General features: G+C 39.4%; 1 long non-coding RNA gene across 1 annotated transcript; it reads left to right on the top strand.

The window, feature by feature from the left end:
* The first annotated feature begins 17,847 nt into the window (after window positions 1-17,847).
* Window positions 17,848-53,111, top strand: LOC142101603 (uncharacterized). Its single transcript, XR_012679069.1, has 3 exons — window positions 17,848-17,911; window positions 27,476-27,572; window positions 52,884-53,111. It is a non-coding gene; the product is annotated as an uncharacterized LOC142101603 (long non-coding RNA).
* Window positions 53,112-72,089: the final 18,978 nt, after the last annotated feature.

Genomic DNA, 72,089 nt, shown 5'->3' with positions numbered 1-72,089 from the left:
ATAAGCAGGGGCTCTGGGCTTAGTGACCAGTCTTCTTTGACACAGCCTTCAGACCTGAATGACTGTTCACTGGATGGAGAGCGCCTGCGATAAGTAACGGCTGTACTTGTTTTATTTCACTTAATTATTCTGCTACTTTTGGATAATAAATTACTTTGTGCTTTGGAAACACAAATCGAGATTCGACAATCGTTATTGGATAGAGACAAAACGTACATAACAGCCCTAACAGGCAATACACTGCATGATACGTCAACTAGACTGTAGAATGTAAGGTCCAAAAAGAAAAAAAATCATGTCACATGTTAATAGTACAGGGCCTGATTCATTAAGGAGAATAAAGTAAAAAAATTAAGTAACTCTGAACCTTGATAAAGCCTTATGCAAATAGACTAGTTGAAACTGGATTCTTGGCGGGAAAGTCAGAGCACATCCCCTGGAGAGATGACCCCCACCTTTGGATATTTTGGTTTGAACTGTCTTATGACCTGCAGTTTTGGAGAGGGAGGTACATTTAAAATGTGAAGACAGATTTATAATAGGGGTAGGGCATGTTCTAGATCAACTTTAAATTTCAGTGTACAAATAAAGCTATCAAGTATTTGTGTGCTACATGAAAAAACACCCAGTATATCAGTTATTTGCAAAATAATAAACTAATTTGCACCCCTTGCATTGCAACATGGTTTTGTCCAGGATAAAACCTACTAATTTGTTTTTGCTTTACTTTCCTTAATGAATCAGGCCCATAGTCATAAATGAAAAAAAAAGTTTTCATCATCCCTCATAAAATACATTTATTAGGATGTTAATTATGTCTTCTGTAAATAAAATGCATTATTTTAGTTGCACCTGAATGGAAACACATGTTCTAGCTTGCATACGGGACCATATGTTTCAAACAAATGTTTAAGAAAAATATTTCTCAAAGTCATGTTCCGTTTGACATGAATTTGTTATCTAAAACTAGGGATGTGCACCGGCGACTTTTGAGGTCTCGTGTTTTGTGTTTTGGATCCGGATTTTCGTTATTTTTGGGGTTCGGATTTGTCTCGCAAAACACTTGACGAAAGGTCTCGGTTCGGATTTAAGGTTTTGGATTTGGATTTTTTTTGAAAAAAACATAAAAAGTTTAAAAATCAAGTTTTTGGGCTTATTTTCACTCCTACGCTATTACTAACCTCAATAACATTCAATAACAAGCATTTCCACTAATTTACAGTGTAATCTGAACACCTCACAATATAGTTATTAGTCCAAAACGTTGCAACAAGGTATCTTTCTGGACTGCGTAGAGGAGTGGGTCACCACAATATATATTAAAAACCCTGAACTTTTATGATTCGCACTAATAAATGTACCTGGACTGCGTAGAGGAGTGGGTCACCACAATATATATTAAAAACCCTGAACTTTTATGAATCGCACCAATAAATGTACCTGGACTGCGTAGAGGAGTGGGTCACCACAATATATATTAAAAACCCTGAACTTTTATGATTCGCACCAATAAATGTACCTGGACTGCCTAGAGGAGTGGGTCACCACAATATATATATAATAAGAAAACCCTGAACTTTTATGATTCGCACCAATAAATGTACCTGGACTGCGTAGAGGAGTGGGTCACCACAATATATATTAAAAACCCTGAACTTTTATGAATCGCACCAATAAATGTACCTGGACTGCGTAGAGGAGTGGGTCACCACAATATATTAAAAACCCTAAACTTTTATGAATCGCACCAATAAATGTACCTGGACTGCGTAGAGGAGTGGGTCACCACAATATATTAAAAACCCTGAACTTTTATGAATCGCACCAATAAATGTACCTGGACTGCGTAGAGGAGTGGGTCACCACAATATATATTAAAAACCCTGAACTTTTATGAATCGCACCAATAAATGTAGCTGGACTGCGTAGAGGAGTGGGTCACCACAATATATATTAAAAACCCTGAACTTTTATGATTCGCACCAATAAATGTACCTGGACTGCCTAGAGGAGTGGGTCACCACAATATATATAATAAGAAAACCATCAACTTGTATGATTCGCACCAATAAATGTACCTGGACTGCGTAGAGGAGTGGGTCACCACAATATATATTAAAAACCCTGAACTTTTATGAATCGCACCAATAAATGTACCTGGACTGCGTAGAGGAGTGGGTCACCACAATATATTAAAAACCCTGAACTTTTATGAATCGCACCAATAAATGTACCTGGACTGCGTAGAGGAGTGGGTCACCACAATATATTAAAAACCCTGAACTTTTATGAATCGCACCAATAAATGTACCTGGACTGCGTAGAGGAGTGGGTCACCACAATATATATTAAAAACCCTGAACTTTTATGAATCGCACCAATAAATGTACCTGGACTGCGTAGAGGAGTGGGTCACCACAATATCTTAAAAACCCTGAACTTTTATGAATCGCACCAATAAATGTACCTGGACTGCGTAGAGGAGTGGGTCACCACAATATATTAAAAACCCTGAACTTTTATGAATCGCACCAATAAATGTACCTGGACTGCGTAGAGGAGTGGGTCACCACAATATATTAAAAACCCTGAACTTTTATGAATCGCACCAATAAATGTACCTGGACTGCGTAGAGGAGTGGGCACTGGGCACCACAATAAAATATATAAAAAACCTTCAACAGGTCTGCATTACACTACACATACGGCTGCTCCTCCATCCTCTCCATCATATACATGTTGGAGTTTTAGCGTGTGACAACCTCTTGTTTTTGATAATGTCAGTGCATTTTGAATATTTTTCAATTTGCCCCACACCACTGAATGTACTTTATCTATGATACGCATCTATCTATCTTGACTGCGTAGTGTGGTGGCCCCGGTACACAATTTGGTACCGAGGCCACAATATAATTAAAAAACCCTCCACGTGTCAGAATTCCACCAAACAAGTATCTGGACTGCGTAGTGGGGTGGCCCCGGTACCCAATTTGATACCGGGGCCACAATAAAATAAATACACCCTCCACGTGTCAGAATTCCACCAAACAAGTATCTGGACTGCGTAGTGGGGTGGCCCCGGTACCCAATTTGATACCGGGGCCACAATAAAATAAATACACCCTCCACGTGTCAGAATTCCACCAAACAAGTATCTGGACTGCGTAGTGGGGTGGCCCCGGTACCCGATTTGATTCCGGGGCCACAATAAAATAAATACACCCTCCACGTGTCAGAATTCCACCAAACAAGTATCTGGACTGCGTAGTGGGGTGGCCCCGGTACCCAATTTGATACCGGGGCCACAATAAAATAAATACACCCTCAACTGGTCTGAATTCCACCAAACAAGTATCTGGACTGCGTAGTGGGGTGGCCCCGGTACCCATTTTGATACCGGGGCCACAATAAAATAAATACACCCTCAACTGGTCTGAATTCCACCAAACAAGTATCTGGACTGCGTAGTGGGGTGGCCCCGGTACCCATTTTGATACCGGGGCCACAATAAAATAAATACACCCTCAACTGGTCTGAATTCCACCAAACAAGTATCTGGACTGCGTAGTGGGGTGGCCCCGGTACCCAATTTGATACCGGGGCCACAATAAAATAAATACACCCTCAACTGGTCTGAATTCCACCAAACAAGTATCTGGACTGCGTAGTGGGGTGGCCCCGGTACCCATTTTGATACCGGGGCCACAATAAAATAAATACACCCTCAGCTGGTCTGAATTCCACCAAACAAGTATCTGGACTGCGTAGTGGGGTGGCCCCGGTACCCATTTTGATACCGGGGCCACAATAAAATAAATACACCCTCAACTGGTCTGAATTCCACCAAACAAGTATCTGGACTGCGTAGTGGGGTGGCCCCGGTACCCAATTTGATACCGGGGCCACAATACCTCCTCCAAACATGGTACAAACAATTCGTCATTGAGATCCCATCAAGTATGTTAAAGACAGACAGGGTCGAAGTGTTATTGGTTGACTTTGTAAACCAAAAAACTGTCCCTGTTGCACATATTCGTGCAATGAAGACTGACTTTTTCATTTAAAGGCACCATCTTTCAAGTGTAGTGTTTGTAAGTCTAAGTCATATTATACTTTTGGTAAAATTGGTTTATTTTGTTCCTCTTTATGGTAACTACTAATAGAATTAAAGTATTAACTAGAAGCGGCAGTTCCTCTTTATGGTAATTAGTAATAGAATTAAAGTATTAAATAGAATTAAAGTATTAAATAGAGTGGTATAGAGTTGTAGTGTGGTATAGATAGAGTGGTCCCCACAATATAATAATAAAACCCTCAACTGGTCTGAATTCCATCAAACAAGTATCTGGACTGCGTAGTGGGGTGGCCCCGGTACCCATTTTGATACCGGGGCCACAATAAAATAAATACACCCTCAACTGGTCTGAATTCCACCAAACAAGTATCTGGACTGCGTAGTGGGGTGGCCCCGGTACCCAATTTGATACCGGGGCCACATTACCTCCTCCAATTTCCAAGTGTAGTGTTTATAACATCTTAACACTACACTAATTCTAGCACGTCAAAACCTCTTGTTTTAAATAATGACAGGGCATTTAACTTTTGATTTAATTTATTGAATTTGTTGGCATTTTCTTTTACTTTTTGAACATGGCAAACGACTGTTGAATGGTCACATAATGCCAAAAAAAAAGTTGCAAGATGGAATTGTCCTTGGGCCCTCCCACCCACCCTTATGTTGTTGAAATAGGACATGCACACTTTAACAAACCAATCATTTCAGCGACAGGGCCTACCAAACAACTGTGGCTGAAATGATTGGTTTGTTTGGGCCCCCACACCAATAAAACAATTCATCTCTCCCTGTACAAACTAAACAGGCTCTACTGAGGAAAGATGTCGTCCTTATCCTCAACCTCTGATTCCTCTCCCCCTACAGTGTGTACTTCCTCCTCCTCACACATTATCAATTCGTCCCCGCTGGATTCCACAACCACAGTCCCTCTGTACTGTCTGGAGGGCAGTGCTGTACTTCATTGAGGAATTGATTATTCATTTTTATAAACATCATTTTTTCAACGTTGTGAGGAAGCAACCTCCTTCGCCGCTCACTGACCAGGTTCCCCGCTGCACTAAAAACTCTTTCCGAGTACACACTGGAGGGGGGACAACTCAGTTAAAAAATAGAGCCAGTTTGTACAGGGGCTTCCAAAATGCCTTTTGGAGTTCTACCACGTCACTACCTCTAGTTAATTTAGAATGCAAGGCTTGTAAATATAAATACTTTGAAGATAAAAAAAAGCAGGCTGCACAGACTGTGGAGCTAGAAAGTGAAATTAAATGGACCACGTTACTTTGGTGGCTATCTATGCCCCCCCCCCCCCCCGCCCTACACTTGTAGTTGAATATAAATAAAGCAGCCTGCATAGACTGTAGAACTAGCAATTCAAATATACAAAGAAATGGACAAAGGCAGTTTGGTATCTGTCTGCATCAGATCCCCTCTCCACTAGGAGTAAAACAGAAAACTTTTCAGCTGTTATATAATCTAGAATATAAATAGAAATTGAGAAATGCAATTTGGTATCTGTCTGCATCATAATCATCAACATCCTCCTCAGCGCCAGCTACATCAATATCCTCCTCCCAGTGTACAACATTCACACCTTCATTAGCCAAATCTGTAACTGGACTGTGGGTGATCCTTCCAGCATATGCAGAGGGCGTGCTGCAAATGCTGGATGGAGTCACCTCTTCCCGTACAGTGATGGGAAGGTCAGGGTTCACAACCAACAACACCCTTGGACTCGCCTTGGGGATTTGTGATGTCATCTGTTTAGAAGGCAGAGTTCTTTGCTGTTTTGTTGTTGTTGCTGACAGCATAACTCTCTTAAATTTTTTGTAGGGGGGGGGAGGAGGGTTTAGATCCTTGGGTGAAGCTGGAACACTAGTCATGAACACGGGACAGGGCCTAAGCCGTTCCTTGCCACTACTTGTCGTAATTGGCATATTGCCAACTTTACGTTTCTCCTCAGATGATTTTAAGTTTCTTTTTTTGCTGTTTTTTGAGAACTTGGGCTTTTTGGATTTTACATGCCCTGTACTAGGAGATTGGGCATCGTGCTTGCCAGACGACGTTGATGGCATTTCATCGTCTATGTCATGACTAGTGGCAGCAGCTTCAGCATTAGGAGGAAGTGGGTCTTGATCTTTCCCTACTTTATCCTCTAAATTTTTGGTCTCCATTATATGTAGCACAAGATACTGCAGAATGTGTGAACTTGGTAATATTGCAGTACCAATGGACTTATACTGCTGGATTGGTTTTGCAAATTTGGTTATAATTATATATTTTTTTTTAAATTTTTTATTTTTTATTTTTTTTTACTTTTTTTTTATTTTTTAAAAACTTGGGAATAATGGGGAAATAACTATGCCCTTAGAAGCACAGAGCACAGGACACAGCACCACTGGACTGAACAGGACACGGCACAGGACCCAGCAGCACTACGGAACTCAGCAGGACAGAGCACAGGACACAGCACCAATGGACTGATACTGCAGAATGTGTGAACTTTGTAATATTGCAGTACCAATGGACTTATACTGCTGGATTGGTTTTGCAAATTTGGTTATAATTATATATATTTTTTTTAATTTTTTATTTTTTTTTACTTTTTTTTTATTTTTTAAAAACTTGGGAATAATGGGGAAATAACTATGCCCTTAGAAGCACAGAGCACAGGACACAGCACCACTGGACTGAACAGGACACGGCACAGGACCCAGCAGCACTACGGAACTCAGCAGGACAGAGCACAGGACACAGCACCACTGGACTGATACTGCAGAATGTGTGAACTTTGTAATATTGCAGTACCACTGGACTTTTACTGCTGAATGTGTGAACTTGGTAATATTGCAGTACCAATGGGCTTATACTGCAGGATTGGTTGTGCAAATTTTGTGGTAATTAAAAAAAATTAAATTAGTTTTTGGTATTTTTTTAAATAACTTTTTTTTATTTTTTTAAACACAGGGGAATATTGGGGAAATAACTATGCCCTTAGAAGCACAGAGCACAGGACACAGCACCACTGGACTGAACAGGACACGGCACAGGACCCAGCAGCACTACGGAACTCAGCAGGACAGAGCACAGGACACAGCACCACTGGACTGATACTGCAGAATGTGTGAACTTTGTAATATTGCAGTACCACTGGACTTTTACTGCTGAATGTGTGAACTTGGTAATATTGCAGTACCAATGGGCTTATACTGCAGGATTGGTTGTGCAAATTTTGTGGTAATTAAAAAAAATTAAATTAGTTTTTGGTATTTTTTTAAATAACTTTTTTTTATTTTTTTAAACACAGGGGAATATTGGGGAAATAACTATGCCCTTAGAAGCACAGAGCACAGGACACAGCACCACTGGACTGAACAGGACACAGCACAGGACCCAGCAGCACCACTGACCTCAGAAGGACAGAGCACAGCACACAGCACCACTGGACTGATACTGCAGAACACAGCACAGCACAGCACAGCACAGAACTAAACAGCACAGCACAGAACTAAACAGCACAGCACAGAACTAAACAGCACAGCACGAGATCTACCAGGACAGAGGACCACCTAACACACCCTCCCTCTACCCTGATCAATGCCCGAGTGAAGATGGCGGCGACTAGCGGGGAATTTATAGGATCCGAGTATCGCGAGATCCGACAACGGGATTATGAGTCAGAGCCTCAGTTTCAGATTTGAATTTGGCGCCAATACCCGGATCTGTCTCGGATCCGACTCGGATCGGCAACGTTCGGGTGGGCTCGGATTTCATAAATCCGAGTGCGCTCATCCCTATCTAAAACACACGATAATCAAGTACAATTTTTGTCCAAACATGATTTTCTAATTGTATTCTTAACTCCAAACCCTTTTACTGAGTGACCTTTGCAAACCAAATCAGCAAGTGTGAAACACTGATATTCATAGAAAATAGAAATATACTAGGGATGAGCGCACTCGGATTTCTGAAATCCGAGCCCACCCGAACGTTGCGGATCCGAGTCGGATCCGAGACAGATCCGGGTATTGGCGCCAAATTCAAAAGTGAAACTGAGGCTCTGACTCATAATCCCGTTGTCGGATCTCGCGATACTCGGATCCTATAAATTCCCCGCTAGTCGCCGCCATCTTCACTCGGGCATTGATCAGGGTAGAGGGAGGGTGTGTTAGGTGGTCCTCTGTGCTGTTTAGTTCTGTGCTGTTTAGTTCTGTGCTGTTTAGTTCTGTGCTGTTTAGTTCTGTGCTGTTTAGTGCTGTGCTGTGCTGTGCTGTTTAGTGCTGTGCTGTTTAGTGCTGTGCTGTGCTGTGCTGTGCTGTGCTGTGCTGTGCTGTGCTGTGCTGTGTTCTGCAGTATCAGTCCAGTGGTGCTGTGTGCTGTGCTCTGTCCTTCTGAGGTCAGTGGTGCTGCTGGGTCCTGTGCTGTGTCCTGTTCAGTCCAGTGGTGCTGTGTCCTGTGCTCTGTGCTTCTAAGGGCATAGTTATTTCTCCAATATTCCCCTGTGTTTAAAAAAATAAAAAAAAGTTTTTTTTAAAAAATACCAAAAACTACTTTAATATTTTTTAATTACCACAAAATTTTCACAACCAATCCTGCAGTATAAGCCCATTGGTACTGCAATATTACCAAGTTCACACATTCAGCAGTAAAAGTCCAGTGGTACTGCAATATTACAAAGTTTACACATTCTGCAGTATCAGTCCAGTGGTGCTGTGTCCTGTGCTCTGTCCTGCTGAGTTCCGTAGTGCTGCTGGGTCCTGTGCCGTGTCCTGTTCAGTCCAGTGGTGCTGTGTCCTGTGCTCTGTGCTTCTAAGGGCATAGTTATTTCCCCATTATTCCCAAGTTTTTAAAAAATAAAAAAAAAGTAAAAAATAATAAAAAATTTAAAAAAAAATATATATATAATAATTACAACCAAATTTGCAAAACCAATCCAGCATTATAAGTCCATTGGTACTGCAATATTACCAAGTTCACACATTCTGCAGTATCAGTCCAGTGGTGCTGTGTCCTGTGCTCTGTCCTGCTGAGTTCCGTAGTGCTGCTGGGTCCTGTGCCGTGTCCTGTTCAGTCCAGTGGTGCTGTGTCCTGTGCTCTGTGCTTCTAAGGGCATAGTTATTTCCCCACTATTCCCAAGTTTTTTAAAAATAAAAAAAAAGTAAAAAAAAATAAAAAATTAAAAAAAATAAATAAATATAATAATTATAACCAAATTTGCAAAACCAATCCAGCATTATAAGTCCATTGGTACTGCAATATTACCAAGTTCACACATTCTGCAGTATCAGTCCAGTGGTGCTGTGTCCTGTGCTCTGTCCTGCTGAGTTCCGTAGTGCTGCTGGGTCCTGTGCCGTGTCCTGTTCAGTCCAGTGGTGCTGTGTCCTGTGCTCTGTGCTTCTAAGGGCATAGTTATTTCCCCATTATTCCCAAGTTTTTAAAAAATAAAAAAAAAGTAAAAAATAATAAAAAATTTAAAAAAAAAAAAATATATAATAATTACAACCAAATTTGCAAAACCAATCCAGCATTATAAGTCCATTGGTACTGCAATATTACCAAGTTCACACATTCTGCAGTATCAGTCCAGTGGTGCTGTGTCCTGTGCTCTGTCCTGCTGAGTTCCGTAGTGCTGCTGGGTCCTGTGCCGTGTCCTGTTCAGTCCAGTGGTGCTGTGTCCTGTGCTCTGTGCTTCTAAGGGCATAGTTATTTCCCCACTATTCCCAAGTTTTTTAAAAATAAAAAAAAAGTAAAAAAAAATAAAAAATTAAAAAAAATAAATAAATATAATAATTATAACCAAATTTGCAAAACCAATCCAGCATTATAAGTCCATTGGTACTGCAATATTACCAAGTTCACACATTCTGCAGTATCTTGTGCTACATATAATGGAGACCAAAAATTTGGAGGATAAAGTAGGGAAAGATCAAGACCCACTTCCTCCTAATGCTGAAGCTGCTGCCACTAGTCATGACATAGACGATGAAATGCCATCAACGTCGTCTTCCAAGCCCGATGCCCAATCTCGTAGTACCGGGCATGTAAAATCCAAAAAGCCCAAGTTAAGAAAAAGTAGCAAAAAGAGAAACTTAAAATCATCTGAGGAGAAACGTAAAGTTGCCAATATGCCATTTACGACACGGAGTGGCAAGGAACGGCTTAGGCCCTGGCCCGTGTTCATGACTAGTGGTTCAGCTTCACCCACGGATCTTAGCCCTCCTCCTCCTCCTCCCCCTACAAAAAATTGAAGAGAGTTATGCTGTCAGCAACAAAACAGCAAACAACTCTGCCTTCTAAAGAGAAATTATCACAAATCCCCAAGGCGAGTCCAAGGGTGTTGGTGGTTGTCAAGCCTGACCTTCCCATCACTGTACGGGAAGAGGTGGCTCGGGAGGAGGCTATTGATGATGTAGCTGGCGCTGTGGAGGAACTTGATGATGAGGATGGTGATGTGGTTATTCTAAATGAGGCACCAGGGGGGGAAACAGCTGATGTCCATGGGATGAAAAAGCCCATCGTCATGCCTGGTCAGAAGACCAAAAAATGCACCTCTTCGGTCTGGAGTTATTTTTATCCAAATCCAGACAACCAATGTATGGCAATATGTAGCTTATGTAAAGCTCAAATAAGCAGGGGTAAGGATCTTGCCCACCTAGGAACATCCTCCCTTATACGTCACCTGAATAACCTTCATAGTTCAGTGGTTAGTTCAGGAACTGGGGCTAGGACCCTCATCGGTACAGGGACACCTAAATCCCGTGGTCCAGTTGGATACACACCAGCAACACCCTCCTCGTCAACTTCCTCCACAATCTCCATCAGATTCAGTCCTGCAGCCCAAGTCAGCAGCCAGACTGAGTCCTCCTCAATACGGGATTCATCCGAGGAATCCTGCAGCGGTACGCCTACTACTGCCACTGCTGCTGTTGCTGCTGTTAGTCGGTCATCTTCCCAGAGGGGAAGTCGTAAGACCGCTAAGTCTTTCACCAAACAATTGACCGTCCAACAGTCGTTTGCCATGACCACCAAATACGATAGTAGTCACCCTATTGCAAAGCGTATAACTGCGGCTGTAACTGCAATGTTGGTGTTAGACGTGCGCCCGGTGTCCGCCATCAGTGGAGTGGGATTTAGAGGGTTGATGGAGGTATTGTGTCCCCGGTACCAAATCCCCTCGAGATTCCACTTCACTAGGCAGGCGATACCAAAAATGTACAGAGAAGTACGATCAAGTGTCCTCAGTGCTCTTAAAAATGCGGTTGTACCCACTGTCCACTTAACCACGGACATGTGGACAAGTGGTTCTGGGCAAACGAAGGACTACATGACTGTGACAGCCCACTGGGTAGATGCATCCCCTTCCGCAGCAACAGCAACAGCTGCATCAGTAGCAGCATCTACAAAATGGCTGCTCATGCAAAGGCAGGCAACATTGTGCATTACAGGCTTTAATAAGAGGCACAACGCTGACAACATATTAGAGAAAATGAGGGAAATTATCTCCCAGTGGCTTACCCCACTTAGACTCTCATGGGGATTTGTGGTGTCAGACAATGCCAGTAACATTGTGCGGGCATTAAATATGGGCAATTTCCAGCACGTCCCATGTTTTGCCCACACCATTAATTTGGTGGTGCAGCATTACCTCAAGAGTGACAGGGGTGTGCAGGAGATGCTTGCGGTGGCCCGCAAAATTGCTGGACACTTTCGGCATTCAGCCAGTGCCTACCGCAGACTAGAGGCACATCAAAAAAGCTTGAACCTGCCCTGCCATCACCTCAAACAAGAGGTTGTGACGCGCTGGAACTCCACCCTCTATATGCTGCAGAGGATGGAGGAGCAGCAAAAGGCCATTCAGGCCTACACAGCCACCTACGACATAGGCAAAGGAGTGGGGATGCGCCTGAGTCAAGCGCAGTGGAGACTGATTTCCGTGTTGTGCAAGGTTCTGCAGCCATTTGAACTTGCCACACGAGAAGTCAGTTCCGACACTGCCAGCTTGAGTCAGGTCATTCCCCTGATCAGGCTGTTGCAGAAGCAGCTGGAGAAAGTGAGGGAGGAGCTGGTAAGCCATTGCGATTACAGCAAGCATGTAGCTCTTGTGGATGTAGCCCTTCGTACGCTTTGCCAGGATCCGAGGGTGGTCACTCTTTTAAAGTCAGAGGAATACATTCTGGCCACCGTGCTCGATCCTCGGTTTAAAGCGTATGTTGTGTCTCTGTTTCCGGCGGACACAAGTCTACAGCGGTGCAAAGACCTGTTGGTCAGGAGATTGTCCTCTGAAGAGGACCGTGACATGCCAACAGCTCCACCCTCATTTTCTTCCACATCTATGGCTGCGAGGAAAAAGCTCAGTTTTCCCAAAAGAGGCACTGGCGGGGATGCTGATAACATCTGGTCCGGACTGAAGGACCTGCCAACCATTGCAGACATGTCTACTCTCGCTGCATTGGATGCTGTGACAATAGAAAAAATTGTGGATGATTACTTTGCTGACACCATCCAAGTAGACATGTCAGACAGTCCATATTGTTACTGGCAGGAAAAAAAGGCAGTTTGGAAGCCCCTGTACAAACTGGCTCTATTTTACCTGAGTTGTCCCCCCTCCAGTGTGTACTCGGAAAGAGTTTTTAGTGCAGCGGGGAACCTGGTCAGTGAGCGACGAAGGAGGTTGCTTCCTCACAACGTTGAAAAAATGATGTTTATAAAAATGAATAATCAATTCCTCAATGAAGCACAGCACTGCCCTCCAGATACTACAGAGGGACCTATGGTTGTGGAGTCCAGCGGGGACGAATTGATAATGTGTGATGAGGAGGAAGTAGACACTGTAGGGGGAGAGGAATCAGAGGTTGAGGATGAGGACGACATCTTGCCTCAGTAGAGCCTGTTTAGTCTGTACAGGGAGAGATGAATAGCTTTTTTGGTGTGGGGGCCCAAACAAACCAATCATTTCAGTCAAAGTTGTTTGGTAGGCCCTGTCGCTGAAATGATTGGTTTGTTAAAGTGTGCATGTCCTATTTCAACAACATACCTCTCAACTGCAGCTCATCCCTCCTCTGCGGGGATAATGTCTCCTGTGCTCTGACACGTCACTCTGTGTACTCTCAGCCTCAGGATCTGACACTACAGCTACCATGCCTCTTGTAGCAGCCCTCACTCCAGGGCCTCTTCCATGTGCAGTGTCCCCCTCTCTCTTGGGTTCACTATAGTGGCATGGAGTTCTCCCCCTCATCCAGGGCACACATTCCTTGCCCTGGCTCAGTCACCACGCTCAGACTTCCAGGCAATGCTGGGGGAGCCTGGGAGCTTCCACCCCAGGTCCCCAGCTACAACTCTCCTCTCCTGTGTCTTCTCTCTCTTTCTGACACTTTAAAGATCGTGCCTTTAAATGAAAAAGTCAGTCTTCATTGCACGACTATGTGCAAGTGCAACAGGGACATTTTTTTGGGTTTACAAAGTCAAACAATAACACTACGACCCTGTCTGTCTGGGGTCTGTCAATGACGAATTGTCTGGAGCATGTTTGGAGGAGGTATTGTGGCCCCGGTATCAAATTGGGTACCGGGGCCACCCCACTATGCAGTCCAGATACTTGTTTGGTGGAATTCCGACACGTGGAGGGTTTTTAAATTATATTGTGGCCTCGGTACCAAATTGTGTACCGGGGCCACCACACTACGCAGTCAAGATACTTGTTTGGTGGAATTCAGACCAGTTGAGGGTTTTATTATTATATTGTGTGGACCACTCTATCTATACCACACTACAACTCTATACCACTCTATTTCCTACTTTAATTCTATTTAATTCTATTTCCTACTTTAATTCTATTACTAATTAATTACCATAAAGAGGAACAAAAAAAAACAATTTTACCAAAAGTATAATATGACTTAGACTTACAAACACTACACTTTAAAGATCGTGCCTTTAAATGAAAAAGTCAGTCTTCATTGCACGACTATGTGCAACAGGGACATTTTTTTGGGTTTACAAAGTCAAACAATAACACTACGACCCTGTCTGTCTGGGGTCTGTCAATGACGAATTGTCTGGAGCATGTTTGGAGGAGGTATTGTGGCCCCGGTATCAAATTGGGTACCGGGGCCACCCCACTATGCAGTCCAGATACTTGTTTGGTGGAATTCCGACACGTGGAGGGTTTTTAAATTATATTGTGGCCTCGGTACCAAATTGTGTACCGGGGCCACCACACTATGCAGTCAAGATAGATAGATGCGTATTGCGTATCATAGATAAAGTACATTCAGTGGTGTGGGGCAAATTGAAAAATATTCCAAATGCACTGACATTATCAAAAACAAGAGGTTGTCACACGCTAAAACTCCAACATGTATATGATGGAGAGGATGGAGGAGCAGCCGTATGTGTAGTGTAATGCAGATCTGTTGAAGGTTTTTTATATATTTTATTGTGGTGCCCAGTGCCCACTCCTCTACGCAGTCCAGATACATTTATTGGTGCGAATCATAAAAGTTCAGGGTTTTTAATATATATTGTGGTGACCCACTCCTCTACGCAGTCCAGGTACATTTATTGGTGCGAATCATAAAAGTTCAGGGTTTTTAATATATATTGTGGTGACCCACTCCTCTACGCAGTCCAGGTACATTTATTGGTGCGAATCATAAAAGTTCAGGGTTTTTAATAGATATTGTGGTGACCCACTCCTCTACGCAGTCCAGGTACATTTATTGGTGCGAATCATAAAAGTTCAGGGTTTTTAATATATATTGTGGTGACCCACTCCTCTACGCAGTCCAGGTACATTTATTGGTGCGAATCATAAAAGTTCAGGGTTTTTAATAGATATTGTGGTGACCCACTCCTCTACGCAGTCCAGGTACATTTATTGGTGCGAATCATAAAAGTTCAGGGTTTTTAATATATATTGTGGTGACCCACTCCTCTACGCAGTCCAGGTACATTTATTGGTGCGATTCATAAAAGTTCAGGGTTTTTAATATATATTGTGGTGACCCACTCCTCTACGCAGTCCAGGTACATTTATTGGTGCGAATCATAAAAGTTCAGGGTTTTTAATAGATATTGTGGTGACCCACTCCTCTACGCAGTCCAGGTACAATTATTGGTGCGAATCATAAAAGTTCAGGGTTTTTAAGATATTGTGGTGACCCACTCCTCTACGCAGTCCAGGTACAATTATTGGTGCGAATCATAAAAGTTCAGGGTTTTTAATATATATTGTGGTGACCCACTCCTCTACGCAGTCCAGAAAGATACCTTGTTGCAACGTTTTGGACTAATAACTATATTGTGAGGTGTTCACAATACACTGTAAATTAGTGGAAATGCTTGTTATTGAATGTTATTGAGGTTAATAATAGCCTAGGAGTGAAAATAAGCCCAAAAACTTGATTTTTAAACTTTTTATGTTTTTTTCAAAAAAAATCCGAATCCAATACCTTAAATCCGAACCTAGACCTTTCGTCAAGTGTTTTGCGAGACAAATCCGAACCTCAAAAATAACGAAAATCCGGATCCAAAACACAAAACACGAGACCTCAAAAGTCGCCGGTGCACATCCCTAAAATATACTATAATGTTTTGTTCATCTCTTTCTTCATCCAACATTTAATGAGTACTTGAGAGCAAGTAATCTCTAAAAACAAAGCAAGACCTGTAAGGTATGTCACTCCTTAGGTACTCCTTGGGTGCACTACAGAATATTCCATCCAGTGTGTTATGTACAATGATTGTACCAATGACTGAAAAAAAAGTCATGATCAGCATGCCGATTCATTGTACACACTATACATGTTTTAAAAGATTTACCCTCAGATCTGTGCTCTTCATCGGCGGAAAATAACGTGACTCTGTAAACTCTGTGGAGATCCTGATTGTGAGTGCATATACACACTGTAGGATTGGAAGGTTGTTGTTCCATTGCTGAATGAGATTTTGTAGTTTTGCTGAACAATCAAATTCAAATTATGATCTGTGCATGGGAACATTCCACGTTCATTACTAATTCACGTACAGACTAATGCAATATCGGGCCAAGCGGTCCTTTATTGTTTGATTACTCAAACAATACTCGGCTGAAAAAACTGTAGTGTGTACCCAGCTTTACTGTTAGTTGATGAATAATTTTAGGTTGTGTGAGATGTCTTTGCTTTCTCTCCAGGAAACTTTTCTACCTTCTCATAGGCCTTTGCAAGGACTTTTATTTCCTCTTTCTAAAGTACAGTTTTAGTAAAGTTTAGAAATTAAAAGAAAATTTCACAGTTCATATTTACTACTACAGTTTATGATGAATATACATATATATGAATAAATATTGACATGAATGTTCACTTCTCTGTTTTAGATGAAAATGTAAGTCTGAAAAAGGAGGTAGGATATGGTTAAAATGAATTACCTAAGGATATAACACAACTTTATTGCACAACACTATAAACCCATTGCATTCTATTTCTAAACTTATAGGAAATGTGTTTATTCTGGGTTTTTTTTTCAATTCATAAAATAAAAATAAACTACCTCTACTTTTTTCCATTACATATAAATATTTTTTGAAGAGTGTATCTCTTCAAAGACATTTCAAATCAAACTGCAGTGCCGTAATTTTAAATGTAGTACCGTGCAAATTAAAAACCCTTTGGACTATAGTATATTATTATTATAGCCTTGAAGATAATATCTTTTGCTATCTGTGCTGACATTTCATCTTGCCATTCCAATTAAGTAGGCAAAATGGAATAACATATAGATTACAATTCCAGCAAGAGTAAAGCATATATTTTTTGGCATGTACAGACATTTTTTTCTGAATTACATATAGAAAGAGCAAAGTATTTTCAATGCCACGTCTGAATTCATTTCCTTTTACCGCAGATGGAAAATTGAAGTCAAAAGAAGAAGCAAATGAATTTCAAGTAAGATAAAAAAAAAAAAGCGGAAGTTTCTTCTTAATTATCTCACCTAAAGCAGAGTTTTGTCCGGCCATTTTTGCAAACCTATTTTATGCCTAATGGAACTATATTTTCTCTAAGTGCTGACAGATATTTAAAATTGGCCAAGAATGGGAAGTATTGGCAGTGCGGTTATTTCATTTAAAGCTCTACTTGAGATATGAATGTACATGAAATACCTCGAGGGAACATAATTTGCCAGTTTTATGATGTGATTTTTTTTTTTCTTTTACTTCAGTTATATCAGTCATCCACTATTTGCCTGTGATGCTTGCTAAGGTGTTCTTTTTCTAGTATTCAATAAGATTTATTTTAGTTATTTTTTATTTTAAGGCAGTATATTTTAAAGCTGAATACACTGTCCATCTTTTATATATTTATATATATATCCTTTATATTACTTCTCCAGTGTTATAGGTAATTATGGGCATACGGAACGCTCCACTTCACATATTGGCTTTCAAAGCCGTCTACCTGGTTCCAAGAGGTAGTTGGTGTGTATATTATGTAATAGGGTAAACACCAGAGGCTAGTTATTAATTAAATGGAAAATTTTAACTAGATTTCAGAGATATTATTTGAAATCAAATCAAAGAAAATCCAGAGCATCCTAGCCACCAACACTCATTGGCCATTGCAATCTCTGCAGAAAACTGACTTCTCTATTCTTCTTAATATAGTAAATGTTATGCCTTCAGCATTGTTGTTTTACATATGTATTTTTTTCTGTGAAAACTCCATCTAGTGGCAAGCCTAGTATCAGCTTAATTGAACACTCAGGCCTCCATAGTTAGTTCTCATTGCACCTTGGGAATATGACAGGATGTCACCATCTTAATTCAGAGATGCAGTATATTCTCCCCTCAGCATAGCTTCGATGGTAAGATTTTCTGTCAAGTTATACAGTTATGATATATTTTATTGCATCATATCTGTTCATATTGTAAATGCATTCTACCATTTGTTTTAAAGTTTTACCACTTCATCTCAGATATTCTTTATTATTAAAATAAATACAATTCGTCAGATCTTCACATCTAGGCTGGATTATTAGAGTAGGAGTGACTATGCTGTGTGTCTGATAATACTTATGTCAAGAGGAAATTAAATAGTGAGGACAGAACAGTAAAATGTATTGCAATTATGTGTTGATTTGAGGTTAATTGCCTTTTGTAACTACTAGAGATGAGTTAAATTCATGAGGTTCAATTTGCAAAAATATTTGCTAAAGTATATACAATAGAGCAGCACTTCAGTATTAGAATGAATCAGTCAATCATTAATACACCTCAAATTGAAAAAAGTCACACCCATGAGGAAGCTGTGGAGGTGGAAACTCTTCACTGAAGCCCACAGACATCAGGTGCTTCTGTGTTAATGCATTCAGAAGAGAAAATATAAATAAAAATGTTTGCTGGAATGGGTGAAGTGGGGTAATAGGCACTGATGAGGAGGAACAGCTGAAATGAAGATATAACTGCCTGGTGCTTAGGACTAATGATGTCAAAGGCTACATGCACCCCATAAACAAATGGGAGGCTTGAAGTTTAGCGGTAGTATGTTGTTTATATAATTATCCTCATCAGAGTCCCCTGCTGTCCAAAGCTCATTACTATTTATTTATTAGTGTAACATAAAGAAGGCAGTTCATAAAACATCACTTTAAACTGCTACAATCACTTTTGTATGACCCCTTTAACTAATTACAACCTTACACTTTCTTCTAAATTACTGCTTCTTTTACTCTTATTTATGTCATCAATAATTAAGAGTAGCCCATATCCAGCAAAAAATGATCCTGTCCAATCAGGAGCTAAACCTTGATGATACTAAGCTGTGCTTAAACCACTTCAAATTGGCACAAACACACAAGATAGGTCCATAATGTCACAAATCTGCCTCTAATAATGTGGAGTTATTCTATCACTCAATGATTTTTCTCTTTGCAAACAAACAATCCCAGTTTTTCTATAGAGCACTGAAAATTCCTTAATTTTTGCACTAATTATTCTTTTAGAAATTGTCTTTTGAGGAGCTAAAGATTAATTTTATATAATTTTATGGATAAGATTTGTTATGACTATTACTTTAATCACAGGTTTTCTTTGCTTCTGGGAGAGAATAGCCATTTCACAAAATGATCCCTTTCCACAATCTACAATTACTGCACATATAAGAGTTTGTGTTTTGTGTCAAAACATTCTTAATGATGTTGATAGCTGCCACTCCTGAGGTGTTGGAAATTGAACAGGCAGTTAGTTGAAGTGTGTGAAAACATAGCACAAAATATTTGCTGACTGAACAAGGCAACAGATCAATACCAAGCAAATTCTTTTATATGAGGTGTGGGTTATTTGACATTTCCCAAAGACGTTCATTGAAAACAACACAGAAAGGTCAACTACTAGCAATTTGACTCAAAGCTGCTGTAATAACACACACACACATTATTTTAAAGCAGAAGGTAATGAATTGTCGCTTTACAATAGATGCTACTATTTTTATTGTTAATTATATATATGTTGACATGAATTATAGTGAAATATTTATTAAATGTCTATATTAACAAACCTTAAGCTTGAATTGCATAGTTTGCAAATAAATTACAAAGTAAACCTTACAGAGAATATATCTTTAAAATTAAATAGCAATATAGAAAAATATATTTCTTTATGCATCTAACAGACATGCCACTGTAATATATAAAAGGCATGTATTTATTTTAAAGGTAGAACATCTCTAATCATTTAAGTTACAGTCGACCATAACCTGATAATTCCCCCTTTGTAGACAATTAATTTTACTCTTGTACAAGTCACTTTCAGATTATTCATCTATTTATCTCTTCAAGAATCTCTAGGGCAGTTTTTTACATCTTCCTTTATAAACACATATCATTACGCTTTGTAGAGTGTCTGAAACCAGGAACTGACTCACAATTAGACTATTTTTGAGCAGTTACACCCTGATCAGCTTATTTTCCTAACACTGAACATTCATTCATCAACATATATTTTTTAAAATTGCTGTAGTGCACTCTCATTACTGGAACCGTTATGTCAAAGCACATGTAGAAATTCAAATAGGTTCCTTTTATTATGCACTCATTGGTGGATGCTATTATGTGCCTTTAATATATATATATATATATAAATATATATATATGGCATACACTGTGAGTCTACCAGAATACGTGTATGTGTATGCTTTACTGGTTAAGAAGGACAAAAAAATTCTAATTCCTGCATTGCAAAACTGAAAAAGTGTTAGCCTGATAATCTAATTTTGTGTTACATAACCGAAACTCAAAGTCCACTTTTGTGTTCAGCCACCTGATCATGTGAGTATTCAGTAAAACACTTTGTTAATCAATCCAGAAATGGTGATCACATCCCAAGTTATAATTGGATATAAACTAGGATCTGGGCCTCCCACACTCCCTTGTATAATTATATATATTCATATAAATACAAGACTATCTTCTCTGCTCTCTAACTCTGCTGCCTGGGTATCATTCTTGACTCTTACCTCTCCTTCACCCTTTATAGCCAATCTCTTGCCCACTCCTGTCACTTTCAGCTCTGCAACATTGCCCGTATCAGAATCTTCCTCTACCAGAATGCCACCAAATCTCTTATCCCCTCACTGATTATTTCTCGTCTCGACTACTGCAAACTTCTCCTTACTGGCCTCCCTCACTTCCATCTCGTTCCTCTTCAATTTACACTTAATGCTGCAGTTAAATTTATCTTCCTCTCTCACAGCTCCACATCTGCCTCACCTCCTGCCAAAGCTTACACTAACTCCCCTTCCCCTGCAGGATCTTCTTCCAACTCCTCACTGTCATGTGTAAGACCCTCTCTAACTCCACTGCTCCCTATACCTCCAACCTCCTCTCCATACATACACCATCCCACTCTCTCTGGTCGGCCAATGACTGTAGCCTTTCTTTCCTTCTGGTAACTACATCTCACTCCCTTGTTCAAGATTTCTGTCACGGGCACTAGGAGTCTTTACCCAGGGATCACCAGGTGATAGGCTTACCAGAGCAGTATAGATGGTAATATGGTACTCTGGTAGCAGGGTGATCACGGAACAGGAAATAGCAGATGATGGAGATGCTCAGGAAAGTCTATGACTAGCAGCACTGGTAATATGGATGTAGAAATACACGAGGAACTGTATGGACAAAGGACACGTGAAGGTAGTCAGTGGTCTGCGGTAGCAAGTTGTACCACTGCTATAGTGAGAAGGAATGTCCAACAGAAACGAGGAGGTGATTAGAGTCAGCGGTCTGCGGATAGCAAGTTGTACCGCTGTCTGAGTGAAGGAATGGAATCCACGTGGAGGTATCCGGGGAGTCAGTGGTCTGCGTTAGCAAGTTGTACCACTGCTATGTGAGAGGATACTGGAACAGGTGACACAGTAAACAGGGATCAGTGGTCTGCCTCTAGCAAGTTGTACCACTGAATATATATGTGAGGAGGAGCACGGGGAGAGACTGCAATACAAGGGATACACGGGCACCTTAAACTTGATCCACAATAACATGCACAATATATTAATGACTGAACAGCACTGCAATAATAGAAAGTCACTTGAGGTAATCCGGCACAAGATAACACAGTCAATGATGGCAATAGTCTCAGCGGATAGTAAACTCCAGAGGAGAACAAACTCAGTCCAGCAAGATATGCAATACACCAGCACAGTCAATGAGAAGTATGCATACCGTGGTTCAGAAGCAGGCTGTCAGACAGGAGTGCAGAGATACCTGAACGGCTGGAGGCCGGCAGGATGCGAAGTCCCTGGAGGGGTGAAGCGGTAATCAAGTAGGTGCAGCGCACAGGTAGGTAGACCAGCAGGGGAACAAATACTCAGGAAGCAGTAGTATGTAGGACTGGACTCCTGGAGGACCCTGAAGAGTAGCGATGATCTAGATGAGATGAAAACAGTGAGGCGCAGATCCGATGCAGACTGGCGAGTAGAGACCAGCGGGAACACGGAGAAGCACGGAGAGCGGATCAGCTGTTGTAGGACGAGTAGAACTGAGAAGTAGCAGCAGCAGGACTCTGCAGATACACGGAGGTAGCGGATGGCAACCAGCAGGTGCAGCAACGATGAAACACGGGAGAGCAGAGCTGAGCTGGAACTGTTGAGCACGGAGAGTAGCGGATAGGAATCAGTTGTAGCAGTCTCGAGGAAACACGGGAGAGATGAGATGAGCTGAAGACTGAAGCGCACGGAGGCAGCGGATAGGAATCAGCCAAACAGTCACGATGAAACACAGGCGAGTTGAAGTAGATTGAAGACTGTAGTGCACGGAGGCAGCGGATAGGAATCAGCTAACAGTCATGATGGCACACAGGTGAGTTGAAGTAGATAGAAGACTGTAGTGCACGGAGGCAGCGGATAGGAATCAGCTAACAGTCACGATGATACATAGCAGAGTTGAAGTGGCTTGAAGACTGTAGTGCACGGAGGCAGCGGATAGGAATCAGCTAACAGTCACGATGATACACAGGAGGGTTGAAGTGGTTAGGAAACCACAGGAGTAGAAGTGGTCTGGAAACCACAGGGGTAGAAGTGGTTTGGAAACCACAGGAATCAGCAGCGCTGAATACACGAGGAAACACCTTCAGAGGCTCATGGGAATGAGACTCCAAGATCAGGCCCCGTGGTATTGACCACAGGTGCTTAATATAGGGAGTGTTGCCTGATCTGCCAATTAAGTTAAAGGAACAGGTACTGAAGGGTTTGAAAGGGCTGCGCATGCGCAGACCCTCAGCATGGAGGACGGCCACGGTTCCTAAATATACGGGAAGAAGCACTCACAGTCCGGTGAGTGACAGTACCCCCCCTTTTAAAGGTGGGCACAGAACGCCTGGAACCGGGCTTGTCCGGATTTTTGGAATAAAACTTCTTAAGAAGAGCTGGGGCGTTGAGATCTTCAGCTTTGATCCATGAACGCTCCTCAGCACCAAAGCCCTTCCAATGAACGAGGAAACGGAGAACTCCTCGCGAAATTTTTGCGTCCAATACCTGAGTAATCTCGAAATCTTCCTCCTGATGAACTTGAACTGGCTGAGGTGCTGAAGGAGGAGTCGAGAAACGGTTGATGATGAGAGGTTTGAGCAAGGACACATGGAAGGCATTGGAAATACGAAGATTCTTAGGAAGTAGAAGTTTGACACAAACTGGATTTATTACTTGAATGATCCTATATGGACCAATAAAACGAGGAGCGAATTTCATAGATGGGACCTTTAAACGAATATTTTTGGTAGATAACCAGACACGATCTCCAATTTTTAGTGGTGGAATAGCCCGCCTCTTCTTATCTGCGAAAGACTTATATTTGTCAGATGTCTTCTTTAAACAGGTTTTGACCTGAGACCAGATGTTTTTGAAGGTCTGACAAACAGTCTCTACAGCAGGAACTTGGGTGGGAGGGAGGGCAGGAAATTCTGGAAAAGACGGATGGTGACCGTGAACCACCAGTACTTGACTTTTTGAAGATGACTCCTGAGATCCATCTTCAACGTCCGATGACGTCACGAACGCCCGATGAGGAGAAAGGCGTTCAGACTGAACCTTATCGCACAGATCTGTAGATGAAGGATTCTGTGGAGGAGGACCTGGTGGAATAGACGAATGCTGTCTTTTGAATGAAACCATTTGAGAGAGACAACGATGATGACATTCAGCTCCCCAAGACGTAACTTGAGAAGTGCACCAGTCAATCTGGGGAGAATGACATTGAAGCCATGGAAGGCCTAAGACAATCGGACTTGTCGTAACAGGAAGAATTAAAAACGAAATCTCTTCATGGTGTAGCACACCAATCTGAAGCGTTACTGGAGACGTACTCTGGGTGATGAGACCATTGATGAGACGTGATCCATCTATAGCAGTCACAGTAATCGGTGTTTTCAAAGTAATCACTGGTAGGGACCATTGATTCACTAGGGATTTAGAAATGAAATTTCCTGCTGCTCCAGAATCAATCAGTGCTTGAGACTCAAAGGATTTGGTAGCAAAGGAAATCGTAACATCAAAAGCGCAGACTTTTAATTTCATAGAAGATGGAGAGGACTCCAGGGACCCTAACTTCACCTCTCCAGAACTAGTTAGGGCCTGGCATTTCCCGATTTCTTAGGGCAAGAACTGAGCATATGTGTGGAATCAGCACAATAGATACAAAGTCTATTCTTTACTCTTCGTCTCCTCTCTTCTAAAGATAATTTGGAACGTCCTATCTCCATGGGAATCACGGAAGGTGAAGCTGGGCGAAACTGAGGGGTTGAGCGAAGAGGTGCTTTAACTGAAGTTGTTTTCTCAGATTCTCTTTCACGAAACCTCATGTCTACACGATGGCAAAGAGAGATCAAATCTTCTAGTGACGAAGGAAGCTCTTGGGTAGTCATCTTTAATTTTATCGGAGAGCCCCTGCCAGAAGGCGGCAATTAATGCTTCAGTGTTCCACTGAAGTTCAGAGGCTAATATCCTAAATTGAATGACGTACTGGCCTACTGTATGAGAACCTTGACGTAAACGAAGAATGCTGGAAGCAGCAGAGGTCACACGACCTGGTTCATCGAACACACTTCGGAACATGGAAATAAATTCGGCACTATCCTGTAACAATGGATCGTTTCTTTCCCACAGAGGGGTAGCCCATGCGAGAGCTTGTCCAGAAAACAATGAAATAAGATAGGCCACTCTGGAACAATGGGTAGAAAAATTTTGAGGTTGGAGCTCAAAATGAACTGAGCATTGAGTAAGAAAACCCCTACAGGTTTTGGGGTCTCCATCATATTTTGACGGAGTAGGCAGGTGTAGCGTGGAAGCAGTAGACACTTGGGATGGCACAGGGGAAGAAGATGACGACACGGAAGGATCAACAGTGGCTGCTACATTTGGCACAGAAGTTACTTGGGCGACTAAAGTCTGATAACATTGCAGCAACTGTTGTTGACGAACATCTTGTTGTTCCATACGGGTAACCAGATACCGCAGCATCTCTATAGCTGTTGGTTCCGAATCTGGGTCTGTCATGGCCTGATCTTACTGTCACGGGCACTAGGAGTCTTTACCCAGGGATCACCAGGTGATAGGCTTACCAGAGCAGTATAGATGGTAATATGGTACTCTGGTAGCAGGGTGATCACGGAACAGGAAATAGCAGATGATGGAGATGCTCAGGAAAGTCTATGACTAGCAGCACTGGTAATATGGATGTAGAAATACACGAGGAACTGTATGGACAAAGGACACGTGAAGGTAGTCAGTGGTCTGCGGTAGCAAGTTGTACCACTGCTATAGTGAGGAGGAATGTCCAACAGAAACGAGGAGGTGATGAGAGTCAGCGGTCTGCGGATAGCAAGTTGTACCGCTGTCTGAGTGAAGGAATGGAATCCACGTGGAGGTATCCGGGGAGTCAGTGGTCTGCGTTAGCAAGTTGTACCACTGCTATGTGAGAGGATACTGGAACAGGTGACACAGGAAACAGGGATCAGTGGTCTGCCTCTAGCAAGTTGTACCACTGAATATATATGTGAGGAGGAGCACGGGGAGAGACTGCAATACAAGGGATACACGGGCACCTTAAACTTGATCCACAATAACATGCACAATATATTATAGACTGAACAGCACTGCAATAACAGAAAGTCACTTGAGGTAATCCGGCACAAGATAACACAGTCAATGATGGCAATAGTCTCAGCGGATAGTAAACTCCAGAGGAGAACAAACTCAGTCCAGCAAGATATGCAATACACCAGCACAGTCAATGAGAAGTATGCATACCGTGGTTCAGAAGCAGGCTGTCAGACAGGAGTGCAGAGATACCTGAACGGCTGGAGGCCGGCAGGATGCGAAGTCCCTGGAGGGGTGAAGCGGTAATCAAGTAGGTGCAGCGCACAGGTAGGTAGACCAGCAGGGGAACAAATACTCAGGAAGCAGTAGTATGTAGGACTGGACTCCTGGAGGACCCTGAAGAGTAGCGATGATCTAGATGAGATGAAAACAGTGAGGCGCAGATCCGATGCAGACTGGCGAGTAGAGACCAGCGGGAACACGGAGAAGCACGGAGAGCGGATCAGCTGTTGTAGGACGAGTAGAACTGAGAAGTAGCAGCAGCAGGACTCTGCAGATACACGGAGGTAGCGGATGGCAACCAGCAGGTGCAGCAACGATGAAACACGGGAGAGCAGAGCTGAGCTGGAACTGTTGAGCACGGAGAGTAGCGGATAGGAATCAGTTGTAGCAGTCTCGAGGAAACACGGGAGAGATGAGATGAGCTGAAGACTGAAGCGCACGGAGGCAGCGGATAGGAATCAGCCAAACAGTCACGATGAAACACAGGCGAGTTGAAGTAGATTGAAGACTGTAGTGCACGGAGGCAGCGGATAGGAATCAGCTAACAGTCATGATGGCACACAGGTGAGTTGAAGTAGATAGAAGACTGTAGTGCACGGAGGCAGCGGATAGGAATCAGCTAACAGTCACGATGATACATAGCAGAGTTGAAGTGGCTTGAAGACTGTAGTGCACGGAGGCAGCGGATAGGAATCAGCTAACAGTCACGATGATACACAGGAGGGTTGAAGTGGTTAGGAAACCACAGGAGTAGAAGTGGTCTGGAAACCACAGGGGTAGAAGTGGTTTGGAAACCACAGGAATCAACAGCGCTGAATACACGAGAAAACACCTTCAGAGGCTCATGGGAATGAGACTCCAAGATCAGGCCCCGTGGTATTGACCACAGGTGCTTAATATAGGGAGTGTTGCCTGATCTGCCAATTAAGTTAAAGGAACAGGTACTGAAGGGTTTGAAAGGGCTGCGCATGCGCAGACCCTCAGCATGGAGGACGGCCACGGTTCCTAAATATACGGGAAGAAGCACTCACAGTCCGGTGAGTGACAATTTCTCTTGTACTGTCCACCACGCTGAAATGAACTACCTCATTCTATCAGACTATACCCTAGCTCAGTGTTGGCTAACCTGTGACACTCCAGGTGTTTGTGAAACTACAAGTCCCAGCATGCTTTGCCAATATATAGCAGCTTATTGCTGGAAGGGTATGCTGGGACCTGTAGTTTCACCTGGAGTGTCAGGTTAGCCAACTCTGCCCTAGCTTGTATAGGTTCAAATGCCTGTGCTGAATATACCCCTTGCACCCCAGTAGCTGTTATCAGTTGTAGTGTTGTTTGTTTAATGAATTGTACTGTTTTACCATGTACTATCCTGTTGTTTCCCCTCTGTATGGCTTTGCAGACCTCATGTGGTACCTTATAAATAAAGGATAATAATAATAATTAAAAGAGACTAGCACTCTAGACACCGACTGACATATTCACCATCGGTCACACTGTGAGAGGATACTCCTCTCACAGCTTTAACTTGATAGGCAGATGACACTCTCACTTTCCCTTTCAGAAGGAATTCTCATCAGTTGCTCTGCTTTGATTGCTCTTGCTGCAGACACACCCTGTCAGCCTGCTGCCTCTGTGGGAAAAAGATACTTTAAAACCATGTAAGTTAAATGAGATTCTATACTATTATGTTGTCAACCATATGTTCTCCACCTGTTTATCAGTAAACTAGTTGCACCTGCGTACAAATGTGTATCTTAGTTTCCATCCTTTCTCTTCAGATTGACAGCTAAATACCTCCATTTGTTACACACATATATATATATATATATATATTGTGAAAAGCATGCAAACAGATGGCTCCTCACACAGGTTTTTCAGAGGCACTTTGACATTTATTTTACTTGTCAGGATGGATAAACATTCTATTAGAAATGACGTCATTTTAGTACCCAGATGTCCCCCTGACAGCCGGCAACGCACCGGAGACACCGCTGGCTGAAAATAAGGTAAGTAAACATTTGTTATGTATCTTTTATTAATTAAACTCATTTTTTTTTACATTAACATTTTTTTTTTACAGTATGAATGGTGAGACCCGGGAATTACCCCTCGCAAAATCCCGGGTCTAAGTCCCGGGATTTTAGACCCGGGATTTTGGGGTTGGACTATTCATACTGCACCAAGACCCGGGTTTTTCAGCGTGCCCCTGCAAAAACCCGGGTTTTTGGTGCAGTATGAATGGGGTATTATGTGCAAAACAGAAAACTAATTTTCACCCCTTGCATTGTAACATGGTTTTGTCCAGGAGACTTAAATATGAAACTTCTTAATTTAAGTTCCTTAATGAATCAGGCCCTAGATTATTACATTTTTTAGGTCCTATACTAAAATTACCTTTTTTCAATTGATTGATGTTCTTTTGAGAGAATATTAGTCTTTGGAGTGATTAGTCTTAAATGTACAGACTCTAACATTGCTTTTAATGTTAAACCCTCTGCCTATCACTTAGTTACACATTCTATTAGAGATGCTTGAAACAGTCATGGTTCTTATATTGTATAGCTTCTTTAAATTCAAGCAAAAGTACAAGTGCTTCCAAATGGCAATACAACATGTGATAAAATATTATAAATCCAAAGAAAGCTTTTAAATATACAGTATATTGTTAAAAAAAAGTGTAAATATGCATCTGCATCAAAAGTTTCTATTGGTAACTCACCTGCTGCAGGGTTCTACCCTATGCTTAGCTCAGCACTCTAGTCACTGAGGATTGAATCAAGAGTTATCAATCTCCAGACTACCAGAACCTCATAGCTTCTGTTTTGCTGATTGTTCCTTTTGCTTTTGATAATTTGTACATTTTTTATCAACCTCTATAGAGATCTGCAGAACATTGACTGCATTGTTCATCTATGAATACAAAAAATATTTTTCAGAATTGTCAATTCAGAAAACTGTCAATTCCCTAAAACTGTAGGAGTAGCCCCAAAATGGTATTAATTTATGTCCCCCTCTCTTTCTGAACAAACTATCGATTCTTCTGCATTGTGTCCTAAATTGGGCTAATAAAAAGACATAAAATGGGTAATTTCTGATTCACTGATGAGATAAATTCCGGCAATACATTTTTTGAGTGTTTGCTTTACCGTTCTGTGGAACTCCAATCATAGTGTATTCGCATTTCATGGAATTTTAACTTTATGCATAAAGCAAGGATGATGATGTTTAATTCATTCTGGTGTGCGGTGTGGTAAGTGTGGGAACATTTGCGTCCAAATGCCCTGAAAAAAAATGTGAAAACTTTGCAGGCAAGAAGCTGAATCTTTTATGGAGCGGTTTCAAAACATTGGCTTATCTTAGCACAAAATTAATGCTTTAGTAAAGACCATGTGCATGTATATGGCCAGTTTATGGGGGTTACCCTCGCCAACTCCACTGCTCACTACATTTCCAACCTCATCTCTATTCATACTCCATCCACTCACTGCGATCAGCCAATGATTGTTGCCTCTCCTCCCCTCTAATTACCTCTTCTTACTCATGTATTTAAGACTTCTCCCGTGCTGCCCCCTTACATTGGAACAGAATCCTTCTCTCTATCAGATCATCCCCTAATCTGTACAGCTTCAAATGGGCATTAAAAACTCATCTTTTCTTAAAAGCTCAGCACTCACCCGCTTAACTTCCCACTTTGTCGGTCATTCCTTTTTTCCCCTTTCCCCTCTCCCTCCTTGTGACTCTCTCCCCATTCTACCACTTGTGTCTTTGGTATGTCTGCCCTTTCCTTTAGATTGTAAGCTCCATTGAGTAGGCCCTCTCTTCTCCTGTTTACAACACTTTTAACTTTGCTCTCCAGCTACTCTGCCCACCTTCTTCTTGCTTCTTGGGCTTTCGGCCCACAGACTGCTACTTTTCTCTGCACCTTTCAGTGGCTCTTTACCTGTTAGCTGTGCCCTGACTCTTGGGCACATGTTTCCAGCTTCTACTGAATTTTCCTCGCTCTCCCTCACTCTTCCAGCCTTTCTTCCTAGCCATGCTTTGAGCTACCTGAGTTATAGTGTTATTGTTTTTTATATTGTGTTGTTTTACCTGGTACTTTGTGATTCTTTGTTCCTGTACGGCGCCCTATAAATAAAAAATAATAATAATAATAATAATAATAATAATAATAATAATAATAATAATTCCTTGTTATATCAATTACAAAGCTTTCAATGAAAATATACTTTACTAAAAGTACAAAAATGCACAGGCCCTATTTAAAAAAGCTTATATAGTTTGTTTAATAATTCACAAGCTCCTTTTATTTATTTCCTTTTGTCACTTGGGTACTTTTTTTCCTTTTCTGAGATCACAGCAATATAATTCAGAGCATTTACTAATTGGTAAGTGAAACAGCATTTTTTTATACATGAAAAATTATAATTAGGCCTGAATGTGCATTGTATAACCCAGCAAATCACTTTTCAGCCTTTTGGCTAAGATCAAGTGCACTTGTGGCAGAGCTGCACTTGGTCCACTGGCCAAGGGGCTGAGAAACAGCGTTGAAAGCCCGGAACTAATGTGCCCCCAGACTGGCGACCACGGGGTGCCATAAAACACTAGTCTTAGCACCTCAAACACGTGATTATGTTGGCACCCTGCACATTAGACCACTTTCTTTTACAAAAGAGAAAATGTTGACTGAAAATGTAAATGTGTCACACAGGAGGAGAGTTCAACCCTGTTACACGAATACACCACAGGCAAAACCCTATAGGCGCTAAAGAGTAGAAAAATACCAGTTATCAGCAGCTGTCACAAGAGATAGTAGTAGTATTCCAATAGATAAACAAATAGAAAGGTGTATAATGTGACTGCGCTAGAAAACAAACATTTACAATATATCAAATCTTATTTAACCATAAATAAACTTAAAATTAACAATATAAAAATAACAATAGAGTCATGGCCAAAAGTTTAGAGAATGACACAAGTATTCTTTTTCACAAAGTTTGCTGCTTAAGTGATTTTAGACCTTTTTGTCAGATGTTGCTATGGTATATGGAAGTAAAACTGTAAGCATTTCATAAGTGTCAAAGGATTTTACTGACAATTACATTGAGTTTATGCAAAGAGTCAATATTTGCAGTGTTGACCCTTCTTTTCGAAGACCTCTGCATTTCACCCTGGCATGCTGTAAATCAAATTCTGGGCCACATACTGACTGATGGTCGCCCATTCTTGCCTAATCAATGCTTGGAGTTTTCCAGAATTTGTGGGTTTTTGTTTGTCCACCTGCCTCTTGAGGAATCACCACAAGTTCTCAACGAGATAAAGGTCTGGTGAGTTTCCGGTCCATGGAACCAAAATTTTGATGCTTTGATCCCCGAGCCACTTAGTTATCACATTTGCCTTATGGCAAGGTTCTCCATCACGCTGGAAAAGACATTGTTCGTCATCAAACTGTTCTTGGATGGTTGGAAGAAGTTGCTTTTGGAGGATGTTTTGGTACCACTCTTTATTCATGGCTGTGCTCATAGGCAAAATTGTGAGTGAGCCCATTCCCTTGGCAGAGAAGCAACCACTCACATGAATGGTTTCAGGTTGCTTTACTGTTGGCATGTGTGACAAAATGAGTTTGCTAACACGGTAACCAGCCTCTTCTTCGTTTTTCACAAAATGTGGATTATAGCATGTACTTTTTATAGCCCTTGCTTTCGTTCCCCAGCTCAACAGAATATCACTGCAGTGTCTAATTACATGTGGATAAGGGGACATTGTAACTCATTGTAAATATGTATATTGTGTATTGTATATTGATGATGTGCCAGTGAGGGTGTTATTCATTGTCCTTAAAGTGAAGCCGGGTGTGTTATGGGTAAAGATCAGGTGATAGCCAGAATACAGTTGCGGGGGCTGGAGCTGCATTCATTCTACCCCCCCCCCCCCTTCTTCTACAGGAAACATGGAACAGCTGGGGGCTCTGTCACTTCACAAAGTAGTGTAAGGGGTTAATTTTAGGAGGGGCTGACTACTACCCTATCTTTGGAGATAGGGGAAGCCAATTAGTATCCATTGTTCTCCATAGGACTAGTCCAGACGTTTTGTCTGCATCCCAGCAGGTGGCTTCTGTGGAAGCATAGATCATCTCCACTACCTTACAAACCCCTGATCCAGGACTTACCAATGTTTAAAGAGAGAGAGAGACTCAGGAGTTTGCAGAGGGAGGGAAAAGCACTGTAAAAATTTGACCCTAGTTATAAGGAGCCACTCCAGGGGTAGAGGAAGTGTTCATTCTTGGATGTCATTCATGGAAGGTACAAGGTCTGGTTTTTGAGTTGTCGTTCTCTATCAAAGTCTACATGTGCAGCTGAGAGAGATACATGGTTCATCAAGTCTGGACAGGCAGGTGACTGTATCTCATTAAGCTAGTGGGGTAAGGGACAGATGACAGATGTGGTAAACCTCCCTGGCATTTATATACTGTGTGTACATAATAATCTAGGGCCTGATTTATTAAGGATCTTAACTTGAGAAACTTCTTATTTCAGTCTAATGGACAAAACCATGTTACAATGCAAGTGGTGCAAATTAACATTCTGTTTTGCACATAAGTTAAATACCGACTGTTTTTTTCATGTAGCACACAAATACTTGATAGCTTATTTGTACACTGATATCTAAAGTTGATATTTGTGAGCTACATGAAAAAACAGTCAGTATTTAACTTATGTGCAAAACAGAATGCTAATTTGCACTCCTTGCATTGTAACATGGTTTTGTCCAGGACACTGAAATAAGAAGTATCTCAAGTTAAGATCCTTAATGAATCAGGCCCCTAGTGAATGTATTGCTTTAGTTTCTAACTGCATTTGCCTGCTTGATTATACAAATCCTAGAAGGTACTGGGTAGACTTCCCAGGCATAGTGAGGCACCCGTGGGTGGCCAGCCAGCGTGAAGTGGGTAGCCTTGAGCCAGAAAACCCGGTATCTTCACAGTATGACACAGGACTGATGGTAGCACTCACCTTTCCTTCTCCGAACAAGCTTTTCTCCAGATACCTCAAACAATCTGAAAGGGAATTCATCAGAGAAAATGACTTTACCCCAGTCTTCAGCCGTCCAATTCCTGTACTTTTTGCAGAACATCAGTCTGTCCCTGATGTTTTTCCTGGAAAGAAGTGGTTTCTTTGTTGGCCTTCTTGACACCAGGCCATCCTCCAAAAGTCTTCACCTCACTGTGTGTGCAGATACACTCACACCTGCCATTCCTGAGAAAGCTCTGCACTGGTGGTGCTATGATCGCACAAGCTGAATCATCTTTAGGAGACAGTCCTGGTGCTTGCTGGACATTCTTGGGTGCCCTGAAGCCTTTTTCACAACTATTGAACCTCATTACTTGAAGTGCTTGATGATCCGATAAATGGTTGATTTAGGTGCAATCTTACTAGCAGTAATATCCTTGCCTGTGAAGCCCTTTTTGTGCAAAGCAGTGATGACTGCACGTGTTTCCTTGAAGGTAACCATGGTTAAAAGAGGAAGAACAATGATTTCAAGCACCACCCTCCTTTTAAAGCTTTCACTCTGTTATTCTAACTCAATCAGCATGACAGAGTGATCTCCAGCCTTGAACTCATCAACACTCTCACCAGTGTTAATGAGAGAATCACTGACCTGATGTCAGCTGGTCCTTTTGTGGCAGGGCTGAAATGCTGTGGAAATGTTCATTGTCATGGCAAAGAGGGACTTTGAAATTAATTGCAATTCATCTAATCACTCTTCATGACATTCTTGAGTGTATGCAAATTGCCATCATAAAAACTGAAGCAGTAGACTTTGTGAAAAATAATATTTGTGTCATTCTGAAAACTTTTGGCCATAACTCTACACAAATAGATTTATAAACCTGTTTAAGATACACAAGTGTATAAGTATCATAGATGATATATATTCTTTGCTGCTATATCAAGCAAAAGTAATAATGAGACTTGATAGGATGGTATAATAATAAATTAGAACTATCATTCTGATGAAAGTGCTGTTCAGCACAGAAACACATCAAGGCTCCTTCTATTACTTTTATGTTTTTTTTTCATGGATTTAAGGGGTGTGGGTAGGTCTTTATGGTCTCCATGTCTCTGAAGATCTAGGGGTGTCTGTGTGGCCCTTAGGTTCTGCCCCAACTTTAACCACATTGAGATGGGCAAATATGTTGTGCCCTGGGTGAAGCTCTAGGAGATCCCAGGGGCAAAAGGGACCACCTAACCTTGCGGAAAAGGAAGTCTAAAGACCGTTGCCCCTAAAGGACCTTTTGGTTCTGGGGGTCAGGAATTAAGGCCCTTCCTCTTTATGTTCAGCACATTTTTGTGCACTTTATTAGGTTTTTGCAACTTTTTTGGCACATTAGAGCACAAAAGCAATGTTCCCGGGATTTTAATAAAGAAATAATAACAAAAATAACCCAACAAATCCTAGTCTGTATAAAGTGGTTTACCACTCTCTGTCTACAGCTCTCTACTTAAAGAAAGCAGAAAGTTGTAAAAAATATACCAATATAGCCAAAAACTTACTAACTTGGCAAATTAATTGGCAGAAAGTAACTAAGTGAGAAGTCAAAATCCCACAGTATATTACCATTGCGAGCTCACACTTATGTGTTTCCTTTCTTTAAACCAGGTTTCTTTAATAGTTTTAGGGGTAGATTTACTACAGTTTCTGTACTGTACTAGATAAATGATTGGATTGACTTGGTTGCTATGGGCAACACCTCCACTTTTCCTTTTTAGCTGGTTTAATCAACCAACTCCTCAGTCTTTTTGGCACCCAAACAGAATCATTGTTAGACATTAGAAAGATTAATATTACATAGGGATTCCAGTTTTATATTTTAATACTATGGGGAAACTATATGAGTTCCTGGACCTTTAGCTTTTATGTAAATACATACCACAATGGAAATACAGGTTATATTAAAAAAATAAGCAGTAAACATGTTTCCACACTGCCCTGCTTGCGTGGAACTTCTGTTATTTGTGTAAATCTGATAATGAATTTTAAAATCTTGATACTTAAAGATTAATGCACACCAAGTAATACACAGTAACACATGTACTAAAAAATCTTTACATAATTCATATACATACACATAAACAAGGTCCAATTTAAGATATGAAGTTGTTATACTTGTCTTGCTGTTTAATAATAAAATTAGGAACTGGGTTTGTAGGTTTGAATGTTCAATTTGCCAGAAAATGGATGATAGCCCTATATTCTGTAGGTAATGAATTTTATTTGTAGAAGGAACATTGAACTAGTGGACCCAGGGGATGTCTTCTGGGGACCTTTCCATGTAATATGTTCATTAGTGAAATAACTGTGAATAAATGGATTGAAAGCAAAATGCAGCATTTTGCACATGACAGAAAGATCTATAACAGTGATTGCATTGGGGGTGGTCTAGTAAATAAAATGATTAATGACTTTGTAGATTGGAAAAAAACATGAGGATGAGTGTGTGGTATCTACAATTTAATGCCAATAAGTGTATGATAATACACATGGGACAAATACATGTAAAAGCTATAGGATTAAAGTAAATCTATTGTGAGCTGCAAACAAATAGGAATAAGGAAAGAGACATTATTTCATGATGAATTGGAGGCTGCTACTACAATGGTTAATCCACTGGAGAGGTAAACTTTTAGCAACAGTGGACAATGTGTCCATAATTCATTAATAAACCAGTAACACATTTGCTAAATTGATAGGCACGAGTAGAAAAAACATTTCTAATGCAAAGTGTAACATATTTATTTCCTTATTCTCATTGTTTATTTTTAGACATTTACCTTCCATAGAATATGGAAAGTTGGACTTTTTATGGTAGTCCTGAACTGGAAATGATAGCTACACATAATGATAGTACTTTAATAACAAGATATGTATAAATGAAACACATGAAAAGGAAGCAAACCTTAGCTCTGAGGTAAGTAACCAGTTGTTAGAGGTAAAATAAGGTACAATAAATATCTTTACAATAGATATATACCAATAGGAACTAAACTGGAAAATACAGTATATTCCTATTAACACAAATTGAAGAAACTAATAACTTGGTGTCACGATAGGGCTGCAGGAGGTGCTACCGACTGGTATTGACACAACTAAGCAAGGATGCGCTATGTCTAACGCACCCCCGGCATTCACCAGGGACACACGCAAGGAGGTTATGGACTTGGCTGCATGAGGTGCGCAGGTCGCGGTTCTCCAGGTTAGTCACCAGTGTGTTAGTGTGGAACAGGAATAGTCAAACGGTCCTGGTCATAAGCCAAACAGGAGCGAAGTACCCAAGGATAATGCAGAGAATGGTCAGAGGGAAGCCAGAGGTCAAAACCAGACGAGAACGGTACCAGGGATAACACGAGAGAGTAGTCCGGAGATCAAGCCAACAGTAAGAGACAAAACACAATACTGGAACAGGAACAAAAGGCTGTAACTGGTGAACCAATATTCTGGTGCCAGATACAACCAGAAGGAGGTTTAAATAGTGGGGAAGTACTCCTTGATTGGTGCCGCAGTTTACGGCGGTATGAACGTAACCAACCGCTAAGCAGGTAAAGAGTGCAGAGTAGCTACCCAGAATCAGGAAGAGCATCCCGTAGGCCGTCAGTCAGAACAGACAGGCGTCCATCCCCGACACCTAGGAGAAGTGCGGGGACGGCACCTGACACTTGGTCAATTTAGTCTTTCCAATGTTTATAAATGTTATTATTATTATTATTATGAACTAATATTATTATTATTATTATTAATATTATTATTATTGTTATTACTATTAATATATACTTTTTCAATTATATGTTGAATATGATGATCATCCCTGTACTGTATAAATTTTCCTTGAATGTTGGAATTCATTTAAAGGTGTCTCACTGCACCCATATTTCTTTACTTGTTCCTCACTCCAAGTCACAATTAGAGGAAAGGGTTAAGAGAGAATACCCAAATTAGATTTATATTAGTTTACATGTAAAAAGTATGTGAATCTGCATTTATCATGCCCATTCACAGAGAATGAGACCCTTCAAGGGATAAATGTATCAAGCTGAGATTTTCTGGTGGGTTTGACAATTGGAGATATTGCCTATAGAAAACCAATCAGATTCTAGCTTTGATTTTGTAAAATGTACTAAATAAATTATAAGAACAATCTGATTACTTGCTATAGGCAACATTTCTACTTTTCAAACTTGCCAGAAACTCTCAACTTGATACATTTACCGCCCTGGAGTGCTATCAGGAAAAATCCTTTATGCGTTGCAAACTTACACTGAGTGTGTAAAAAAGAGAAATAACACAATGAAAAAAGCTTGCAAAAGAAGCAGGAGTTTGATCAGTTACTCGGTGGGGAGAAAACTATTCATACCAAATATGCAGAAGAAGGTGACCATGCAAGATGAATGACAAAGACACCAAAGTGATGGTCTTAGCCACCTATTTGAAGATGAAATTGAGCTTAAAGCAGAATAGGAAAGACTCAACGAGCAGCTGTATGATGAATTGGAGGACTTGGTCAGTGCCAAGGATGACAGGTTGTGGATACCCGAAGTTCGATCTAGGAGCTCAAAAAGAACCGGTGAAAGAAAACTTAAAAATCAACTAGACGCTGGAGAGTGGATGTAAGGAGCTAACCAATGAGATGAAGGCTTTTTTAGCGAACAAGATGGCAGTTCCCGGGAATCAATGCAAACTTTATTGTTACCAAGAAACTGCTGCAAATAAATGTTTGTTTTCCAAAACATTTAGCATTTACAGATGATTCTGCTAAGTTTCCAGTTGAGGAGAATCTTCAAAAAAAAAAATCACTACAGTAACGTTTAATGAAACAAACCAAGATGAAGCATGACAATTGTATAATGACATGAGGAAGGCGAGAATTTAGCAAATAAAGCAAAGCAAAAAAAGACCGAAATTTACACCTGTATAAGACATGTTTTAATGTCAGTGGTGGAAATGCAATTATGTTTGCATGCAAAAAATTACTGCCTGTCTTTGCATGTAGCATACTGTGAAGATACTTGGTTCCCAAATCACTCAGACACGGTATTAGAGGAAAAATAGAATGACAATTTATTCTGAAGAACAGGATTAAATACAGTACGGCCCCTTTAATGATAGCAGGTCCAACAAGTGAGGAAATCATTTTAAATAAATCCAGTAAAATAGGTTCCACAGCACATCTCTGGCAGAGTATCACCTATAAGATAAGTTAAAGATGTGTAAGTAAGTTCCCAAAGATGGGGGAAAATCAGGAATGTCTTAAAGTAATGAAAGGAGAATTTATGCATAAGTGGTATCTTTTCAGAGTCATTTTCCTCACCTTGTGAACTGGGGAGGGGATGTGTGATGGTTGCAGGCTAGATGGGGCTAGTTTTAAGCCTTTATGCCATAGAGTTTGGGGTCTTCCCCAACAGGATTTAAAAGGTGTGTGACCACACACAAATCGAAACTTCAGTAGTGAACCCAGACAGCTCAGCAAGGACCTTAGAAGATATCTCAGTGGTGATCAGTTGGAGACAAACAAAAGGTCTCCAGGGCACAGCAAATACTGCCAGTCAGAAGCTCAATATTAGACTAAGTGAGGGGCATTGTATGTGTTGCAAGGGAAAAGGGAAGAAAACTGATGCTGGTGCAGTTAGAGATGTCTCTTCTCTACTGTCTTGTGTAACCAACTGTCTTCCAGTTAACTCCACATGGATGTCCCAACGCTACCTAAAGATCAACATATCCAAAACAGAACTTATTACCTTCCCTCCTGACAGAATAACCACCTCTCCTCAAATCTCCCTCACTGTGAATAACACCACAATTTCCTCAGTCTCCCAAGCCCGTTGCCTTGTTGTCACACTTGACGCTGCCCTCTGCTTTATTCCTTACATCCACACTCTCTCCCAGTCCTGTTGATTCCCCCTTAAAAACATTGTCAGAATACGTTTTTTTCTTACTCAACATGTTAACAAAATAATTAACCATTCTCTCATCATCTCCCGTCTTGACTATTACAACCCGTTTGCTAGCTGGCATTCTCAAAACCCATATATCCACAATTCAATCCATCCTAAATGCTGCTACAAGACTGATCTTCCTCTCTCACCCTCCATATCTGCTGCACTACTTTGCAAATATCTACACTGGCTGCATGTATCCTCCAGAATCTGATTCAAATTACTCACACTTACCTACAAAGTCCTCAATAAAATTACCCCTTCATACATCTCAAAACTCATATCAAAATACTTTCCCTCCCACCCTCTTAGATCTACCTCTGACCTGTGCTTTGTCTCATATCTGGTAACCACCTCTCACTCGCTCCTACAAGACTTCTCCCGTGCTACTGCCCACTTATGGAATTCCCTACCATGCCCAATCAGTCAATCAGACTCTCCCACAGCCTTCACATCTTAGATGTTCTCTAAAAATCCACCTCTTTTTTAAAGCGTACCTTATACCTACTGATCCTATTCACACTAACATACCCTCACAGCTGTCTCAATCTCCACTCTAAGCCACATTCACTCCTCTTGTTTAAGCTGTGCCCTCTTCCACTTAGAATGTAAGTTCTCTAATAAACAGGGTTCCTCAAACCCTTTGTTTTCAGGACTGCATTTATTTTGTCTGTCTTGTATGTCCTTGTTTTATGTATGCACTGTTTTCCCTATTGTACAGCACTGCAGAGCACTATGGCTCCCTACAAATCTATAATAATAATAATAATAATAATAATAATAATAATAATAATAAAAAACATGGGGTCTGTTTCAAAAGAACTGGATTCCACTAGATAGAATGAGCTTGGAAAAGCCATGTATCATTGCAAAGAGAAGTTACAATCCTACACCTGCAATAAGTTGGAAACAGACAGATAGTCTGTCTCTGGATAGGTAAAATATGCTGAGTGATGACAGTGACTGGCTAAAGTGGTGGTAGTCAGCATATCGATGCTGACTACCCCATCAAGACTTACCCCGACATCAGGATTTCAAAGGGTTGCTTCCCGACCTTTACTGATGATGACTCCTGTTCACACCGACTTCAGCCAATGATGATAAAGTAAGAAGGCGGCTGCACTTGATGATGTCATTGACGATGCTGACGCGATTATAGCTGTTGCTAAGGGGGTAATGTAAGTATGTAGCCATGTACAATGTAGTTTACAAAGGCTTCTACATTGTACATGGCTGCATACCTACATTACCCCCTTAACAACAGCTATAATCGCGTCGGCATCGTCAATGACATCATCAAGGGCAGTCGCCTTCTTACTTCATCGTCATTGGCTGAAATCGGTGTGAACATGAGGAATCCTCAGGTCGGGGTAAGGAGGACTTCAGCAGTGCAAGGACTTTGGACAATTTGATTGGCCACTAAAGGGAAAGAGATAAGCAGCCTAGCTGCCACCTAGTTAAAGAGAGCCAAGGAGTGAGATAGTGTCCAGAATGAGGGCTAGATATTTGTTGTTTTATGTTATTTTGCTTTAAAATTGCTGGCAATTAAAGCTAATTAATGTTCAGCTTTTGAATTACCTGGTGAAGACCCATTCGCTGACTAAAAGGCTGCTTCTCTTTTTAATGACTACATATATATGTGTGTATTTGTACTATATATTGAAAACAAATTACATTTGGCTCTCAAACAAGTGTTACAATCCTGAATTTTTTATATATGCTCTTTCTCTAATTGCATCATTTATTTAATAGTTTGCTCTAAGATTCTAACACAGCATTGTCCTGGCACAAGCTAAGTTATTCATTCAAAATAAATGTTGACCTTCACATTGGGCCCACTGTTAAATGATGGGTGAAATCTACTTAATATGCTGCATAGCAAAATGAAATGCTGATGCACACATACATTTTATGAATGTTAGCAGAGAACAGTACAGTTTTGATGTGCAAGGATCTATTAGCCATGCTTAAAGAAAGGTCTTAAAAAAAACGACAAATGTTCCATTAACAACAGAGACTAGAACTTTGCAAATTCTTTTCAAGCAACAGCCATAAATCCTATGTGTTCCTCGTTATTGCTAGAGATCTCATTAAGTTCATTCATTGTGAAACCAGTAACGGTGTTACAATGGGATCCAGAAAGTGATACAAGACAACCTGTTAGAAAGACAAAGGAGGACATACACTCATAAAAAGGTTGTTGAAGCTATAATTTGTTCCCTAGAGTGACACATGGGGATGTAAAAACAAAGCCACGATGAGGTGACCTTTTCTTAACTGTAGTCCACTGTTTTTGTTTGAGAGAACCACTTTAAAGACAGTTTTATCCTGTGCTATAACTGTCTTATATTTAAACAGTGATTGATCTGGAGAATCACTCTTTTTTTAAAAAGAAAAAAAAACAGTAAAAAAAAACAGTTTACAGATTTCTTACTTTAAATAGCTAAATATAGGATGTGAGATATATAAATATATATTAATTAATAGTTAGCCTGGAAGTGGACTTGACATGTAAGAGACCAGGACCTCCAATATGACCCATTCTGCTTGATAGAAAAGATTTGCTCCCAAACTTCTGTCTTATTTTCCTGTTGCAGATACCTGTGATGTTTCAATAAATTCATAACAAAGGCTGTTAAAACTTCAATTAATTAATTAGTTAATTAATTTATTTAGATATTCATTCAAAAGTAAGTGGGAAGTTTGGGAGCAGAGCATTTTCTAGTGGGTGAAATGTAATGCATGAATAAGTAAATGTACATCAATAATGCTATCAAATGATGACTATTAAATTATTTTAGTAAGAGTAAAGAGATTACATGGAATATTAGAAGCAAAACAAATAGATTAGAAGATGCTGTAGGGCAAGGGTGCACATCATATGACCTATATCCAAGAAATCAAAATAAATGACACTTTTAGTGCATTGCACAGAATGCTAAATGACAAATGTTCTGTTTAAGGCTGCCAAACAAGTGACACACATACCACAATTGTTTTGTAGCAATGCACTTAGCGTAATCTGTTAACCAACAGGCAGAACACTTTTCCTGTGAGGTAGACATAGTTGATATGAGATAAATTGGATGGTTGGAGTTAATGTGGCAGATGATGGTAGAAATTGATGATTTAGCTGAAACCGGATCATTTGTTGGAACGCAGCCACGTTCATAACCTTAGCAGTTAATATGATGGTAGGTTGAGGAAATTAGTTGGGATATTGGGATGAAAACAGTTAATCTAAGACTGACATGTAAATATTCACAACATATACTCATTTAATATTTATAGTTATTATGAGGAAGAGAAACTTCAATAACTTAGTGTTTCTTGTCATACATTAAAAACTAGTCACACCTATTGAATTTTAGTTTTAAAGACAGCTATATATAGGGTGATAGCTTAAAGATAGTTTGCAAATTAAAGATCATGCTTTTATTTAGGCTAAATACACATTTTAAATGGAAAAATATATATTTATATGATGCTGATTGTACACTCCCCTAATTTAAGCAAAAAGTTAACATGTTAAACTTGGAAAATTGTCCTTACATTGGTACTTGAAATATTTTTTTTAAAAAAAACATTCTTCCAGATTTTTTTAGTTTCATTTAAAATATAACTTTATTATATTTTATGCATATCTTAAGAAAATAATATTTATTTGGATAATGAAATGTAGGGTGGTTTGGAGCACTAAATCGCCGGTGATGTGTGGCGGTTACAAACCATCACCAAACACGCTTTTTAGTAAGTCTACCCCTAGCACTGTGAGATAACAGAGCTAACTACTCAATATTTCACTATCTTAAATGAAATGCAAATAAATAAATAAATAACTACATAAAATCAATAATGCTGACCAGTATTAGACTGGGTGTAAACTCCCTTCATCAATATTAAATTGATAAGGAATATTAATAATTTTTTGGTTACAAAATAATTGAGGTCAGTAATTGTATACATCAAGAGACCCAATAACTGAAATTAAGTATATCAAAAAGACAGATCAGAATAAAGGTTAGCTGCTGCATAAAACAGGCAATTGACATTTTGAGCTCGTATGGATTAGGTGATTTACACTGGTAAACTAACTCTATCTATTTTGTCTAGTACTCTTTTCTAGGAATTTCCTCTACATAGATTATGTCTAATTTATGTAAGCAATAAGATCAAGCAACTGAGGAGGCACATTACTAACCTTTTAACTATAAACAAATTTGACAACCCAGTAGCTCAACATATCAACTCATATGGTGGCAATCGTTTGGTCTACAATTTATAGGGGTAGAAAACTTTACACAGAGCCTACAGAGAAGAAATATGGACAAATTATTCCAAACAAGGATATGGAACAGCTTTACTGGTTTAAAACAGTGAATCTATTATGTATTAATGATAATATATAGTACCTATAAATGATAAGTATACTTTGAGTAGTAAAAATATCATACTTACCTACCCTCTCTACCCTTTGTTATCATGTCTGAATTTATTTTGTCTATCTTTGTTGGCATTTATTTTGTTTACCTCCCTGTTTTATGTTTTCCCTACTGTCTGGAGCTGCGGAGGATTGTGGCACCTTGCAAATCAACAATTAAAATAATAATAATAATAATAATAATAATAATAATTATTATACTTACCAACAGCTCACAGAATTGTCATAAACATTTCAAATCAACCAAATATCAAATCGAAGCTTAATACTCATTACTGTACCTCATTCTTTATCACTATAAGAACATTTTATTGCACTTGCTCATCTGCTAATAAAATACCTAATGTAAAAAAAAACATTAACATATTTTGTTTTAAATGTACACATCCTATTTTATTTATTACTTATTATTTTAAAAATAACAGCAAAGACAAAAAACATATCTATTATAGCAAAAGAAAAAACTCATTTTTTGATTTTGTATATATAAAAGTAATATATTTATCTTAATTATTGTATACAACAGCCCAATTTGTTCAAACTTTGTATAACCATTCACTGTACCTATTACATACATTTCTTTGAAGCACACAATACTGGTTTAATCAGTGGTCAAAGTAGGCTGGTATACAGTGGTATGGCAACCAACTCTTCTCATACTGTTTTAAATGGATTGAATTGTAAAACTATCAAATTTAATTCAATTCCATATACTTTTACATTTCCATATTGCCACTTCAACCACTATTTTTCAAATGTGATAGCTCAACAAATATTTTCAAAAAAATGAACATAAGTACATCTTCATCACAGCAGAAAGTAATACAATTTGGATCATAGGGACATGTTTAGAGTTAGGAAGACACAAATACTAAGTGGGGAGTGTACTCTAGCATCCCATAATGTGGAGATATTGCTTGGTATCGTTGTTGACCCATGGTAATGGTAATGCATAGGATTAAAACTGATCAGGATATGCAGATGTTTTTGTAAAAAGGTAAGTGGTAAAGGGTGTTTTACCATATTTATTTGTTTAGCTTATCCTAGATCTCTAAAGTGGATTTAAGAGACAGTGCAGCAAGTCTCATATGCAGGAAACTTAGGGAGAAAGCTCACACCATGGTCTTTCAACATTGCCTCCTCAATGTCAATACATTACTTTTGATCTAGACCAATATGCCTGGAGTGTATGTGGCTTTTTTGGGTTGTATAATAATATCTTTCATCAGTAGGGAGACCAAGACCAATGTAGGTTTAGCAAGGAAACTCTTTCTTGTCCTAGTTATTTTTACAATCCCAGATAAATTTGCTTCAAATTGACTGCAAAGAATTAAGAAAGGGGTATGGGCTTCAGACTGGAAAACTGTTCTTAGATGAACAGTTTGGTGACAAACAATGGCTTTTGCAGCATGATGAAGTACCTTGCCATAAGGCAAAAGTGATAAGTAAGTGGCTCAGGAATCAAAACATCGAAATGTTGGGTCCAAGACCAGGAAACTCCCCAGATCTTAATCCCATTTAGAACTTGTGTACGATCCTCAGGAGGCAGGTGGACAAACAAAAAACACACAAATTCTGACTAACTCCAAACATTGATTAGGCAAGCATGGGTGGCCATCAGTCATTATGTGGCCCAGAAGTTGATTGACAGCATGCCAGGGTGAATTGCAGAGGTCTTCAAAAAGAAGGGTCAACACTGCAGCTATTGTATCTATATATATCTGACACAAGACACTGCAAAAACATTAATTTATGCACTCATCATCTCCTGCATCGACTATTGCAATTCCCTCCTTACTGGTCTTCCCAAAGTCAGACTTGAACCCCTACAATCTATTTTGCACGCAGCGGCTAGACTGATTTTCCTTACAAACCGTTATTCCTCTGCTGAGCCACTCTGTCAGTCTCTACATTGGCTGCCTGTATTTCAACGAATCCAATATAAAATTCTTCTACTAACATACAAGGCCATCAACAAAATTGCACCGACATACATTTCCTCACTTGTCTCGAAATATCTCCCTACTCGAAACCTCCGTTCTGCACAAGATCTACGTCTCTCCTCCACTCTCATCACATCCTCCCATTCTCGGTTACAGGATTTTTTCCGGGCTGCACCTACTTTGTGGAATTCCCTCCCACGCACAGTAAGACTTTCCTCTAGTCTTCAAACCTTCAAGCGTTCACTGAAAACCCACCTCTTCAGACAAGGTTATGATATTCCTCAACCATCATCTTAATTTCCCTAGATTACCCTATTACCATCCTCTACAATGCTAACGCAAGACAACAACCTTCTGACCAACATTGCAACACACACAGCCCACTCAGTACTTTTACCTTTGCAGTCTGGCTGGTCCATTGTGCAATATGATGTAGCACATGCCCTTGTGTTTCTAACTCCCATTGTCCTATAGATTATAAGCTTTCGAGCAGGGTTCTCTTACCTCTCTGTCTGTATATATTACCCAGTATTGTATTATTAATGTTTGTTCCCAATTGTAAAGCGCTACGGAATTTGCTGGCGCTATATAAATAAATGTTGATGATGATGATGATGATGACTGTCTCTTTTTATAAACATAATGTATTTGTCAATAAATGTCTTTGACACTTATGAAATGCTTGTAATTTTACTTCAGTACACCATAGCACATCTGACAAAAAGGTCTAAAAACACTGAAGCACCAAAGTTTGTGAAAAACAATATTTGTGTCATTATCAAACTTTTGGTCATGACTGTAACTAGAAGTGGAAAAATCCTCTGTTTCCTCATCAAACCGGACAGTGCAATAGTTGGCCAGCTTGTTAAAAAATAAAATTGTGGGTTTGCATACTAGTTGTGTGTCTATAGAGAATAAAAACATGTTGAATATTTACAGTTACCGTTTCTATGAAAAACCTATAGAATTTTAATTGTAAATACAAATCAATAGGAAAATGGGAGAGAAGTACTATATACCTAGGACAGGTGCCAAATAATATTTCTAAAGAACAGTATGAAACAAAGGACCAAAAAAAACACTGGTATCTCAAAAGATTAATAATTAATTTCTAGTATGACAGGTACAGTGTTAATTAATAATAATATTAAAAAATATTAAAAATAAATAGTGCCTCTGATGAAACGGCATTCTAGTGCCGAGAAACGCGTCAGCCTGTTCAAGTGATCTTTGTGCTCTGGCAAGTACAGTGACCTTTTCCCTATACCCCAGGGTTGGACTTTTTTTATATACTTTTACAGACCAAGGTGATCGTGGGATCAATTAGAAGTTTGCCGCTGGACATCAACAGCTTGTTACTCAGGTTGGAGTCAAGTTCAATATCATCTACAATAGTAGGTAACTCCTCTCCGCTACATTGTGTCTTTTTTCAAAGTGGACATGCACACGCAGCTGTGCGCAATTTAATCAAGCCAGTTTCACAATAACCGGTAATTACCATGTTGTCCTACAATACTGGAGAATTTGACTATTTATACTCCCAATCTCCCCCACGCTGGTTGCCTCTGGTGTCTGGACTGTGTTAACATCAGTGATGTTCTTGGTCACTCTATTTTGCTGTTTTTTAATTGTATGTACATTGGTTTATTTTTACCATTGTGTCAACATTTATTAAATTGTATTGTCTTGATTTCAAGTTTTGTGCTATTTTTATTTTATTTTCTAGTTACTTAATAATGAATAACTTTTATAGCCTATACAATTATACTTTTTGCCATTTACTAACTCAGCATCAATTCTGATTGAAGAATTGGAGAGGAATAGAAACAGGTTGTAGTTTAAGTTAATGCATTCATCAGTTATATTACTTAAATGAATCTATAGCACGTGGCAGAACCAAGGCTTTAGGTGCATTAGCCATGAACCCTTGAACTGCTGCATATTCCAATTAACTCTAAGATATGTCTTTGCTGTTTAATGTAAAACACTTAGGGCCTGAGTCAATAAGGCAAAAAAGGAGTAAATGTTCTCTGGGACAAACCATGTTACAATACAAGGGGTGCAAATTAGTTTATTATTTTGCACATAAGTTAAATACTGGCTGTTTTTTCATCTAGCACACAAATACTTGCTAGCTTGTTATAACACCAAAATTTAAAGCTGATCCAGGACATGTCCTACCCCAACTATACATCTGTCCCCACATTTTAAATTTACCTCCCCCTCCAATGCAACATGGTTTTGCCCAGGTGGAAATGTTACTCCTTTTTTATACTTTGCTCTCCTTGATGACTCAGTCCCTTAGAATGCAAGTATTGCAATACATATTAATGACTTTAGGGTAATAGTGGGCATTCTTCTGATTTAAACTCAAAAGTGGTAAAATGTGAATTGAAGGATTAGGAGTTTTTCAGTGAATTAGACCAAGAAAAACTAGACCTATGAATTGAGCATCAAACGGGACCAATGATTGCTTTAATCTGCTACTGTTACAAGACCTATGTAGTTGCCCTTCATTTTGACTACATTTTTTTTCAGTAGAAATCTAGCAACTAAACTGAGAATACAAATAGAGAAATCAAGGTAATACACAAACATGTTAAAGTAATTGGAAATATACAAAAAATAAACAGGAAGAATGGCAAATAGATTAACCCCTGAAGAAGTTAAAGATGAGGTGCAAAACTGGCTAGATTACCAGAGTACCTGCTGTCCTGACCTGTATGTTCATACTGTCACAATTAAAGATTATCTTTGTTTGATTAAATAAACTTCCTAGTGGTGTCCAGAGCCAGTGAGAGTACGTTCGTTCTGCTTGCTGTATTTTAGGATATTAAAGAGAGAGCTTAAATTTTGCTCCCATGTTCAGAGGCCTTTAGTTAGACCATTGGGAATGTCTACAAAGAATACTATGGCTGACCGACACAGACAGGGGACAAATTTGGCAATATATATTGGGATCACTTGAACATACTGGGGTAAATGTATTAAGCTCCGGGTTCTTCAACACCCGCGAGTTCGGAGTCTTCAGCGCTTAAATTTAAAGCGGCACTTCCTTGTAGTTTCCCTTTACAAGGCAGTGCCGCTTTAAATTTAAGCGCTGAAGACGCCGACTCGCGGGTGTTGAAGAACCCAGAGCTTCATACATTTACCCCACAGTATACTACAGTCCTGAGTTTTACATATAATTATTAATAAATGGAAAAAAAAAATTCAGAGGGAAAAGGAATGTGGCTAAAAATATAGAAGTTAATCACAATGTCATCATAATAAAGTTTAATTTTCTATAATCAGATATTGCATAATTTACAGTAATAACATACTTTAAAGTCTTCAACACACTCATTACAAAAGGTTAGCTGGATAGACAAGGGCTTGTCCTGCAATAATGATGAAAACTTGCTTAAAGTGAATAACAAAAATAGTTTTTGATGGTAATAGCATCAGTAATTTGCTATCACTTATCTGAAGCACTAAGTTTACTGTAACTTCATCTGTGAAATTATCATAACCTCACAGATGTATCCTGGATGTCATACTGACTGTGGTTCAATCTCTTTTTAATCAAGACTCAAATGCATTCATTACTTAAAGCTTTTTGCGTAAAACATTGTATGTTCCCAGAGGAACAATTAATTGAAGTCAATCAAGGACAGATAACTATTATATCAAATACAGTAGCGGAATTTTCTACCAAAACGAGCAAAGTACAAATTTCCATTTTCCATTGTTATAAAAAAAAAATGTATTTATTAGAATTAGCATTTACCCTTTTGTAAATATCTGTTTGGGAATGAGAAGAAGGGAAATGAAAATTGATTGTGTGTAGGTGTACTGAAGGTTCTGCAGTACATTTACAATTATATACCAAGGGCTATGCGACATTGTGCCTGTTCTTTAATTCTATTTCTTCTAAACTACCTTCGCCTCGACTGGAGTGGAGTAAACTATATTAAAATGGGACTAAATGTGCCATGGGACAATCTATGCAAATGTTTTTATCTGCACAGCTTTATAACTGATGAGATTTACTTTAATAATTGTTAAAATGTATTTGTGAATTGTGTTAGCTTATTCTGAAAGTAGTCTATACAGAAGAATAACTGGATCTTAAAAATAGTCAGTTTTATGTGGTTTATCTGCCTAATGAAGCTGAATTGTTTCAATGAATTTTGGTTGGGTTGATGCTCACATACTATCCTGCGCTATGTACTTTAGATGTTATCCATACTACTGTAATGCTGAAAATGTTAGAGAAATGGTCCATGTAATTAGAGAGAATTCACAGGGCATGCAAGCAAGGGTCAATGACTTTTGTGGCTACAAAAGGAACAACTTAGTTAGCCTGTTGGTAAAGGCACATCTTTGTGTTACTTAACCACATTTCATGTGTAATCAGATTTATACAACAGTATTTACGCTGATCCTACGGATATGGGAAACTAACTCTGCTATAGCACCTTAGAATTTGTGCAACAGATACTATTGATTATAGATTACACTATAGTGCTACTAATTTTATAAGAAACATTATGGTCATTGTCTTATGTTGATGTGGACAATGTTTTTGGGTTTTTTAAGCTGAATGATCTATTGCTAGCATGTTGTAACTTGTTGTAGCGCATGATAGTCTACAAGTTTCTTCAGTATTTTCCATTGCTGTACATGAATATACAATTAATATTTAATGTATGTTGTTGCTGTGTTAGAAGTGGGAGGGAATCTAGTGTATTGGATCATCCGGAGCCAAACCCAGGCGTGCCACTAGGAAATATACATTTTGTCTATGGATATTGACTCAAAGATTGCCCTTGTCACCACTCTGTTGCCAGAAATTACAGTATCTGAATGTAAGTTGTGAGTGATCAAACTGATCCTTGTTATACATATGTATTTTGATATTATTAGTCATGAGAAAATAAGTATTGTTACAGAATAATAGATGATGAAGAAATAAATGTGGATTTAATTGAGAAGTCCCTGATGTAAATAGTAAATGTGGTGGCCAGGTCTGGAACCCTACATCGGCCTTTACCATAAAATATTATGGCCCACTACTTTTGAATGTACCCTTGTACCGTCTATGGGGATTTCTGTGTTGATCTATGGGTATCCCATTCTGTTACTTCCCTTACTGTATTGATCTCTGCATGTATCATCATTTACCTAGTATGTTCTCCCCATATATGGGCTGTAACAACACAGTGGTAGAAGCAACCACAGTTTCATCATCTAATTGGACAGTGCAATAGTTGGCCAGCTTGTTAAAAAATAAAACAGTTGTCAAACATAATATGTACATGTGTGGTCAAGTTATAATGGTGCAGCATTACCTACAGAATTGCATACTAGTTGTGTGTCTCCAGAGAAAAAAACGAGTGCACCAATACCCAGTAAGCCCCATTAAGAGGCATAAGAGAACATACCAGTTATACAAACTTACTAAAATGAGGAGAGATAATACCACTACAAAGTACCTGTAATACACATCCAGTAAAGAAGCCAAGTAAAAGGATTAAATGTTTGCATAGGATCACTGCTCTGTAAATTATGTAATTGTTCCCATCTGTCCTGTACGAAAATATCAGTTGAAATTCTTTCTAGCATTCCACCTGAAGCAATGCATATATGCACCCTTGTAGTCCATTTTGCTTTGTAATTATGTATAATGGACAACAATATATGCTGATGCAGGTCTACAGAGTGCCACCCTCTTTTCCCAAATCTTGTAAAAATACCAAGATGATCTTGGGTTTTCTATCCTCAGACAATATGTCTTGCAAAACTGATTCTTCATATTTACTCACAAATCTTACTTTAAAGGGTTCTAATGCTCTTATCATTTAATAAATAATTAAGTATAAATATATAATTATGCCTGCTTAAAATACATTATTTATGTTATAACATAACACATGGACATAGACACCCTTTCATACTTTTTAAGGGGATACTCAAAATTCCTAAGCACAAATAAGGTCAGATTAATTGCTTTTTTGGCAATGCTATTGCTACCAAGGTCAGGATATGCCTTTATAATTAAACTATACAAAACTTAACTCACCAGAATGTGCCTGAACCCTGCATTGGGATGAAGAATCTGATGAAGCCTTTTTACCATCAAAAAGAACTTTCCAGCGCCCCAATTCTAGAACTACCTAGTTACTCTCAATACTTTTCTGTTATGAAATAGATCATCTTGGGGGGAATTCAATTGGCCGTGTTACTGTAAAAGGTAACACGGCCTGCGCACTATTAACATTATTACAGTAATAGTTTGCTTAAATACTGTTATTATGGTAGTTTCAACACTGACTTTTTGCTCGCAGCTCCCTGAGCAGCTCCGGTAATAGAGTTTTCTCGGCGCTACTTTGGGGGGAAATGAATTCCCCCTTTTGTGTTAAAAGTATTGACAAATAAGCACAGGCATAAACACCGCCGTACAATCTGTTGCAGCGCATTAATTGGCCAGATAGTTCAGACTTTTTCCCAATTAATGAAAGCCATAAATGCTGCAGTCATATTTAGGAAATAGTCTGCGAAAATTGTTTACGGTATTCCACTTACTGTTGCTTTCCACATGATTTATCTTCACTATACATTAAAGGTAGAATAATACATCTCTGAGTTGCAGATCTCCCTATATATGAGATTTTAGGTCAGTTTTCTCCTCATATTAGTTCCTAATCCTGCTTCTCTGCTGGCATCTCCAGTGAAATATGATTATATCCAAGTTACTTCTCATTTCACATCACTAAGGATGGATCTCAAAGTCATAGTTCTGCAAAACTCAGACAATATTTTTCATGCTGATTGCTATTATTTGAAATAAAAACTATACTCTTGTTTCTGGTTATGTGATCTGCTTCCAGCACGACTAGCAGAGGTTATAGTTGTGATATATGCATGTATGCTTACAAAAAGCAAGTCTGCAGATAAATTTTGTAATGCCAGGTATGCGTTTTATTGTGTTCATGATTATGAAGCTACCTCACATTAGCAAGTCTGCAAATCAAAAATGACCATTAAATTTACTTATTACTAGAGGCTATCATTTTACCCTCTGACATAGCCATCAAATGTTCTACATACACTTCTCACACTGTACATGTTGGAAAAGAAAAATATTTATCAGACAAATCTGCTAAGACCAAGGTCCTTTCTAGAATCTCTCAGAATAAAACAAATGCCTTGTTTGCAATATTGCCATCATTACTTGTACTTGTACTTGTACCTGTACCCTTATTCATTCTTGCTTTACATTTGGATTCTGTTAATTTTTTGGTGTCCTTCTCAGCAGAGGAGATTATAACATGGGGCTGAATATTCACCCCACCCATTTCCAAACCCCTAGACAGCTCTCAGCCAATAAAAGGGCCAGTAACATAATAATGACTATACAGGGTGAAGCTTTTGCTTGTGGACATTTTGGATATGTTAAAAGGAGCCTGCAAGGAAAGTTCTATGTATTTGGGATTCATCTGAGCTTGATGTTGGAGATTTGTCTCCTACCAGGTCCATCATGATTCTATCTTGTGTGAACCTGTACAGCCATCTTGCTGTTGTTTGCAAACTTGAAGTAGACATTCTGTCTTTGAGAAAACTCCACTCCATCAAGAGCTGCTTGTGAGTCTGTCTATCTGGCGTGCCTGTGGGAGCAAGATGACTGGAGTTCAGACCACGCAGTTGGAGAGCTTGTGGCGAGTGGCCGGGACCATTAAGGGTAAGAGACAGGACTCCCAGTTCTATCAGGAGAGTTGTATTTATAGCTAGGTTAGAATTATCGAACCTTGCAGTGAAACTGAGAGAAGCGCACACATAGTGGAGATAGGGAAAACATATTTATAGCTTGGCTGGGAGAAATGCATTTGCTGTAGCTCTGGGACTCTACACTCCCATTCAAAGTAATGGAACTACAGCTACTAGGAAATTTCTGTTGAACTTTAGAGTGGATGCTATATTAACTTTGGGATGTCACCAGATCACTGGAGGTCTGATGACATTCTGGATGTTGCTTTAAACATGTTTTATTTGTGATCTAGCTATTGTGTTTACAGCTTTTGCATTTATGTAATAAAGATACTGTTTTATATTCCATCTCTCCTTACTTGTGTCATCTAAGAACCTCTAGATACCAGGGTCATCTAGTGGGCTAAAGCATTGTGGTGAAACGAGGTATTAATTTCACCTTAACCAGTCTGCATCTCGTTTCTCACAAACTGTGAACTATAAAAACATATTTTTTTTCTAGCCCTCTGGTTCCCCATACTTGTCAGTGATATTTATACTTATATATATTCTATTTGTAAGTAGCTCAAATGTCTGCCAGCACGGTTTTCTTATCTTGCAAACTAGTCCATTGTCTCAGTCTAGACAAAAGGATAATTGTCCACCAGTCCTGTATGAATGTACATCACACCAGGGAGGTCTCTTGTCTTTTTTTAGCTGTGTGTCTGTGTTGTTAGCATAGGGAAAAGGTCAACAGATACATGACCACATCATATATTTAAATGTAATGTCTCTGGATTGTAACCTTACTTGTTTAAACAGCTTCTGCTGTATAGCCACAGAACAATACTGGTCCCTAATTGTATCAAGAGCAAATCATCTGCTATCTGTGAAAAGGTAAACACAGAAAAGGACCGGTCAGACAGGTCCTGGAACTCCAAGAAAGGTCCGTTCTGCCTTTAAATACCAACTCCAGAGAACAGCAAATGGGCATTCACTACCCAATGATAAATCAGGCTGGCGTTGAGATTCAGATCTCTGCCCTGACAAGAAATAGACAATCGCTCCCTGCAGTACTACCTTTGCCCTGATTTTCCTCTCCAGGTTTTGGGGAGCTGTGTGTCCGCCAAAAGCAAAATGGCAGTGACTCAGGGCCACTACATTGCTGGCAGTCTTAAAGGAGAAAGGGATAGAAGCTTGAATAGATAGACAGCAGTCCCTGAAAGTGGCAAGGATACTGGTGAGGTATTTTAATTTTGCCCTGTATGTTGTCAGGGTCAGACTGTAGTGTTATTTGTTGCAGGTTATTATTTAAAGATGTTTATTGCTGTTTGGTGTTACCATTTTGTTAAATAAACTTATTTATTTTATTTCAGATATTTGCCTGGGTGATTTTGAACCTTGGATAGGTACTAGGTAGGCCAGCTGTGCGGCCCAGAAGGTGACATTAAACTCGGTATCTTCACAAACACTAATACATTATTATTATAATTAAAAAATCTGATTTCTTGGCTATCAAGCAAAACTACTAAGTAATTAATGTATATTATTATGGTAGATATAAGTGATATAAGTCCAATATTATTGTTGTGGTTTCAAAAGGTAAGAAAAGAATACAAAAACATGAAAATGCACCCGCAATGGCAAAATACATTAACATAGCAAATAAATGTAAAGCGCACAGGTAATTAAACATTAACCAGATGCAAAGATACAATTATAAGTGAGAAATACTAAAAGGAGAAAATAATATCACCAAGACAATATTTTAGAGAATGCGATGCCGGCCAGCTAAGCCTCCCACAGGATACTTTGGTGAAAGTACAGGAATTTATACTCACAAAATGGCCATAAATCACAGTGGAAATCAGGTTGCAAATACACAGGTCAGTCTCTCATAGGTCAGAGGGTCAGAACCCTCCAAGATCACAATGCCTTATAGGTGGTTTGAGCCTTTCTTTGTTATGGACCCTCCTGGATGGGTGACTTAAAACTGTTTGTGGAATTTCACCATCTGCTGTTCCCCTGCAGTGTAATAAAACTTCCTATGGACAGAGAATAGTGAAAATAGTGAAATGTAATCAATAGACATTGCGATTTTAATACACCATTATGAAACGGTAATACGTGACCACTAATCCTGGTGCATTACTATTGCATCATACAGTGAGGGGACACATATTGGTATCTCAGATTGACTTGTACATTATGATAAATCTTTTAGACGACTTTAACAACATATGGAGAATGGAGGGTGCAATTTTATCATATAATCAGAACTGTATATATGTTAGTGATAATAAATAAAAATGAACAAAAAGGAATGTATATGAAATAAAATTATAAAAGTTAAAGAAAAAAAAAATGGAACAATGGAAAAAAATGAAAAATGTTTTAAAAATTGACAAAATACTGACTCAGGACACATGTAGGTATGTGATATAACTCTTTTGCTGATAATTTGTATATCTGGAGTCAACTTACAGGAACCAAAATAAGGAACAATCGGTTTTCTTACCCTATTTATCCCTAGTACAAATCTTCTGTTTGTGTTCCAGGATGAGACACTGATGCGTTCGGACTTGCTGGGCTTGCTTGTAGATCTCCTGTATCGCCACTTGTGGAACGCGGAAGTGAGGCAATATGTTGAGCCCCTAGAAATTTAAATTTTTTTAGTGTCACATCTCTGATTGTTTATAAAGTGATTAGGAACACTATGGGCCTGAGTCATTAAGGCGAGTAAAGCATAAAAAAAGAGTAACTTTGTACCTGGACAAAACCATACGGCATTGGAGGGGGGCGTAAATTTAAAATGTGGACAGAGATTTATAGTTGGGGTAGGGCATGTTCTAGATCAACTTTAAATTTCAATGGTAAAATAACGTTATCAAGTATTTGTGTGCTAGATGAATAAACAGCCAGTATTAACTTGTGTGCAAAATAATAAACTAATTTGCACCCCTTGCATTGTAACATGGTTTGTCCTAGAGAGCAACCACTTTTTTTTTTTGCTTTACATCCCTTAATGACTCAGGGCCTATGTGTCTTCAGACCTCTTCTAATATTTGCCAGATGTTCAGCAATTCTAATTTTGAGGGGGTATTTGGTTCTCCCAATATACTAGAGGCCACACATGCACTCCCTACAGTGTTACAACTGATTTTTTGCTTAATCTCAAATAGTTTTACATTAACATTTGATTTGAACATAATCACTGGTTTAGTTGTGTTTGGAGTATTATTCTTACAGGCTCTGCAATTAAAGCAATAGTGAAATCCTGATGTACTCTTTACTTTTCATTTCATTTTTTGAGGTAGATATATAACTTTTAGTAAGAATGTTGCGTATGTTTTTTTTCTTTTTTACATATTATCTTTGGTTTACTCGAGAGGAACTTTTTCACTTCATCATCTAGCCCTAAAATATGCCAATGCTTTTGAATTATGTTTTCTATGGCTTCTATATTGGTTTTGTAATGTGTTATAAAGGCAATTTCTGGAATTTCTTGTGGATCTTTCTTTTTATATTGTAAAAGTTGTTTTATATCAATTGATTCTACTGCTTCCAGTGCGGAATTTGCTGTTTTTCGTTATAGTTTCTTTCAAGGAATCGTTGTTTGAGTTTATTTCCCTGTTCTTCAAATATATCTTCACTGGTATAGTTCCTTTCTAGCCTTCTGAATTTTCCAGGCAGGATATTCCTGATCCAATTTCTGTGATGGTTACTTGTTGCTGGTATAAAATTGCAATCCACTTTTTTAGTGTATGTTTTTGTTTTTATGATATTATTCTCAATTTAAATGGTGAGATCTAGGAAATTGACTTGAGTAGGGCTGGACTGCAGTGAATTCCAAATTGAGAGTATTCTGATTGATGTATCTAAGAAAGTGCTGTAACTCTTCTTGTTCTCCATCCCAGATGAAAAGAACATCGTCTATGTACCTCCTCCAACAGTATAGTTTTTCTTGGAAGGGGTTGTTTCACCAAATATATTCGTCCTCCCATCTTGATATGAAGAGGTTTTCGTAACTTGGAGCGAAATGCTTCTCCATCGCTGTTCCTGTGGTCTGTTTATAAAATGCTTCCCCAAACCTAAAATAATTATGCTAGAGGATAAATTCTTTCCCGCTCATGATAAAGTTTATTTGCTCATTGCGCAAATTGGTCTTGTTACATAGATAATAGTATGTATGTGCACATCCGTCTGCATGTTTGATGCACATATATAATGATTTCTCGTCGCAGGTTCCTAATTTAAACGTGTCTTTCCATTCAATTTCATCCAGAATTTGTAGTACTGTCGTGGTGTCTTTTAGATTACTTTTTTGTTTATTTACCAATCCCTGTAGAAAAAAGTCTATGTACTCTGAGAAATTTCATGTAATGGAATTTATTCTTGAGACAATCTGACATCCAGAAGGGTTGCTTACATCTTTATGAATCTTTGGCAAGTGATAAAGACAGGGTATTTTTGGGTTCTCAATATATAATAGTTCAAATTCTTTCTAGAGATCCCATATGTAGATCTTCTTCCAATAGATCATGGAGTTTATTCTTGAACCTTACTATTGGATCTTGTTCCAATTTCTGGTATGTTGATGTATCTGATAGTCAATTTGCCTATTCTACATTTTTTTATTTGTCCATAATAACAATTCCTCCTCCCTTGTCGGACGGTTTAATTGTGATGTTTTATTATTTTCCAGTACCTTCAGGGCTTTGTGTTCTTTTTCTGAGATGTTTCTTCTTACTTTTATTTTTTCTGGAAGGTTTTTAAGATCTTGTTCCACTAGTTTCTGGAAGGTTTCTACTATCTGACCCTTGGAGAAGCTTGGATAAAAGTTACACAGTTGGCGTAGATTTGTGTAGTCATAATCATCAGTATATTCTCTCTCATAGCTGATTGGGTTCCTCAGAAAATATTTCTTTCCCTACTGGCTCTCATTGATTCCGGAGCAGCAGGGAATTTAATCTCTGCAGCAGCTGCTACCCAGCTTTCCGTACCCACTATAGCACTAGCTTATCCCATCACCATTACCGCTATTGATGGCAGTAATAATTGAGGGTGGAATCCCTCTAAAACACACACTCTTAACCTCTTTATCTAAATGTAACAAACTCACTCCTCAAAATAATTTTGCCTATACCTATCAATTATACATAGAACACTGAATACTATTCATGTGAATATTGGGGGGGGAGGTAACTTTAAGGGTTATCTATTGTTGTTTCATTTCTATAAATTTCAGTTTTTCCACATTTCTGTTGCAAATTTATGATGGATAACAGACTGAGCAGAATTGGGTGGCACTTCATCATCTCTCTTTCAAAAACGTAGCCATGATTCCTATTAAAATCAAGATTTATTTAGATTATAAATATTAGTTTAGGAGATTTGCTGAATTGCATTATTTAATTCATTATCGCTGACATGACACACTTTTTTCAACAACATATTTTAAGTTCTTGGTGTATGAATGAATGACTTTAGAGTTTGTGCGAAATTTTCTTAGCCATGCATAAGCTTTGGCTCCCTTTCAGATGTTGCAATGCTTGTAATGTTTTCACAAATACACTGTTTTATACTCATCAGCCACAAAATTAAAACCACTGACAAATGACATGAATAACATTGATTATCTTGTTACAATGGCATCTGTCAATTGGTGGGATATATTAGACAGCAAGTGAATAGTCAGTTATTGAAGTTAATGTGTTGGAAGTAGGAAAAATGGGCAAGTGTCAGAATCTGAGGGAGATTGACAAGGGCCAAATTGTAATGGCTAGACGACTGGGTCAGAGCATGTTCAAAACAACAGGTTTGCGGGGTATTCTTGGTATGTAGTGGTCAGTACCCACCAAAATTGGTCCAAGAAAACCAATGAAACGGCGACAGGGTCATGTATGCTCAAGGCTCATTGATGCACATTGGTAGCGAAGATTAGCCCATCTGGTACAATCCGACAGAGGAGCTACTGTAGCACAAATTGCTGAAAGTTAATTCTAGCTATGATAGAAAGGTGTCAGAACACACAGTGTATCACTGCTTGCTGCATATGGGGTTGCATAACCGCAGACCAGTCACAGACCATGCTGACCCCTGTCCACCGCCAAAAGTGTCTACAATGAGTGCCTGAACTGGATCATGGAGCAATGGAAGAAGAAGGTCTGGTCTGAAGAATTACATTTTCTTTAGATCAAGTTGATGGCCAGGTGTATGTGCATTGTTTATCTGGGGAAGTGATGGCATCAGGATGCACTATGGGATGAAGGCAAGCAGCGGAAGCAGTGTGATACTCTGGGCAATGTTCTGCTGGGAAACCTTGGGTCCTGGCATTCATGTTACTTTGACATGTATCACCTACCTAACCTACTTCAGACTAAGTACTCCCCTTCATGCAACTGTATTTCCTTATTGCAGCAGCCTCTTTCAGCAGGATTATGCACCATACCACACTGCACCAATTGTCCCCAGATCTCAATCCAATCGAGCATTTATGGGATGTTCTGGAATAACAAGTCCAAGCCATTGAGACCCCACCTCACAACTTTTAGGGCTTAAAGGATATACTGCTAACATCTTGGTGGCAGATACCACAAGACACTGTGGTCTTGTTGAGTCCATGTTACAAGGGTTCAGAACTGATTTGATGGCAGGAGGGGGACCTACACAATATTAGGCAGGTGGTTTTCATGTTGTGGCTGATAAGTGTATATCACAATACATAGAGGGCCTGATTCATGTTCAGACTCAACTTGGACACAAGTTAATTTTTAAAAAAGAACACAGAACACAAAACTTATGTATAGTTACAACCAGATCCAAATCCAAATGTGTCTCAAGATACGTTTCCATTTAAATCTAAGCGTAAGTACACTCTGCGTAAATGTTGTGTTTGTCATATGTGAATACACACAATACACTGCAGTATGCACACAAGCATTGGTTCAATGAAACATCAGAACACATAAAAAAAAATAAAAAATAAAATAAAAAATGAACCAAAACAGTGTATTCATTATATAGTCATTACTAAAATATGGATTTTATTTCTTGAATGAGACCCGGACTGTGTAATCATACCAAAGATAGGTGCAGGCAAATGCAGAAAAAAGTTTTAATTTTTGCAGACAGTGTGTTGTTAAAAATACACTGGTTGAGATAGATTGTCAGTGTATTTCTCCACCTTGATAAATAATCTCACAAATGTAAGTACAGAAACAAACGGGACTTCACTTCTCATGTGCCAGTCCCCCTGCATTTGTCGCTAACAATAGTCAGTCTCTCCATAATCTTTAATTAAAGCACCAATATCAATTTTATTGTGTTGGTTGTCAGGTTCTTTACAGAGAACTACAACTTATAGGAACTGAAGAAAACTACTCACCAAATGTGACCAACCTTGCTTAAACCAAAATGGTGGTTTGACAGATACAAGTTAAACAGATAAAATTATGGAGTGTTTGGTCCATGTTATCATTTCAGATGATAAAGAAACTTGGGTATCCCTATCAAATCATGACACATACCTTTCTTTAGTGGCACCTTTGCAGACTTTGAGGACAATATATCAAGTCCTATCAGTGGTGAAAACAAAGTACGTCAGAAATTACAATTAAGTAATAGTGCATGATTAGACAGTAGCACTGCAATGTGTATTAATATTTACTCTCTTCCAATGCTCAAAGGTGTTCATATGAGGGTTCATATTTTCCACTAAGCAATAAAGCTAATTCTTGAATGGTCAAAAAAGGACAAATGTGCCCAGACAGCCCCAAATCACTTAGTGAATTGTAAAAGAATTGAAGATATGCTGATAGAGAAGAAAAAAAGTAGTGCTGATACATCCTTATCCAACATATGTAGAATAAAATTTATTTAATTGGTGGTAAACATTTGTCAGTTGTATGCAATGCAGCACATACTAATGCACATGTTAAGTTGAATGTAAATTGCGTTCTTGGCGTGGTTTGTGCACTTGCCCAGAAGTAAAAAAGATATCATACACCAAGAATGCAATTTGCATTCAACTTACCATGAGCCCCACTGTGTTTGCAGATTCTGCTAACATGGCATCACCAAATAAAATGATGCTCTACAATCTAATTTCAGATATTACTTGCAAGTGTGTGCCAAGGTGTGATGATGAAGCAGCAGCAGTCATGAAAATTGAAGAAGCTGCCATTTAGCAGGCACATAAAAGGGTAAAAAAATGTTTTGCTTGCGCCACCATTCGCATCTCAGAATTGAATCTTCCCAGATTTCGCCCTATTAAAACACCAAATAAACATCATACTGTGAAAGAAATTGTAATTTATCAAAGGAAATGTGAAACCAATAAGGCAATAGTTGCCAGTGCCATATCTTCAAGATGTCTATTACCTACAACCTTACACAACTACAAATAAAGTGCTCAATTCAAGAAATAAAAGCATTATGTAAAAGGGCAGTCATCATTGAAAGCCGAGAATCTTGGGATTGAAAGTTTTCTTTAGAGTAACGTGAATAACATAGTGATGGTCAAGTGCATAGTTAGTGCACAGAGAATCAGTCAATGCTTTCGGGGAAATTCTGAGCATCAATCCTGATCCATTATCCAACACCACTCAAGGCCTGACAAATTAGATGGTAATTCCAAAAATAAAAATTAACATGTTACTTATATAGCGTTGTCCTTGCTGATTCTGATGTGGGTAATGATTATGTACATTTTGATTGTTTTTGGACTGACTGATGACAATTGCGCAGAGCAACGTGAAAGTTCTCAGGCTTGACCATTAAATGTTTATAAATTATCCACAGTAAAGTTTCAAAACAGCCCCAGCTATCCCAACCAACCATGACTGCTAGGAAAAAGAGGGTAAAAGTACATCAGGATATATCCTAGAGTATTATTCCAAAACATGCATGTAAAAATTATAACTTCTTTTTTTTCAACATCACTATTTTGTGGACCTCTTTTTTTTTTACAGCAGTTGGAATATTTTTTGGGTTCTTTTTTGTTCCCATTATTCACTAAGGTTTTTTTAAATATATGTTATGGTTGTAATAAGGGGGTGTCTTTTATTTACATTGGTGCACTACAGTAGACAACGGGCCCTGGGTATCAGGGCATGCTGCCACTTGTGGTTCCCCAAGTGTCAGCATGCCCTGACAGCCATGCGTAGGCTGGTGCTTGTAGTACTACAAGCACCAGCATGCCCAGACTGTTCATGGCTTGCTGGGAACTGTAGGTCCCCAATGTAAAATAGTGTTTAATGCATTTGTTTCTCTTTGTTTTACACATTTATTACCCCACACCCACAGCCCAGGGGTGTGGGAAGAGCCCTGTCAGCACGGGGCTTGTACCCCTAGGAAGGGGCCTACATTTTTTTTTGCAGCCCCCAACTTCCTAAGGAATCCATCCCCTTGCTGACCAGCCTGAATTCTGTTTGGCATCATGGCAAGGGGACCCCTGCTGTGGGTTCCCCTGCCATGATGCCACCAGCCACAGCTGGCTAAGCCTAGGACTGCTTAGTTGAGAATCAGGGGGACCCCACCCTGTTTGTCCCCCCAATCTTCCTCCGACCACTACTGTTTACTGCTGGCGGACCCATTTGCATTGCCGTTTTAATGCCGACAGTGTGACTGTCGGTATTTTATCCGTGTTGGTATTTCTCCATGTAGGTATTTAAATTGTAGGTATTTTCTCAATGTTGGTATTTATAGTGTCAGGATTTTCATGTCTTATTTCATTTACGACAGTATTTTCACATTCGAAAATATTACTACCACCAGTGTTTAGGACACAATTGGCCCTGGACTTCCTCTCGGACCAGGAGGTGGTTCTGATGTGTCGTCTGAACTGCCCAAACCTCCTGCAGCTTAATGTGATGGAGAGACATGGTTTAGAGCCTGTAACATTGAGAACCTATGCAGTTTCTGGGCTGCAAAATTATTGTTGCTTATTGTGTGCCCTGCACTTTAGGGCCACAGTCTCTTTCAAATCCGTCAGCTCAAAAGAGTTAAGGATTACACAGCCAACATTTTCCAGACACTTAGCTAAATGGTGGCCTACATATATCTGCTTCCCTTGTCATGTCCTTAAGTTACTCTTTTATAGGGTCTCGGGGATACCTTGTGACCTGGAAGCCAATGATTGTAATATTAGGTTCAGAGCACCTCCCTCAAGGGCAGTTAGCGGAGAAGTAAGCTGTGTGCTTGCTAGACTTGTTTACACAGATGTAGGGGTACCTGAAAATTTTTGTAAGATATCTTATTGGAACTGCCGAAAAGCTGTACAAACTTGTGCAGTCATCTCTCGTACGGCACTCATTAAATTGTTTGCAGCAGATGTCATATCGACCAGTGGAAAATCTACACCTTTGTGCATTTTACTAGACATGTTGCACCCTTTGTTCAAGCATGAAATTAGCTTGTAGATTATGTAATTCCTCAAATGTGACATATACATTTTGGAGGGATGGGGGGGTGAAGTGGTGGTGTGGCCTCTGGCAGGAGCAGGCTGGTCTGGGGTGCAGGGGCCAGTCTCATAGTGGGCTACCTTGAGTTTGGTCACTGGGCCACCTGCATTTTTTTCCCCTTTTAAATAGGCTGCTGAGTTGAGTCTTGACCCCCGGGCTAAAATTTGCCAGCCCTCCCCTGGCCTCTGGTTAAGGTTATGTGTCTTTCACAGATGCAGTGTTTTCCACAAAATGGAGGCTGACTTGGTATGGGGTGAGGTCTCTTGCATCTACTCTATGGGCTAGATTTACTAAACTGCGGGTTTGAAAAAGTGGGGGTGTTGCCTATAGCAACCAATCAGATTCTAGCTTTCATTTATTTAGTACCTTCTACAAAATGACAGATGGAATCTGATTGGTTGCTATAGGCAACATCCCCACTTTTTCAAACCCGCAGCTTAGTAAATCTAGCCCTATGCCTTTGTTTGGAAAATGGAGGTATGATAGTCGTGAAAGGAGAAGAATTACCCATTCATGTCTACTAATCCCTCAAACTTCCTTAAATGGCTGGAGATTTTCCTGCATGAAGTGGTTTACAGTTTTTTCCACCTCATGCACTGTGTGATACTGCAAATTGCATCATAGGACAGCAGGAGCCATCATCATAGTGAAGAAAAGAGTGCCAGGCCAACCCTTTCACATTTTGCTTGTAACTACAAATAACTTGAACAAACAGCAAAAAAGAACTAGACTAAACAAAGGTACAATACTAATCACTCTGTAATCAAAATCCACTCAACACTTTACAGTTGTGTCAAAATATACCAGCCTCCTTACTCTCCTATCTCTTACTACTGACTCCTAAAACCCCTATCCACAAATCATAGGCAATAAGTAGGCTTATATAGCGCAGGTCAGGCCAAAATCGACAGCAATTTGTGTTGAGATGCGGTGATGACAAACACGCCGAAAAATGCAACCTTTGATAAATTCCCCCCCAATAAGTTTTAAAAACCTTATGGTGTACATTAGGATTGATGATTTGTTAAATAGTTACAGGTCAATCTAAGCAAATAGATGTTCTACTGCCCACTTGCATAGGAGAGATTAAATACTCCAATGCGTCTTTTGTTATTTGAATAACAGTTAAACTTAAATAAGCTATTATTATATTGCTACTAAGCTTAAAATACAAGTTGATCCAGTATAAAATTGTATGCATAAAAGTTGCAATATTTTGACAAGGCTAATAATTGACATTGCATGTAATCTTGTGATTTACCTCAGATATCTACCATTTTATACACGAAAACGTTGCCTAGAGTGTCTTTTAATGGAAAGTCTGTACTTTGAGAAACAAAAAAATATATTCATAGTACTACAACAAACTACATTCTATGATGGTTAGCAGCAGTTTCTACCAAGCTCTGTACTGTGACTATTAGAGGCACCTGGCTCTTGATTAGTAGTTGTAATAATGTGTGTGCAGGGATGGATTGGTCATTAGCTTTACTGGTAGTACAGTGACCCCATGATGTTATGGGGCACTTAAGATTTTTTTTTTTTTTTAAATGTATATACCTTTTGTTTTTAAATACAGTTAAATACGGCTCATTGTTGCTGGCCCTAGCCTATAGAGGGTAATTCCAGCAATTGTGAGCTAGTTGATGGTTGTCCCCTACCCACTGATCAGCCACCTCATTGTATGTGGAACATGGCTCAGCTCTGGTTTGACCCTCCCCTTCCCATTGCTCCCCCTTTTTCATTTCCCATTACTAACTGTTACTCCACTTTCCTCCTCCTCCACCCCTGCTTTCACTTTACATGAACCAGTCGATCATTTCCCCACAGGTTCTGGAGGTGTGCGAACCACCAGGTGTCAATGGACATCAGCAGCAGGGAACTTAATGTCACTGCCGTGTGACCCATGAGGGGAAGGGAACTCTGATAGTCACTTCCTCTCTGAGCAGGATGTGCAGAGGGCACACAGAGCAGAGTGAGTGTGAGTCAGTCTGTATAGCAGGTAAGGGTGTGCATATGTATGGGAGGTATTAATGTAATGTGGGGGCTATTAATTTAATGTGAGAAGTGTATTCATGTAATATGGATGCTTTTAATGTAATGTGGGTCATTAATATACTGTAGAGCCTTAATGCAAGGTGATGGCTAATTATTTAATTTCTTAAGTGGAAATAGACCTATTTATTAAATGTTAATGATATTAATTTAATCAGGGCTGGTTGGGAAAATAGGGCTATATATTTAATGTAAATGACAGAAATTTAATGTATAGGGGTGGTTGGAGGGATGGAGGCATATTTATTAAATGTGGATGATACTGATTTAATATTCGCACTCATTGAAGGGAAGGGGGCTTAGAGTATTCTCTTGTTGCTCGGTTTTTCTGGAAGAAAATAGTACTTATCCATTTTCCATACAGTATCCATACAAGTAGCAACCTAGCTTAAAACACCAACATCAGGTATTGTAAGCTGCAAAAGCAAATGAGAGGTTGCTACTGATGTGGTATCCCAATCCTGGTGGCATGTCCCAAATAGTCATGACTTTGTACCGATTGCAGCGACAGTGGGAGGTTTGTTCTACTTCACACAACTTTGCCTCCAACTCTAAATGAGCCCCTTAAAATCCAGTGTCCCTCTCCTCACCCATGTACTACTTCCAGCATAAACATTGTGAGTCAAGAGAGATGGATCCCTCTATATAAAACAGAAAAGTGTTGGTACTGCTCTGTATAATGGTGAAATATTGGGGTTCATGTGATAGACAAGTCATATAAATTCAATGTAAGTAAAAAAGGGTACGTCTATATTGGCAATACATACATCAAAAAATTGTACTATAAAACAAGGTAAATAGTAAAATACAATTTTTATTTTACTTGTTTAACATACTTAAAAAGTAGAGATGTTCACTGACCAGCGTGTTTAGGTTTTGGTTTCAGATCTGTATTAACTTCGTGTTTAGGTTTTGGTTTTGGCAAAAACCGCCCCCACGTGTTTAGGTTTTGGGTTTTGGTTTTGGATCTGTATTTTTTTGAAAAATTGCTTAAATATGCTAAAATCACATAATTTGGCTTTTATTTGTTCCTACATTATTATTAACCTCAGTAACACTAATTTCTATTCTTTTCCAGTCAATTTTGACCACCTCACAGGTCACAATATTATTTTAATACACTTTCGGCCAATTTTAATACACTTTCGGCAAGCTGGCTGGATACTAAGCGACAGAGCAACGACACAAACACACAGGAGTTTATATCACATATAGGTAACATTGCCAAACAGCAGTGTCAGAAAAAAAAAAGTGGTGCAAGATGGAATTGTCCCTGGGTCCCCCTATCTGTTAAAAAGGTTTAACAAACTCACACAGAAGCAGGAGGCGTAGCAGGAGCAGTTTGACAAGCTACAAGGAGTGCCACTCATCTACAAGGAGTACCACTTTTGTGGCTGAAATGCTTAGTTTGTTTGGGCCCCCACAAAACAAGCTATCAATAGGCTTAAGACAGCTAAGCTAACAATGCTGTTAATGAATTGTAAGACTGCAGTAATCTGGCTGTTTACAGAAATGACCCAAACACACAGCAGTCTATATCACATCTAGGAAACATTGAAAGAGCAACACAGCAGTGTCAGGAAAGAAAAGTGGTGCAAGATGGAATTGTCCTTGGGTTCTCCCAACCACCCTTATGTTGGATCTTAAATAAGACATTCACAGTTTAACAAACTAAGCACTTCAGTGACAAGGAATGCCAGTTTTGTGGCTGAAGTGGTTGGTTTGTTTGGGCCCCCACAAAACAAGCTAACAATGGGCTTAAGGCAGCTAAGCTAACAGTGCTGTCAAGGAACTGTAAGACTGCAGCGAGCTGGCTGGTTGAGCAAAGGCACGAGCACACAGCAGTTTATATCACATATAGGAAACATTGCAGGAAAGAAAAGTGGTGCAAAATAGAATTGTCCTTAGGCCATCCCACCCACCCTTATGTTGTATTTGCATAAAATGATTAATGGGCAGCAGACAAGACAAGGTTATAAAGTCCCAATATAATGATATTGACAGTATTATTAGGATCATCAATTGAAATGTAAACAGTATTTATTAGGTTACAATTCAAATGTAGACAGTGTTATCCCTATCTCTATACCTGTCCTTATCTCTATACCTGTCCCTATCCCTGTCCCTAGACCTGTACCTATCCCTAACCCTGTCCCTATCTCTGTCCCTATACCTATACCTGTCCATATCCTTAACCCTAGACCTGTCCATAACAATATCCCTAGCTCTATAATAATACTGTCCACATTTGAGTAGTTTACTTAATCATACTGTCCACCATGTGAATTGGCGACTTAATAATACTGTTGACACCTGAATTGTCGACTGTTACACAAGCTGATAGACCAAGGGCAAAATATCAAATATCCCCCACATCCTGTTGCAAATCCAAATTGGCATCCTCAATTTGTGTATCACCAGCTACACTTGGACTGCTCATCCACACATTTGCAGAAATGGTGAAATGAGGCTTCTTTATGAGTACTGTATCAGGAAGGTCAGGCTTAGGCATAGCACTCATGGATAGACTCTACTCAGGGATTTGTGACATTTCTGAACATGCAGTTTCTTCTACTGCCTTACTGTTTTTTTTCCAGCTTAGCATTAACACATAAAAATTTTTGGGCACCTCATTTTGACTCAGAATGACAAGCTGTTGCATCGTCATGACAGATCTTACCAGAAGATGCCTCACTGACAGTTGCAGAACTAGCCTCATACAGAAAGGCGAAGGCATGATTCTATGCTTGCCACTGGCATTTTGGCAATTTTATGTTTTTCTACAGTTAACTTTCCCTTGATTAAATGTGTTTTTTTTCTTTACCAAAGAAAAGGCTTTTTTTTTGGATTTCTGTTTCCCTGACTTAAAATAACAATGCACTTGAGCATAGGCTTTAGCAGATTAAGTAGAGGGACTAGTGTCATCATAACTGGTGCCAGCAGCTGCTTGGTGTTCCTGCTCTCCTTGGACAGATGTGAATCTATATTAATGACACAGTCAATGTGACTGGAGACTGGAGAGTGACAAGAACACTGCTACCCCTGTTTCTGTGTGACCAATGTTACAGAGACTGGAGAGTGATAAGAAAATGTGACTGGAGACTGGAAAGTGACAATAACAGTGCTGCCCCTTTTTCTGTGTGACCAATGGCAAAGAGACTGGAGAGTGTCAAGAATAATGTGACTGGAGACTGGAGTGTAGCAAGAACACTGCTACCCCTGTTTCTGTGTTAGCAAAGTCACTGGAGACTGGAAAGTGACAAGAACTCTGCCAACCCTGTTTCTGTGTGAGCAACGGCACTCAGCAATGTTACTGGAGACTGGATAGTGACAAGAACACTGCCACCCATCATGTTTCTGAGGGAGCAATGGTACTCAGCAATGTGACTGGAGACTGAAGAGCGACAAGAACACTGTCTGTTATCCCTGTTTCTGTGTGAGCAATGGCACTCAGCAATGTGACTGGAGACTGAAGAGCGACAAGAACACTGTCTGTTATCCCTGTTTCTGTGTTAGCAATGGCACTGAGCACTGTAACTAGAGACTGGAAATTGACAGAACACTGCCACCCCTGTTTCTGTGTGAGTAATGACATACTTGCCAACTCTCCCGAATGTCTCACGGACTCCCGGGAGAGTGTGGCAATCTCCCGGTTTGGGTCCAAAATGACGTGATTTTTGTAACCCCGCCCCCTGCACGCTCACCTTCCCTGGCAGGGATCACACTTGCCACTCCTGTGTCTGTCTGAGAAATGGTGCCGGATCTCCATGGTGAGAGGTACTTACTGAGTCCAAAACTTACGAAATCCGACGACGCGCTGATAACGTTTTGCCTCAATTTAATTTCTGAGGACACAGGAAAGTACAACCAACTCGGATTGGTGAAGTTCAGGGGCGGACCAGTTTTAAAAAAACCGAGCATGAGCATCCCTATTAAAAATGCTAGGTTAATAAATACAAGATATGGATCAATACAACATGTTCTTATTTTACACTTTAATTCGCTATCAAGACACATTTCTGTCATGGTCATTCTGTTCTTTGTAGTACACCTTAATTCATGTGCTTTCTAACTTGTCATTGTGCTCAAGCTATACAATCTTCCAAACCTTCCAAATTTGAACAAAGGTCAGTAAATACTTTTTGAAAATCTGTTTGCTTTCATGTTTTGCTAATACAAGACTTTAAAACCTAGGATATAGCAAATGCAAATAATTGTATGCACAGCTGCAAGAGGGTAGGTGGATAGCTAGGAACAATTTTATTCAAATAATTTTAATTTGCATTTTACATCTTTATAAATACTCAAATTCTATTTTTACCACCACCTAAGTACAAATGTATTAAGAAAAACACAGATGTCTATGGGGCACTGATTTCTAAAGACATTACCCTATGACAAGCCTTTAGCAATAATCCTGAGTAAATATAGTTCTGTCTATTGTACTTTCATAGAAGGCAAATGTGAGCCTGGAGAAATCTCTCCAACAGACCATGAAAAAGCCTTTTGCATTGATTTTACAATGGATTTGCTGAAGACCTTTTTAATAAAACACAGAAGTGGAACATTTTTCTGTATTATGTCAGTGAATAGAAAAATAAATGACAGCTAAGAAATACAAAGGGGAAGGATTAACAGTTTACTAACTGTTGGGATTATTAAACTGATTTTAAACAATTATCCTGGATTACTCTATCCTAGCAGCACCATGGGGAGGACATTGATTTCTATAGTGCTATTGCTGCACATCTGACATGACTAGTCTTATTTTGTGGCTATAGTACATAAGTAACATCAGAGGTATTTTATTATTTAGAGGGCCCGTGTGCAAGAGAAGTCCACCCTCCCATCTCCCATATGTGATAAAGTGAGAATGATTATGAAACATATGTGACATATGCACCTCCATCCCTCCCACACACACACATAGATGCACAGCAGCTTCCACCTCTGCTTGCTCCATGTGGGAAGGAACTTAGTATAGAACATGACTCCCACTGATGACATTACTGGCTCTCTGCACATCATGGAGCAACACTGTGAGCTGCTGCTGTGTAATGCAGTGCAGCACTCTGACTCCTCCTCCACTAGATGGCACAGCAGGGTAAGAGCCGATGGTAGGGCACATTGGGAGACCCAGCATGAAGTGGAATATACCTACCCACTGTCCCTGCAGACAAAATCAGGACTGTCTCATCATAATCAGGACTTTGGGCAGGCTGTGGCTTTGTTCTGGAGCACAGAGGCTATTTTAATGTTTTCTTCTTCAATATGCTGGTAAAGATTCCACATTTACTTTGTGCATGCCCATACCTCAGATATACCACTACTGTTGATCTAACTTGGCCAGGGAGGGAAAGTTTACAGGCCAATGAGTCTACATAAAAATCTGCATTTCTATTCAAAATATTATATGTATGACATTTTATTTGTTATTAAAAATTGGCTGCTAAAGAGAAATGTAATCATGGAACATCTTAATTTATTCACATTAGGAAGCAAGTTTAATCCCCAAAACATTTTTTTAATTAAACAGCTAATGAAATAAAACTTATAATTTTAGGCTACAAACAGATAAGCGAGTAAAAATAATTGTAAAAGATAAAGAGAAAACAAATTTTTAAATATGTATTTTTGCCTTTGTTCACAAAGTAAGACAAAATGTTGGGAAGTATGTTGTATAGCAATTTTCGAATGCACACAATTAAATGTCACTGTAACTGTCTAACACAAGAAGAAGTACAGTTATCGCTAAACAAGATTGAGGGTTAACTTTACTAAGGGGCGGTTGGTTATGTAGAAAAATTTAGTGCAGCCCTTCCTTCTCAATGTAGAGTCACCACCTACACACAACGGCCCTGATTTATTAAGGATCTTAACTTAAGAAGTTTCTTATTTAAGTCTCCAGAACAAAACTATGTTACAGTGCAAGGGGTGCAAACTAGTTTTCTGTTTTGCACATAAGTTAAATACTGACTGTTTTTTCATGTAGCACACAAATACTTGATAGCTTATTTGTACATTGAAATTTAAAGTTGATATTTGTGTGCTACATGAAAAAACAGGCAGTATTTAACTTATATGCAAAACAGAACACTCATTTGCACCCCTTGCAATGTAACATGGTTTTGTCCAGGAGACTGAAATAAGAATCCTCTTCATTTAAGATCCTTAATGAATCAGGCCTGTAGTTTTCTCTGGTGGATATGGGTCTTTTCCCCGCATCTTTTTGCATTTGCGAAAGCACGTCCTTACTGTTCTCACCTTATGTTAGAATGCCACTGTCCCACTTCTCCAGGCACAGGGTGGTATAAGACATGCGATTTCAGCAAAACAAACAGCAAAACAAACATAGCTAAATATATACTAAGAAAGGTCCTAACTCATTGGGATAATACATTTATCTCCTCAGAATTCATAAGTTGTGCCAGCTCTCGTTTTAGACATTTGTCAAACATTACATTTTTGCATTGAGCTCAGCATGAAGCGAAATATACAACTGCTGTATATTTAGCTTCCTGCTGTATAGAGACAATGAGGAAAGCAGGACTCAAAGCAC

This window comes from Mixophyes fleayi, chromosome 9 (genome assembly GCF_038048845.1).
Source record: "Mixophyes fleayi isolate aMixFle1 chromosome 9, aMixFle1.hap1, whole genome shotgun sequence".
Classification (NCBI taxonomy): Eukaryota; Metazoa; Chordata; class Amphibia; order Anura; family Limnodynastidae; genus Mixophyes; species Mixophyes fleayi.
The sequence above is the reverse complement of the archived record's forward strand: the minus strand, read 5'-3'. Positions and strand labels throughout refer to the sequence as shown.